The 72,089-nt window shown below is 43.4% G+C and overlaps 1 protein-coding gene across 1 annotated transcript; it reads left to right on the forward strand.

Annotated features, from left to right (window-relative positions):
- Nucleotides 1-9,679: 9,679 nt before the first annotated feature.
- On the forward strand, nt 9,680-24,531 carry CCNA1 (cyclin A1). The gene is made up of 9 exons (XM_053386057.1): nt 9,680-9,811; nt 11,834-12,012; nt 17,066-17,300; nt 17,560-17,684; nt 18,007-18,230; nt 19,834-20,038; nt 21,504-21,617; nt 22,738-22,871; nt 24,238-24,531. The coding sequence occupies exons 2-9, from the start codon at nt 11,857-11,859 to the stop codon at nt 24,287-24,289; spliced, it is 1,245 nt and encodes a 414-aa protein (XP_053242032.1). The 5' UTR covers nt 9,680-9,811; nt 11,834-11,856; the 3' UTR covers nt 24,290-24,531.
- The last annotated feature ends 47,558 nt before the right edge of the window (nt 24,532-72,089 follow it).

The raw sequence follows: 72,089 nt of genomic DNA on the forward strand, positions 1-72,089 counted from the left end.
AATTCTGGGCAGAGGACAGCCCTAATTATTTTGAAAGGAGACATCCTGTGTAGCTGTAAGAACTTGAGATGCGATCCATAGAACTGGTCCAAATTAATAACCCAGCAGCTGAGTTTTGCACTATCTGTTGTTCCTGGAAAACCTTCAAAGGCAGATGCACCTTCAGTGCATTGCAGTATTCGAATCTGAAACTCTGTATAGTTTTGTCTTAACCCACCCTAATCATTTACCAAAATCCCTGCAAGCAATTATCCCATTCAGAACAACACTATTTGCCTTGCTGAGTATTTGTATGTAAGGCACATACTTGCAAGTGTTCTAAAAATAACACTAATTATCAGGCTTTCATGAATCAGGAAGGCACAGTCGATAAATTATTACTTGTTATAAGTTTGATTTTTTTATTTAAAAAAGATTTTATATATAGACCAATAAATGATGAGCTCTTTCAGAGATTAGATCCCATTCATTCTGAGCTCTGATAAGAGACTGTCTTCCTCTGCGACATCTGAGATGGTCCCAAGTAAATAATGATGGGTCAATCAATCAGGTGGATGGATGCTAAAGGACCACAACAGCTACTTCTCTTTCAGAGACTTGATGAATGGTTGCATTCATGCCCAACCATCACTTAAATTTATAGTAGGGAAGAATTTCCCCCCCTCTGGCTAGACTGACTGGCAACTCTGGTGTTTATTTTTGTGGGAAGAAAAATAGATACAGATCACCCATGTGGGGGTAATTAATAAAAGAGTGTGCTGGACGCCTACCATCCACAAATGCAGGGCAAGCAAACTCCAATAAGAAAAAGCCCCAGCAGCAGAGTTTTAAAGTCACAAAAGCAAGCAGCATGGAAATATAGGCTGTTAAACCTTTTAAATATCCCATCCTGAGTCTCTACCAGCACTTCTCTGTTTTTAACCCTCTTGCAATGAACAGATCACAACGCTAGTAAATTCAAACACTTTACTTACAAAACTTACAAAAATGTCAGATTCATGCATTTATCTATGCAGCAGCAAGTAAACACAGGTTGAAATCTTGGGATACAAAATATAGTGAAATAGCTCTAAGCATATGGCCTGAGCTTATAGCGAGCAAGCTCAGGTATGTCCTATCTCAGTGAGTTCACATGGTGAGGAAAAAGGGCGAACAAAAGAGGAAACAAGAGATGAGGGGCCTAACGTAGCTGAGTCTAGGAATGCAATTCTGTGGTCTTAACCCCTTCATGCATTAACTAGCCCTAAGCTTGCTTGTTATATTGACTACAATTTCCCACAATTTTTACCAGTGACTTGGATATATCTGGGTTTCACCACCTGGCCTTCCCTCCCCCCCCCAAAACCCCCAAACTTCTGCTTTGTATTTAAGGCAGACCAAAGGATTTATTACTATAAAGCAAAACTGGTGGAATTTATTTCACCTGCCAACAGAAGGACAACAAGGAGGGAGCCAGTCTAGCTTCTCCAGGAAGGAAGTTCCAGGGTCTGGAAGCAGCTACCAAACGTGCCCATGAGGGTGTTTGGACTGAGAGAAGGGCGTCCCCTGTAGATCTCAAAACCCAGACAGGTTTGTATGAGGGAGTACCGTCTTTCTGAAAGCTTGGACCTAAGCCGTATAGGGCTTTAAAGGTCATAACCAGTACTTTGAATTGTGCCGAGAAACAGACCAATAGCCAGTGGAACTGGTGTAACAAGAGAAGTCATATGCTCTCTATAACCAACTCCAGTCAGCAGTCTGGCTTCTTTGAGCCAGTTGAAGTTTCTGAGCACTTTTCAAAGGCATATTACAGGAATCCAAATAGGATGTAACTAAGGTGTTTGTCACTGTGTCAAATAAATAAATAAATAAATAAATCCAAAGTGTTACATTTTATGGAGAAAGCACTGACGCTCAAAGTTTAATGTGCTTTGCACTTATCCAGACAATCTTGGGAATATTATTAGGATTTGATTTTTCTCAGGAAGCTTAATAGGACTCATTTACATGCTTATAATTACATATAAGTGCAAATTTGGATTGGGATCTTCATTAGCAGTTATTGTAAAGTTCTTCTTCTTGTTGTTTTTGATCCTTTGCCATTACTTTCAGGTCAACATAACTTTGGTTTCTTTAAAATGGTGAGGTCTCCAGTCAAAATTCCCATTCTAAGCTTAGGTATATATGTGTGTGCGTGTGTATACATGCTGCACTTGTCAGTGTGCATACACACACTGCTTTAAAAATGTTTTTCATTTTCAAAACTTTATTATGCAGTTAAATTAATAACAACCTAGTAAGGAAAGTAACTCCAAGTCATGTCTCTTACTATTTTTTTGTTGAGTCGAATATGGACTTTCTTTCTGTATCAGGTCAGTTTTTGTTACAACATCTAATTCACTCTGTAGTCTCTTGGGAATGTTCTTTATTTTATGAGGTAGTGGCTGTGAACCCTGCGGGGGTTCCCTCCCTTCTTTTTTAGTTATTTTATTTCACACTTCTTCCTGCTTTCAAGATCTGAGATGCAGCTAGCAAAGAGAAAAGTGCTTGATAGTGACTTGTAACTTGAAGCCAGAGTGCCATTTTCCAATCACAAGGCTCTCAAGTTGGGACATGAATTACATTGAACGGAGATTAATACCAGCTGTCAAAAATATGCCATAAATGAGGGCCCCAATCCCCGCAAATGTGCTTTGGTTTCACTGAACAGCACTGGGCAAGAAAAAATCCATGTGATTTTCTTCCCGTAGTGAAAATATGGGATTTACAATACAATAGAAAGCATACACAGAACAACTGCATATATATATATATATATATATATATATATATATATATATGGTGAAGCATTTTCATATATAAAACAATTATATATGTAAAACAATTGTAAAACGACAACGCATATAGAATCAATTCACATCCAGCACAGATACAGATAAAAGTCTCCGCTTAGGATTGCTAAAAAAGGAACGTGTTGAAAGGACAATAGAAAGCATCCAATAATTGGGCTATTGTCATTTAACCGTTTTTTGTTCAGTTCATTTGTATCTTTTAGTTCAAACCCCACCCCCAATTTCTCCAAGTGGCTAACCAACAACAATTAACAAAATGCCACAAAACATGGTTTTAAAAACGGTGATATTAAACCCAGCATCAAATAACATCAGGTATTTTTAAAAAATAAAAAATTACAGCTGCAGTTAAAGGAGGCCTCTCCAAAAAGTAATTTAAAGAACTAAATGTGCATTCTCACATCCGAAAAAGCTAAGTTAAGCTTTATAGCATACCTTAAGCTTTTAGGGTCTACTTTGATTTTTACTAGATCTCTGAGATCCACCAACCAGAACCAGTGTAAAAAACATACACCGAGGCTGCAATCTATACATGCTTAGCTAGAAGTACAAGACCACCAACAAATGTGCCAGCTGGGACCCTTAGACTTTCAGCTTTTTTTTTTTAAAAAAAAGTAAGTCTCTACCCTGCCCAGAAAAAAAAAATTATGAAGCTAAATGTTTAGGTACTCTTCTAAACAAATTGTGTCAGTTAGACAGCCCAGCTGCTCCCATCTAGCCAATGAGTGAAGGTAGAGATGTGATTGACAGATGAAATATGTGGGTTCCTAAAGCGCTGCTGTTTTGCCATGCCCTTTGGTGCAATGCCCCCCCCCCTGCTTCTGGCTTATTTTGCAGTCTGTGGATTTCTGTATTTTGCCCTTCTTTCCCCCTCCCCCTCTAACAACCAAGATGTATCTTTTCTGTGGTGGATTTGTCTGAGATAAGGGATTCCCTAGGAGTTATCTTGTGTTTAGCATGGCTTGCTGACTCCCAGGTAAGTGAGTGCAGGATTACAGCCTAGGCTTTCGTTTAGGTCTGGCACTGGGGCAAAGCGTAGTTCCTGGGCATTTAACAGTAATGTGGCAGGCAGAAATCCAACAGGTTGAGCATCTTCTAGTATGGATATACAGTAAGCCCACAATTTATGCACATTTAACTTGCACACATTCAGCTTTACACGCTTGGCAATTAAAAAAACCTTAAATTAAGTAAGTAAACAGGTCTTACTTCTGAGGAGATAGCAATAGGATTGCACTGTTAGAATACAGGATTTTGAGCCCAGGAATTTGTTGTGCCAGAACTGAACTGGTACTGAACTTGTTCTTCCCTGCTTTGAACAGTGTTCAGCTAATACATCCTGACTCATGAAAGGCATGATACCAAGCTACAGCTGACCTTGGGGCTAGAAGCTCAACATTGTCCATCATGCCTAATAATTAACTTCCAACGGAAGATACGAAATGCTTTCTTAGTACTCTTGTAGTTAAAGGAAACTATGGTGTCTGTTCTGTGTAACACTGCTGGACGTAAAATGATCACAAAGATGAATTTCCCTTTGAGGTAATGTTCCCCTTAAGGCTTAGATGAAGGTAATTTGCTGCCAGAACTATAAACCTGTGTGCATGTAGCTGTAAAACGTTTGTCCAGAGTTGGATGTAATGCCCCAAAGTTCTGTTTAAGGAGTCTGACCATATATGAAAGGTACAGTGTGGCTTCATCTAAAATAAGACATAATTTCATTTACGAGCATATGGTAGGTGGCAGTGGAGATGCAGTGTGTGACCTGAAGAATTACAAAGTTTCAGATATGCCTGTATTTTTTATTAATATACTGTGAGGAATGATCCAGCCCCGCCAAAGCACTTCTGTCTCACTGAGAGAGTAATGGAAGAGATTCCATGGGGTCACGAAGAGTCGGACACGACTAAACAACAACAACAAATTCTACTGAAATCAATGAGTTGCAGAAGTGCTTAACTTTGGATAGATGATGCCCTGTCCCCTGTGTATTTTCTGTTGATTGTGAAAGTCTACAGCTGAAACAGACTATCAAAAAGTTCCTTAGAAATAAAACATCATTATTTTTGCTGGGGTTGGCAAGAGTGCAAATCTGAAGCTATCACCCTGGCAGAAACCTAGAGGTGCCATCAAGTAAACGGATTTTTACACTCTCAGAGTTGATTCTCTGATGTTTATTTTGTTGTTGTTGTTTAGTCGTTTAGTTGTGTCTGACTCTTCGTGACCCCATGGACCAGAGCACGCCAGGCACTCCTGTCTTCCACTGTCTCCCGCAGTTTAGTCAAACTCATTTTAGTAGCTTTGAGAACACTGTCCAACTATCCCGTCCTCTGTTGTCCCCTTCTCCTTGTGCCCTCAATCTATCCCAACATCAGGGAGTCTTCTCTTCTCATGAGGTGGCCAAAGTATTGGAGCCTCGGCTTCAGGATCTGTCCTTCCAGTGAGCACTCAGAGCTAATTTCCTTAAGAATGGATAGGTTTGGTTTTCTTGCAGTCCATGCAAGAAAGAAGAAAGAAGATTTACAAGAAAGAAGATTCCACCTAAACATTAGGAAGAACTTCCTGACAGTAAGAGCTGTTCGACAGTGGAATTTGCTGCCAAGGAGTGTGGTGGAGTCTCCTTCTTTGGAGGTCTTTAAGCAGAGGCTTGACAACCATATGTCAGGAGTGCTCTGATGGTGTTTCCTGCTTGGCAGGGGGTTGGACTCGATGGCCCTTGTGGTCTCTTCCAACTCTATGATTCTATGATTCTATGTAAAGTAAAGAAAGAACAAAACCCAAACTCCAGTTTTCCTTAATAGCCATGACTCATTCTATGCTTGAAGGCTAACAAACAAGTTATGGATTAAGGTGTGCTAGAACCAAGAATGCTAATATTACATAAATATAGGATAAAAAGATAAAGGCAAAGGACCCCTGGATGGTTAAGTCCAGTCAAAGGCAGTCGCCTTTGGGTAGCGGCATTGATCTCACTTCAGGCCGAGGGAGCCGGCGTTTGTCCACAGACAGCTTTCCGGGTCATGTGGCCAGCATGACTAAATCACTTCTGGTGCAACAGGACACTGTGATGGAAGCCAGAGAGAACGGAAACGCCGTTTACCTTCCCACCACAGTGGTACCTATTTATCTACTTGCACTGGCATGCTTTTGAAATGCTAGGTTGGCAGGAGCTTGGACAGAGTAATGGATTTGAACCACCAACCTTCCAATCAGCAAGCCCTAGAGGTTCAGTGGTAATACCCTCTTGCGAGTGTCATAGGAAACTCTCTTATACTGAGCCAGATCACAGGTATTGTCTGCCCTAATTCCAGGATTTCAGGAAAGCCTTTCCCAGCCCAGCTGAAGATGCTGGAGACTGAGTTAAGGACCTTCTGAATGCAATGCAGGTCTTCTATGGCTGTGCTATTCCCCTTCCTCAGAGGAAGGTCAGTGTGGGATAGTGGCTGGTGTGTTGGACCATAGCAGAAGGGTAGGTTACCTGTCAGAGGACTTCAGTTTCCAGAACCTGTAGCAAACTACAGTTCCCAGGATGCTTTGGGGAAGTATATGCTTTAAATGTACGGTGTGGATGTGAATTTCAAATCACTGTAGGTGAATCTAGGCTGGTCACTTTCTCTTAACCCAATCGACTCCACAGGCATGGGCGTAGCCAAGGGGGGGCAGCTGCCTTGTCCCACCCCCCCCATCAAGTAAAACAATTGAAATACTTAACTGATCAATCACATTGGTTCCGCCCCCCAACCAAGTCCTGCCCCCCCAACAAAAATCTTGGCTACACCCATGTCCATGGGGTAGTTGCAAGGATAAATTGGGGATGGGTGAGACCCATGTCTTTTCTGAATTCCTTGGAGGAAGTACGGGATAAACAGAGAATTTTTAACATCTTCATCCCCTGCTCGTTTTAAGTGCTGCCTCTTGCTAGCAATTTCTCAGCATTTCCAAGGCCTTGCTTCCACAGGAAATGCATGAAAAACAGGATAAACTGTCCGGTGCCACGCTGTTCAGTTCTTTGCAAAGAGCACCGAGGACTCAGCTGTACAGCTGCCAATAAAACGTTTTAAGTGCAATGTGCAATGTGACACTGGATGGCGATGGTGAGCCTTATGCAGTGGCGTAGCGTGGGTTGTCAGCACCCGGGGCAAGGCAAGTAATTTGCGCCCCCTAACCCTAACCCCCAGATGTTGCGGCCGGCCCCCCCTGCACCCCCCATGCTACGCCACTGGCCTTAGGGAAATTCAATGTATTTTTAAAAACACTTTTTTTAAAAAACATTTTCAGAACTTTTTGTAAAAAAATGTGTATAGATTCCACCCAGGTGGGTCTTTGGAGAAATGGCTCTTGGGCCAAGTTGTGTTTGAAGGAGCACTTTCACTCTGTTTACATCTACTGAGATGTGTCACTGTTTCTCTCTCTATTCTGCTTCCACATCCACATGTACAGTGGTACCTCGAATTACAGATGCTTCAGGTTACAGACTCCACTAACCCAGAAATAGTACCTCAGGTTAAGAACTTTGCTTCAGGATGAGAACAGAAATCGTGCAGCAGTGGCAGGAGGCCCCATTAGCTAAAGTGGTACCTCAGGTTAAAAGCAGTTTCAGGTTAAGAACGGACTTCCAGAACAAATTAAGTTCTTAACCCGAGTGCCACTGTACCGTACTCCCAACAGCCACCAGCAATGGGAAATGGCAGAAAGCCAGGATCACACCAAAGCCAAAATCCTACGTGAAGAAGCATGACTGAACCTGCCTGAGAACACATCCCGCTGAATATAAATAAGACTGGCACCTGAGTAAACCTATAGAATTGGGCAGTATGGCTGCAATCTTATGGGAGTAAGCCTCATTAAGGACAGTAGAACTCTGTATGATACAAATATCAATCTTGCTGAAGCTTGTGTGAAATCTATTTGGCAGAAGAGTGAAGAAATCCCAGCTAAAATCCTGCCTCACTCAGAAACTCCCCTCTCTGGGGTTGCATTTCCACTACACACTTACTTGGGAGCAAGTCCCAGTGAATTCAGTGAGGCTTACTTCTAAGTAGGCATGCACAAGGTTGTGCTGTAAGTCACAGTGTGTTATCGTCCCTCCACCCCCCCAGCTCCTCGGAGGGAGTGAAATATGAAAGTGATACCAATAGCATAGGGATAATACAACAGTCCTACCTTTCAGGCTTGTTGTAGCAATTTCTGAGATAATGACTGCAAAGTGTTTTGAACACATAAAGCACTTGCAAGTCCTCCTTGGCAGCCAAAAGGCAAAGTAGAAATCATTTTAAACATAGAATCAAATGAAAGCTTAGCAGTATTATTACTGCAGAAGCAAACAAACACAGGTGCTTATACCAAAGTCTCTGGAGATAGGAGTGTCAATGGTACAAAGCATCTCCTGAGGTTGCATTATGTGCTTCCCTAAAATGGAAACAACTCAGAAAAATCCTGAACAGAAAGAGAAACATAAGTATCTGTAGCTCAGATGAGATACCTGGATTTCTTTTACTCTAAAAAGTATCCCTCCCTCCCCCAGTTTTTCGAAGGAATCTCATAGACTGAGTTTGGCACTACACATCTGCTGTTATTGCAGCTCTCCATCCTTCAAACCACAAAAGACTGGCACAAAACATTAATTACGAAGAGCAGCCCTGATGATCTCAAGCAGGGAGTCTTGAACAGCCTCTCAAACACACAGAGGGAAACCAAGGAAGGAGAATAATTAGATCCTCAAGACTTGGCTTTATTCGTTTTTTCCTTTAACTAACAGATAAATGGCAAAGCAGTACTGCTCTCAGATTTACATCTGGCATCAAGTCACAGTTTGAAATATTTGCTACAAAGCCTCTTGAGGATCTTTAGCAGTTTTCTTGTAAGAGTGATGGGAAGAGAGGAATGAGCAAGTTAATATTTACAAACATTCTGTTGTTTTGCAGTCTGTGTGTGCATTTTTATTTATTTATTTGGTGGTTTTGCAAACCCCCCGGGGTTACCCAAGCTTTCCAGTTGGGCTGCTTCCCGTTTCTGTTGGCACTCAATACCTGACCTCAGAATTACAGGGAGTTACAGGGAAATGCTCACATTGCTGGGATCTTCTTAAAAAAGGTGCCTTCTATCAGCAACAGAACAGCTACAAGTAGCATGCAACCCTGTCAAGTTGCAGTCCTTTATCATGGATGGGTAGAATCTCTAAAATGTTTCGCCTTGCACATTATATAGGAATGATTGGGTATTAACCACACAACCCGAGAGGTGCTGAAAAGCAACAGTGCTTTTCATTTTAAAGCGCAAGACTGTGTACCTGGCCTGACCAGGGCCAGATTTAGGTTTGATGAGGCCCTAAGCTACTGAAAGTAATGGGGCCCTTTATATGTCCAGCTTTTGTCAACAACAAATTGTTGCTTTTTTTGTGTTGAATATATGCTAATCTATGGACCTAACAGGTATCTGAAGCCATTTACACATAACAAAATATGTATTTTTTGGAAATGTACATCCAGTTTTTTCCCCCTTTAATTTTTTTTTGGGGGGGGGGCTCAAGAAAATGGGGCCCTAAGCTATAGCTTGTTAAGCTTATACATAAATCCGGCATTGACCTCCGCAGCGCACCAAGGCAAAGGCAGGAAAACGGACGGGGAGAGAGAGATCCGGCTTCCTCCTCTCGCCCGCCAGATCTCCGGTTGCCACGGGAGCAGCCTGCCGCCTGCGGGCGAGCGCGGTGCCAGCACCAACTGGCCGCTGCTCCCAACAGTCGCGGGCGGCTTGAAAGTAAGCAGCGCGCACGCCGAGGCGCGCCCGGAGGGGCGGCGTGACGGCGGTCTCCACTGATTGGCCGCCGCCTATATAGGCTAGGCAGGCAGCGCCGGGGAGCCACTTCGAGTCCTTGCCCACCAGTCCCCACCTGCGCTGCGCCGGGAAGGAGCAGGGCGCCCCCTTCAGGCACTAAGGAAGAACCGCCCGCGTCAGCCTCCGCTGCGGGTGGGGAAAGGCAGGTGGGCAAAGGCGCGGCGAGGGTCCGCGGGGGTCCCCGGGCGGGCAGAGTTTAGGGAGGCGCTGCCAGGGTGGCTGGGTGGGTTGGTAGCTTTCCTGCGGGAGTCTTTGAAGACAGGGCTTAGTTTCGGGGAGGGTCCGAGCGCTCACTGAACAAGTGCCTTGGGGCAATCGCTGGAAACAGTGGACTAGAAACTTGGGAAGTTGGAGACAGTGGACTAGAAACTTGGGACGTTGCCCTTGGTCCATGTAGCTGAATATAGCCCATATTTCCAGCATTTCAGATACGGGAGTGTTCCTTCCCAGTCCTAACTGGAGGCGCTGGGGATGGAACCAGTGGTCTCAAAGCAGATGCTCTACTCCTGCGCCACAGCCCTTGCCTCACTTAGTGATTCCCAAGTAGACCCCTCTGCAGTTATTGCCTCCAGCAGCCTCTGTAATTTGTAATTGGCGCTGCCTGCAGGCGGGCTGAGATGGGCCCAGGTCACTTGCTCCAGGGTTGTGTGACCACAATGCTATTATAGCTCTCTATGGGAGCACCTGGTCATCTTTCAGCTGCCACAGGACCAGCAGAAAAGGAGCTCTGCTTTTTAGAAAATGATGCTGCAGAGTAGAAGGCTGTTTGTGTTTTGAATAATAATAAAAAACTTGCTCTGTAATATCCCTTAATACTTATCAAATCCGAGAACAGGCTTGTGTAAATTGAGTAAAGGTTAAAAAAAGTAAAGGATCCCTGGATGGTTAATTCCAGTACCACAGTCCTATGTTATATTTGGCAGTAAGTTTCACCGAATTCAGCAAGGCAAAGGTGATGCATCCCTTGTTCCTTGACACGTTTACTTGGAGGTAAATCCAGTGGCACTTGGTTCTAAGCCTTAGAGTTTGGGGGACCTTCAACTGTGAGCCACTTTTGCTGATTTAATCCCATTGGTTTCAGCAAGGTAAAGCTATTTGGTGGAAGGATGCCAGTTTTAAAGAAACATGTAATTCCAAGGTTGCTTTCTTCTCATAAACTCTTTAATGTGATTGGCTTTCTGGGGGCTAAGGATACTGCAGTATTTCGTTTGTTACATTTATATCCCACCTTCTCCTCCGAGGAGCTCAAAGTGGCTATGTGGTTTTCCTGCTCCCCAGTTTATCCTCACAACGACCCTGTGCGGTAGGTGAGACTGCGACTGGCTCAAGGTCACCCAGTGAACACCATGGCTGAGTGAGCATTTGAACCTTGCATGATGGTTGTGGCCCATCTCTAATATTGCCAGGGTTTTGTTATTTTTAAACAAGTTGCTCCCCCTGTGCTTTGGGCTTACTGCGTTGAGTCTTGCGTCTCGCACACATTTCTCTGTGTACCTCAGTTGGTTTTATGGAGGGTCACCGAAACACTAGTGAGAGAGCAAAGATAAGAAAAGGCAGCCCTGTACAAACAAAGCTACAGGAAGATTTCCGTTTTCTAAGAGTCAAGTCAGAATCAACTTCAGGGGTGGGTTGCTTCTTGAAGGGAGTCCATCTGAGGATATTGTCAGAAATTGGGTGCATTCAGATATTGCATTAGTTTTTCTGATTTTAGTGCTACCGCCTTTTACAATGCAGTAACTGTGGCTTTTTGACTGAGATATGGGCATGTCTCAGTAAACTTCATTTACACCAGTGAGGGTGGTGTGACACAACAACAAATGCCATTAGACAACATTGCTACTCCTCACACTTCCTGCACATGCATGCTGCAGTTTCCTCATGATTCTCCTATGAAAACGGCAGGAAGGAACAACTGTATGCCGCCCCAAATCTTGTCACTGCTCTCGTGATTTTCTAGGTTAATTGGGCTGCAAATGTATTCCCCCCCCCCCCCGGAAGCAATTAATACAGAAAGTGAGCACTAAACTTCTACTGCATTCTGCCAGGTTTCTAGAAGTGGCTGTCATATTGGGTAGAAGCTCAAATATAATGCAGGAGTTAATAGTTAGGGAAACGGAAAGGACTGCTGTGTGGGTGCAGCCTCAATGTGTGTTTCTTTGTCTTTCCAGCATCAGCTGCTGACCCTGAGGAAATGCATTGCAGCCACAATGGTGATGAGAAGGCACAAGATGAGCTTTGGGATGCCCTGCCAGCTGTTGCACAGCCTCGAACCAATCAAAATCTCCACCAAAGAGCTATTCTGGGGGAACTGACGGGAAATGGGCAGAGTTTGAGACCCTCTGTCCAGGTAAATCATGGAAGACTGGGATTCCCGGATAACTTATACAGAAGGTTCTTTTATCACCTGGGCTTAGGACATCAGAGATTTATTTTTTTGGAGTGGTAAAGGTGGGAATAAATGGACCAATGGTCTGTCTGTGTAAGGCAGCTTCCTAGGTTCAGTAGCTGTTTGCTACTTGTTTTGAGGCTCACTTACCAACCTAGCAGTTCGAAAGCACGTCAAAATGCAAGTAGATAAATAGGTACCACTCCAGCGGGAAGGTAAACGGCATTTCCGTGTGCTGCTCTGGTTCGCCAGAAGCGGCTTAGTCATGCTAGCCACATGACCCAGAAGCTGTACGCCGGCTCCCTCAGCCAATAAAGCAAGATGAGCGCCTCAACCCCAGAGTTGGCCACGACTGGACCTAATGGTCAGGGGTCCCCTTACCTTTACCTTTAACCAACTAGGAAGGGACAACAACCCTGCAGTTTCATGTTTATCCGCACCCGTGCATCTCTGAAGCACCTCTTCTGCTTACAACTCCACCTTTAAAAGGTTAGCTTTTTTTTCAACTGTAAATGAGAACTGTAAGACACTTTCTGTGTTTAAAAAAAGTGTTATGGCACTTTAAATACTAAACAGATTTTCTAAGGGTGTCAGCGTTCATGGACTCTGGGCAACCCTACAGTTTATTGGGGTTAAATCTAGCCAAGTCACACCCTGGAGTATTGTAATCAAGGGACATAACCAACTTAAGTTGGTCATTCTATTGGGTCGGCTTTGAGCACCCAACCCTTAAGCTACAATTCTAATCATGTTTACTTGAGAGTAAGCCCACTTGAGTTTATTAGAACTTACTCATGAGTAGACATGGCTAGGGTTGTGGTGGTGTTATTGCTAGCACAGCAACTCCTTTGGGCTTTGTATGTTAAAATGCTGTAGGAATGGCAGGTCAGAGAATAGTGTGACTTGAGGTCCCAGCTGCACTGTACACTTAAAGCAGTTACGAAAAGGTTGCCCTTCCCTTTGGGGGACGCTATATTTGCTGTCAAATGACATCCTCTGTAGGAGGTACAGAGCAGCACTGTGAGTTGTTGACTCTTCTTTTGCTCCAGTACTACCGACGTATGTTCTTTGGGCTCAACGGCACTCAACGAACAGGGCGACTGTTAAAGGGGTTTGCGCATGCCATGAGCTGTGGAATGTAGGACCACTGGAAAATGCATGCACTCTTTTTAACTGCCAGTGGGTCAAGTACTACTGAAAGGTTCCATCTTCAGTTTCTTGGAAACTTGAAGCGAGGGATTGAGAGGGACTAGAAGTCTTTCTCTCTGTGGTTTTCAGTGGGACTTAAGAATTCAGCATCTGCCCTGTTTTAGAGATATAGGTTTTTGCTGTTGTGCCAAGGAGGAGTGTTGAGCCACCAAACAGTTCTTTATGGGCTAGGCTTCCTCAACCTCGGCCCTCCCAATGTTTTTGGCCTACAACTCCCATGATCCCTAGCTAGCAGGACACAATGGTCAGGGATGATGGGAATTGTAGTCTCAAAACATCTGGAGGGCCGAGGCTGAGGAAGCCTGGTTTAGCATGTTATGTATCATGTTATCAACCATACACCTCTCTGTCTTTCATCCAAGCAAGCAAGAGGTAATCTCAGAGCTCAAGGACATATCCCCGCCAATCAAAAACACTCAAGAGGGTGCAAAGCAGGGCTGGTAGGGAGTGTGGCTGGATGGGTGGTGTCGCCTGGAGAGAGAGAGTACTGAAGGCTAGGTAGAGAGACTTGGAGGACTGGATTTGGCCCCTGGGCATTACCTCCCTATCCATACTCTAGACCAGTGTTTCCCAGAATTGGGTCTCCATCTGCTTTTGGACTACAACTCCCATCATCCCTAGCTAGCAGGACCAGTGGTCAGGGATGATGGGAAGTGTAATCCAAAAACAGCCAGAGACCCAACCCAAGTTTGGGAAACACTGCGCAGTCTAGGCTATTATCCTGCCTTTCAAAAGTTTGGCAATTGATCATAACCATGACTTTCAGAGGACTTTATCAGACGCATAGAGTGTTGTCTTCAGAGACATTTTAAGTGTGAGAGATAATATGTATTATGCACATATGGGTGGAGAGAATTGTAAATTGTGGAGGGTCAAAACACCATGAAATGCAAGAGACTGTGAAAGAGGTCACATGTATGCAAAGTAAGCAGAGCGTGATGGACTATGTCGAAATGGCAAAAATTAACTGGGAAGCTCAGAATTCGAGAAGCCAAGAACATTAAAAAAAGAATGGGAAAAGTTTACAATTTATATATGAGATCATTGTAAGCAGGTTAAAACATTGGCAGGATTTTAACCACACTTGTAATGTAACTGAACGTATGGACAATTCAGAAAGACAAAAAATTGGAGAAGTATTGATACGCAATTGAAAATATTATCAACAGGACCCATGGAAGGGATGGGGAGGAAGTCAGGAGATTCAGAATAATCTCAATATTTGGATTCTGAATTGGTTTTTGTTGTATGTTTATACTTTTAAAAAATAAAAATATATATATATAAAAAAGGAAGCAGATCTGCCGTCCACAGCCATGTGAGGTTTGTGTAGAAATGCCACTGGCCCCCGTGGCCTTTTGGCCTTATTTTTTTCTCCCTGTGTGTGTTATAACTATGTGTAAAAGATAGGGTGTTCTGTTGTGCCAGAAGTGGTTTAGTCATGCTGGCCACATGACCCGGAAAGCTGTCTGTGGACAAATGCCGACTCCCTTGGCCTGAAAGCAAGATGCATGCTGCACCCCATAGTCTCCTTTGACTGGACTTCACCATCCAGGGGTGCTTTACCTTTACCTTTTACCTATAACTTTTTGTACCAACTGAGGGCAATGCTTCTGTATCAAAATTGTGGACTTCCATTTCCAAAGGTTTGTGCTGCAGTTAAATCCATGTCTTTTTAAGATGCTACAAGACTAGCCTGGCTGAACCACTTTGGCTGAGCTCCCCACCCTCCCACCCCGTCTCTGTCTAGCTTGAAACGCCTGGTATTCAGTCATGGAAATTACGGGCACAGTGTCTCTACGTGCTAAATGGTAAATAGCCACACCATGCAGTGTTCTGTACTGATATGGAGTACTAATGATGGTTGCTTCAAAACCAAAATGTCTTCTGGTGCTGGATTGCCAGGGCTCTCTTGGAATACTGATTTGCCATTAACTTTAGTCTCTGTTTCTTGTTGGAGTTTTCCAGCTCATCAGTAGGCTGCCTTCTGCTTCAGACTCTTCCCTGCCCACCTTCTTTCACAATGCATTAACTTGTTATGTACTAACCTTGGATCCTAGAACAATAGGCAGGTAGGATCCTAAAATGCAACAACTGATTGGGCTGCAGGAGGAGACCAATCAGGCTCCAGGAGGGGAGCAGAATCAGCCAATCAGACAGGACTCATTGTGTAAATAATGTATATAAAGGCCTGAGGTTTGGGGGGGGGAATTGAATCACTGTTTTACAAGTTGCAATAAAGAGCATGAAATCACTGCAGGACTCTGAGTATATTTCACTTGTGCTTCGGTGTACTAGGATGCAGTTTAAACAAGTCGCACACCCTTGGGTGTGAACAAGCCAAGACTCCTTCCATAGCTTTTTGCAAACAGCTATGTTTTCTTGCCAATGAGCAACCAAGTAGGAAGCAGCATAAGATTAAAACTCCTGCACTGTTGTCAGTGGCATATTCACTGACAGATCAGTGTCACAGACTTGTACCTATATTCTGCCCACTCCTTGTATTCTTGCAAGTTCTGTGCAGCTACATTGGAATGTAGGAGTGTTTTTTGGCTTGATCTGGGAAAGACCTCTCACATTTCCCTTGTCCCGCTGGCCCTCAACAAGAAGGAGCACCATGGGCTCCCAAACTACAGTTTTGGGGAACTGAAGGCTTTCAGGGGCCACAATCCATATGCCTTGCCCTACCCTCCAGCCTTCATAAGGGGTCTGTTTCCAGAAGCACTGTGAGAGGAATGAAACTTTGCACTGGCCATCAGGCAAGGGTTTTTTCTCCCTGCCTTGTCCCACCCTCCAGCCCTAGGGGCCTTATGAAGGGAGTTGCTGCCAGGGGCATTATGCGTAGGTGTCTTTTGATGAACTGAGTGGAAGATTGAGTCATGGGGGTGGAGAGAGACAGAGAAATTCAACAGTGCTTAGTTTGTTTTTGGTTGCTAGGTTGTTAATCATAGAATTGTAGAGTTGGAAGAGACCATGGTAGTCATCTCATCCAACCCCCTACAATGCAATGCAGAAATCTTTCACCCAACGTGGGGCTTGAACCCACAACCCTAAGATTAAGAGGCTTATGCTCTACCTACTGAGCTATCTGATATCAGAATGCCAGGATATTCTGCCCATCTCTTTTAATTGGCCAGTAAAACAGTAAGGGAGCTGGACCAACAGAAATCGTGTGCAATGACTTCCACATGTGCAAGAGAGCTTTCCTTTGGTTAATATTGCTTTGTGAATTATGAGTGCTGGAGTGCTTTGTGAATCTTATGAGTATTGTTGGGTTTGTGCTGCTCCACTTATTATTATTATTATTATTGGTTAATAGGGCTTTATAGAATGTGTCTGTTTTACTGATTATTTGCCGTTTTGCTGACAATCTGTTAATTACTCTATACAATTCGTGTTGTATTTGTGATGTACAGTGGTACCTCAGGTTCCATACGCTTCAGGTTCCATACGCTTCAGGTTACAGACTCCGCTAACCCAGGAATAATGCTTCAGGTTATGAACTTTGCTTCAGGATGAGAACAGAAATCGTGCTGCAGCAGCGCAGCAGCAGCGGGAAGCCCCATTAGCTAAAGTGGTGCTTCAGGTTAAGAACAGTTTCAGGTTAAGAACAGACCTCCGGAACAAATTAAGTACTTAACCCGAGGTACTACTGTACTATTACGTTGTTGCTATTTATGATTTGCAAGCTGCTTTGTGATAGAAATATTGTAAGCGAACTGAACTGAAATGCGTCTTTTCCTGCACTCCTTGAAGCAGGAATATAGGCTGTCCCTACCAAAAAGATTCTCATTCTTCTTTTCAGGGAGCAAACAGGCTGAGAGGCTTCTCTGGATCCGAAAATGTCTGTCCTGCTTTAACTACTGGCAAGAATATGATGCCAGTCTGCGTGGCGTCCAAGCAAAGTTTTGCTGTTTACAGAGATGAAGTGGAAGGGAAAAACAGGTACAGCTGTATGGCTGTGGAAGAATCCAGCATGTGTGAAGTTGATACCTGCACCCGAAGACCCAACATTCACCTGCTGCTAAGCTTGAGTACAGGTATGTCCAATGGCCTACAGAGGTTGTTGGCCCTTGACCAGTAGCCATTCTGGCTGGGGCTGATGTGAGTTGGGCTCCAACAATGTCTGGAGAACCATAGCCTTCTTTTTAAATTACAGTGTATGTTGCCTATAACATCCAAGAAATCTAAGGGTTTATGACACCTGCTGATGGAAGCATACACTGAAACTGATGGCTAACAACATCTTTTAATATTTTAAAAAAATCATTCTTCCTGGTAATATGTTGGTGAATCTAGGCTCTCCAATGCTGGTGGATAAGTCGTTGCAGTCCCAAGATGAGGATCTTCAGGGTTATAAAGAGGACGTCATGTGTGCTGCGGAATATGCAGAAGATATTCATCAATACTTAAGAGAAGCTGAAGTGAGTGGCACTTTTAAGGAGCTCACTGTAGACTTGGCTCAGAGATAGCACCAGTGTAACATGCACTCTGCATCCTCCCTTCTTTCTGATATTCACACCGTGAGTATGTACTTTAGCTTATGGAACCTAAATTGCACTCAAATGCAAGTTTAATCCTGTCCTCTGGAGGAACAATCTCAGTTTAGTATCATGGACCCCTTGAATTCAAACTTCCTGTAAATTAGCTCACAGAGGGGCTTCTCTCTCTCTCTCTCTCTCTCTCTCTCTCTCTCTCTCTCTCTCTTACACCTCCTTATTCTGAGGCTGAACTCTTTCCATGCAGGTGAAATACAGGCCCAGAGCATGCTACTTGAGGAAGCAGCCTGATATCACCTCAAGTATGCGTGCAATCTTGGTGGACTGGCTGGTAGAAGTCGGTGAAGAATATAAGCTTCGAACTGAAACGGTGTACCTTGCTGTGAACTACTTGGACCGGTTTCTCTCTTGTATGTCTGTCCTCAGAGGAAAGCTTCAGCTTGTGGGAACGGCGGCAGTTCTCCTAGCTGCGTAAGTAGGCTTGCGTGAGCGAGCAAACCTTTGGCAGATGACAACTGTTTAGGGCTACCTGGTGAGACTTGTCCGGATCTGTCTCTTGAGTGCTCACGTGTCCTAGCAAAGGCAGGAAGCCACTTTATTTCAAGTTAGTCTATCTAGCTCATGGGTGGGGGGACCTGCAGGTCTCCAGCTAGACTCCAGCTCCCATCATTCCTTGCCACTGGTAATACCGGCCGAGGCTGATGAGAGCTGGAATCTGTCTAGATGGCTGCAGGTTCCCCGCGCCATTCTAGGTCATTACTGCCTACACTTCTGTGTTACAAACAGGGCTGTTGCCCAGGCCAAATTGGGAGATGCCAAGAATTGAAGCCTGGCGCCTTCTCCATTGGGCTCTGCCAATGGACTACAACCCTGTTTCCCCATAAATATACTTGGAGAGTGGGCTAACAGTCTTCAAATGTTGAGTTTGGACCCATCACTGGTTTGCAGGACAAAATGGGTTTTCACTTGCTTTTTCATTGGCGGTGGCTCCTGTGAGCAGGTCCCAATGACGTTCTGCTGCTGCTGAAATCACTGTAGGTACATTTTTTTTTGCAAGCAAATGTTTCACTTGCATCTACAACCTTAATCCACCTGAATAGTTTGTGGATCCCAAGTTCAGAGAGCGAGGAAATCAAATGAGTTGGTATGCTTTAGTTATTTGTGTTGGGATTAGCCTGGGAGACCCAGAATCATATCCCTGCTCAGCCACAAAACTTATTGGATGACCTTGTATCAAATTGCTTACCTCTTGGTCTAACCCAGACATGTCCAAAGTCCGGCCCTGGGGCCTAATCAGGCCCACCGGCCGATATAATCCGGCCGCTGTGGCAGTTTATTTCCTGGGATTAAATCCAAAAAAAGCTCAATAATTTTGGGCAGCCCTCATGTATGTTCGCTTCATCAAATCTGGCCCTCTTTGAAAAAAGTTTGGATACCCCTGGTCTAACCTATCCCACAGGGTGGTTATAAGAATAAGGAGAAGGAGAGATGATCATATATGTCAACTTGAGTTGCTTGAAGGAAGTGCAGAATAAATATAATATAACTTACTAAGGGTGCATTTATCTTACGTAATCAAAATTTATTATTGGTTTTGTGACTACAGGTAAAACTTACATCTGTACTATTGGTACATTGTTCTAACATTCAGTGGGTCTCCTCTTCCAGCTGGTGAATGAAAGCTTTGTTCAAATTCTTAAGGGTGTATACATACTTTAGGATTGGGACCATTTTATGGTTAGCATCCAAATTGTTCAGTAACAGGTTTATATAGGGACCAAGACATATTTCAGGAGCCTGGCATAATGTTATCTTGGTCTGAATGAAGTCTATTGTGAAAGGTATAAACAGATTCTTTTGTCTTGGCCATAATGATAACATAATGCATGTGCTGGTGGTGCAGTATACAAATCACTTGGAGTGGTTCTGAAATTGTGGGACCACCACTGAGAAGGCCCTGTTTCTCTTGTGCCTGGCAGTCTCAGGATGGTGATGCCAAGGGATTATCTTAATGAAACAGAATTTAAAATATACAGTAAGGCTTTGTAGGTTGCTATTTCTCCTGATTCCCCAGGAAATATGAAGAAATCTATCCCCCAGAAGTCAAAGAATTTGTGTATATAACCGATGATACCTACACTAAAAAACAGCTGCTCAAAATGGAACACCTGCTCCTCAAAGTCCTTGCTTTTGACTTGACTGTTCCAACCATCAACCAGTTTCTCTTCCAGTATTTGCAACTTCATGGTGTCAGCATCAAGACAGAGAACTTTGCAAGGGTAAGGATATGACCTGTGTGGCAAACACTTCAAAGGACACCCAGACCAAATAAAAAATAAAAAAGTCATTAGCCTAACTTCCCTGATGCCAGTGCCCCTCCAGCTGCATCTTCTCTAGAGAAGGCTATGTGTCTTAGAATAATAGAATTGCAGAGTTGGAAGGGACCATGAGGGTCATCTAGTCCAACCCCCCACAATGCGGGAATATTTTGCCTAATGTGGGACTCAAACCCACGACCCTGAGATGAAGAGTCTCATGCTCTACCAACTGAGCTGGTTCAGTTTCAGTCTTCGCCTGCTGCCTCTGTTGTGCCCCTGTCCAGTCTTGCATCTGTCTGTCTGCATTTCAGTGGTGACCAGCATTCTTGACCAAAACTGAGACTGAGGTAGCCATGGGCAGTAGAAATCTATGAGAGAGCTCTCTCACACAAATGGGGGGGGTAAGTTAAGAGGAAACATCTCCCCTTCCTGTGCTGCAGGGGCAAAACAAAGTTATTTGCTAAAACTCACAAGCAATTTGCAGCACTAGTTTAGATTTATAAAAATGATCTGAATCTGCTAAACTAAATATTGGGTCTGGGCACACTTATTAGTCCATATTGGACTATGGATGACGTGTTTTACAGTGTTGACCATGGTCACAACTACACCATAATTTAAAACACTACCATGCCACTTCAAATAGTCATGGCTCCCCCTCCCCCAAAAGAAAAAGTCATGGGAACTATAGCTGGTTAAAGGTGCTGAGAGTTGTTAGACCCCTCACAGAGCTATACTTCTCAGCACCCTTGGCAAACTACAGTTCCCAGTGTTCTTTGGGGAAAATCATGCTCTTGAAGAGGTATAAGGTAAAGGTAAAGGGACCCCTGACCATTAGGTCCAGTCGTGACCGACTCTGGGGTTGCGGCGCTCATCTCGCTTTATTGGCCGAGGGAGCCAGCATACAGCTTCCGGGTCATGTGGCCAGCATGACTAAGCTGCTTCTGGCGAACCAGAGCAGCGCATGGAAACGCCGTTTACCTTCCCGCCGGAGCGGTACCTATTTATCTACTTGCACTTTGACGTGCTTTCGAACTGCTAGGTTGGCAGGAGCAGGGACCGAGCAACGGGAGCTCACCTCGTCACAGGGATTCAAACTGCCGACCTTCTGATTGGCAAGTCCTAGGCTCTGTGGTTTAACCCACAGCGCCACCCACTTTAAATGTCTGCTGTTGCTGTGGCCTGTCAGTTTTCCACAAACAGTGACATTATTATTATTATTATTATTATTATTATTATTATTATTCTGCCCATTGAACTAAAAGTGCCAAAATATAAAAACACCAGCTATAAAATCACCATGGCCAATGGTTAGGGATAATGGGAGTTGCAGTCCAACATCTGGAAGGCTGGTAGAGATACTGTGGGATAGACCTGAATCTCTCTTGATTTCCCTGTGATTAAAATGCTGTCCAATTCTCTTTAGTATGTAGCAGAGCTGAGTCTCCTTGAAGCTGATCCATTCTTGAAGTACCTTCCCTCACAAACGGCAGCAGCTGCTTACTGTCTTGCAAACTACACTGTGAACAGGCATTTTTGGGTAAGCCTGACTTTTGAATATTAACCAACGCCTTATAGCTTGCTGGCTCCCGGTGTGTTCAAACCCTTCAAAGAATAAAACTGGATACAAAACGGGAAGGTGCCTTGACCCCAGGTTTAGCTGGCTTTCCCTTTTTTTTTAAGCAACAAACTTAAAAAATGGCTGAAGTAGTAGAAATCCTTCAGTCCGACACAACTACGTTTTTGTCACTCGGGAGGCTATTAACTCTGCAGAGAGATGAACTCTGGAGCTTTCTGGGTTAAAAACAACTATGTGGTTTAGTTGACTTTAATCCATCTCTGTTGTTACTGCTCTTCTAAATCTGCTGTCTTATTAACTTCACTGGCATAAATGAGATTTTTCACTGATATGTTCTCTGGTAATTATCCCAACATCTGCTTTGGGAATGTTGCGAGGTAAAGGATATGGCTGGTGTAAAAAAATAAACATTTCCCAAGCGCTCATGAAAGCACAACTCTGCAGTGTCCCTTCCTGGGTGGTGCACTTTAGTATGGGCTGCTTCTCATGAAAGGAGCCACCACCTCCTGTGTAGGGCGGTGGAAAACCAAGGTTTCATTGCGTACAAGTGGAGCATAAGGAAAATTGATCTGAATAGCACAATATTGCCAACAATGGCTGCTGGTGGCTCTCCAGAATTTCATACCAGAATCTCTTCTCCCGCCCTACTTGGGACCTTCTGCAGCCAAAGCATGTGTTTTGCCACGGCCCTTTCCCCTAAAAAAGTGTTCCCGTTTCCCAAACTTAGGTCTCCAGCTGTTTTTGGACTAGCTAGCAGGACCAGTGGTCAGAGAAAACAGCTGGAGACCCACGTTTGGGAAACACTGCCCTGGAATAATTGGGGTAGGGGGTCTACCTAATGTGAGTGGAGCTTCTCTGCTGGATTTTGCTCTGTGCTTGCCTATTCGAGGAGCCTTTTTCCCTTGTACCCAGCAGTAATTGGTGAAAAGTTGAAACAAAGCTACTGAGTGCGGTTGAGATGAGGCCTCTCCTAACTTGATGCTGGCTCAAGGCAGGAGAGTCTCTCTCCAAACGTATGTGATTGTGACACGTTCTTACCTGAATGGAATAATAAAACTCTCATCTTTCTTCTTCTGATCAGCCAGAAACTCTTGCGGCCTTCACTGGCTACTCACTAGGTGAGATAGTGCCCTGCCTAAGCGACCTGCACAAAGCCTGCCTTGACGCTCCACATCGACCACAGCAAGCGATAAGGGAGAAATACAAGCTGGCTAAGTAAGTTCTTGGGCCAACAACTGCTTTCTGAACACCTCTGTAAAATTGTGACCAGTGGAAATAACAGCTGTTAGAGGAGGAAGAAAGCTGGACAGCATGTGGGAATATAATAGGTTGCAAATACTGCCAAACCATAGTTTAGCAGTATTGCAAGGGTGGGAGACTAGGATTGCACCTGGCCCTTGGCTTAATTTCAAAAGTCCTCTGTTAGCCCTCTGCTTTTTCCAGGCAGTTGAATCATCTGTCTCTTGCCCACTAGCCTACTAGTTAGTGGGGAAGAGGAAGGGCAGGACGGAGACAATAGGGGTCGTATAATGAGAGAAAAGAGGTTGGCCTGTCTACCACTGACTTTGACCCTGTGCGGCCCCTGGCGGATTTGGCCCGAAAGGAGTGCATCTCTTCAATGAGAAAGAGGTTGCCCATGACTCACTGAGAAGGATGAGCCACTGATAGCTTTGGGCTCATGGGCTCCCCTCTCTGCCACTTGCAGAGGAGGAATTGGGACACTTACGTTTCCATTTTATATTAACTCCAGCACTGCCTGCCTCTGAAACCCCTAAACCGTGGTTAAACGTGAACAATGGCTTGTTTGGACAAACCAGCTGCTTAACCTGTGGCTTGAAAGGGCTTGTTGAAACAAGACAACAGTTTGGATTAGCCGCAGTTGTTTGGATCCGAACAACCCATGAAGTTCAAAGTAAATCCAAAAAGAGGAGGGAGAGCTTCCAAACTCACTCTGAAGAAGCCACCAGAGGGAAGACTGGGCGATGGGTGAGCCTAAGGCTTGCTGCATCTCATCCTCGTAACATTCTGTCTTAGCATGACATGCAGCCTGGCTCAAAAGCGTGGGCAGGATGTATATAATGAGTGCCACACACATGCAATTTAAACTTTGTACTAAGAACAATTGATTTTTGTCAGACGCATGAAGCTTTCGAAACTGTTAAATGGTAGCTTCCCCTATGACCACAGGAAATCTGTTAAGAATTCCTCTCTGATATCTCACTTGGTGTTGCCTATATCCTTTCAGGCTTATTTTCTCCAAGGAATTTTTTTTTTTTAATGGAAATTGCATCTCCCCTGAGGATGCTCCAAGCGATAACCAGTAAGAACACAGCTGCCGTCAGAAGGGCCAGAGACATAGGCACATTTTCTTTTATAGAAGTAGAGATTCCTAGGCACTTGCAAATAGCAAAATAACCCCCACAGTCATGGATGTGAATCTTTTCTCTTTTTTAACTTAAATCCAGTGCAGATTTCCCAATCAAGATTACGCAACCTGCTAATCTCGAGTTCTTGAAGTGCTGCAGAATTATCAATGGGGAGTTTATTAACTCTTTGCACTGAGTGGTTTCTTCCTTCACAGGTACATGCAAGTATCCCTCCTGGAGCCCCCAGCCATTCTACCTCTGCTATGAACTGCAACAGACGCCAGTAAACTGCACAGAAACTGAAGCACTTGCCTCCTGATCAATAGAGTTGATCTGGCCAAATTATTATGTTTTTAATAGGGCACTGCAGGTCATGTGTCTAATCTTGTTGCTTAAACTATTTTTAGAGGACCTTTAGTATATAGCTGTACTGTATTACAAGGACTCGGGACTGTAGTTTTACCACAAACTAAAAGCACTTTTAATAAACATCTTTTCATTTAAAAGAACTCTTGGTGTCTCTGCATGTGTGAATTGTTCTGAATTGCCATGTCTGCATGACGGCAGCCTGGAGAATGAACACTAAACTTCCCAACAAAATGAAAAGCCAGGAATAGGAATTGAAGAAGCTGCCATATACAGAGACAGACTGTTGGACAAGCCCTTCTGATCGGCAAGCCCAGAGGCTCAGTGGTTTAGACCACAGCGCCACCTACGTCCCTATTCTACCTTTACCAACTCACAATTTCAACATTTCACTGGGGAAACTGATGATGGTGTACGTTTTAAATATACCCTCAGAAAGCTGGTAGCGTTGCTATAACTAGAACAGAAGAGAATGATAAATATGAGGCTGTCTCTTTGCCATTATAGAACAGTGCTGTTAATTCCAATATAGCATTGTAGAACTAGACTAAAAAGTACTTGAATGGTAGGCCAGCGCTGGGACTGATGGCAGTTGTAGTTCGAAACATCTGGAGGGCACCAGGTTGGCACAGGCTGTTTTGGGGGTACACACCAGAACTTTGAATTGGGCCCAGAATCAGATAGGCAGCCAGTGAAGCTGTGGCGACTGGTGAGATGTGTTCGGAGTGAGCAATGTCTGCTTCAGATTAGTTGTCAGAGGCTGTCTGCATGATGTGTTGTGGTAAGTGAGTTGGGATGTCTTCCTGTCCTACTTAAAACACAATCTTGTTCTTGATCTAGGATTGAGGAACATTTGAGGTCCAGAACAACACAACTCTTCCTTCCTTCCTTCCTTTCCTTCTCTCTCTCTCTCTCTCTCTCTCTCTCTCTCTCTCTCTCTCTCATTTTTAATAAGCCAAGTACAGTACTACAAATATGGCACAGGAAAATACACTGCAGAATCTTAATAGGAATTAAAGTACATTGGTCTGATTTAATTGTGATACATTGGGTTATTATCTTATGTGGCAAGAGAACAAATGCTGAATGTTTGTCCCTTGGAGAAAAATAGTTCCACAAAGCAATCTGCAGTGTAATTAACACCAGTGTAAAGGATGCACTCCAGAAAATGCAAAAAAGAAAAGAAAACCAGGCCTTTAGAATTATAATAATGAAAGCCTGTAAATGAGATGGGAATGCTGCTGTGGTAAAATTAGGACAAGCCCAAATGCAGCCAAAATGGTATTTGTAAAGTACATAGGAAAGTATAACATAAATGCTTATCTTAATGTTTGGGCAGGGGGAAGTAGCCTATATGCCAAGACCCCTCTAATCCCTGGATTTAGCAAGTGTCAGAATTCAGTCAAGGCTTTTAGTTCTTGGAGTAGCCCAGCTAGTCTCCTTGTGAGCTGATAGCCTGAGTGATGAGCCATTAAGGCGAACAAAGGAAGGGGCTCTGTGGAAGATTGCAAATGGGTGGAACCCCTCCCCCTTCCCCACTCCCTAAACTCATAGATGGTAAAAAGGACAAAAGCCAGGGTTGAGAGTTTTTTTGGGCATTGATGTGACCTAGGAAAAGGTAGCAAGTTGGAGAGAGAGTCAGAGCAATGTCTGAGAGCAATGTTTGATTTCTGTTTAAATCCAAGGCTGTGACTATGGGAGAAACAAGACCCTCTTGGGATGTTGATGCTGCGAACCCCTCCACTGTGGGCTCAGGTTGTAAAAGCTAAAGGGACCCCTGACCGTTAGGTCCAGTCGTGACCGACTCTGGGGCTGCGGCACTCATCTCTCTTTACTGGCCGAGGGAGCCGGCGTACAGCTTCCGGGTCATGTGGCCAGCATGACTAAGCCGCTTCTGGCGAACCAGAGCAGCGCACGGAAACGCCGTTTACCTTCCTGCCAGAGCGGTACCTATTTATCTACTTGCACTTTGACGTGCTTTCAAACTGCTAGGTTGGCAGGAGCAGGGACCAGGCAACAGGAGCTCACCCTGTCGCAGGGATTCGAACCGCCGACCTTCTGATCGGCAAGTCCTAGGCTTTGTGGTTTAACCCACAGCGCCACCTGCGTCCCTGGCTCAGGTTGTATATGTGTGCAAATAAACTCGTATCATAAAGACACCACAGTCTCCACTTTGCCTCATTTCCAAAGGAAACACGAACCCTGGGTAAGTGCCTGGAATCTGGCACCACTTGGAGACGGGTGGTGTGTAACACTTGAATTTATACCACACCCTTCCCTTCTCAAGGAACTCAGGGAGATATATGTCCCTGTAGGTTCCATCTGAACTTTCTAGTCCTGCCTCCTTGTATCACACTACAAGCAACTCAAGCAGAAGCAATGTGCTCTGAACTGTTGCCAATAGCGGGTTATTTTTACGGTACCACCCAAGCGTGTAACTTTTTTAAAATAATAAAGCAGATTAGCCTGCCCTGAGGGGCGTTGAATCTAGAAATCAGAACAGGCAAGACAACAGTGCAAGGGACTGGGAAGGAAGCCTGGGATAAAGAGGAACAATATGCAGTCATTTCAGAAAACACTGGGGTCAGGGGTGGGCAATGAAATAGGAAGGACCTCAACTCAGTGACTGAGTTCATTTGCTTTGAATGCAGAAGTGCTTTGATTCAATTCCTGACATCTCCCAGATGGGCTAGGAGAGAACTCTGACTTTAATCCTGGAGAGCTGCTGCCAGTTAGGGCCCCAGCTGTGCTATTTGCTCGATGAGCCTTGTGCAGAAGAGGGAGCAAGAGACAGCTTGACTTCCAGAGCTGTCCCAAAGTTATAGCTCCCAGTGGATTTCTAGGGCAGGATGTTCAACAGGTTGATCACAATCTACTGGTAGATCCCCGCAAGGGTTTGGTAGATTGCGGTCGATCTCAGGCTCCCTTTCCTTAGTGTTGCTAAAACTGACTCCTACCCTGCCCCCTCCAATGTTGTTTGAAAGACTGAGCTTTCATCCACAGCAATCTTTTTGTGGAAGTTTCCCCCCCCCAAGCTTCTTCTCTTTCTCCTCCCCAGAAAAGGCTCAATAACTGAACCCCTAAAAAATGGGGGCTTTCCTCCTGCCTAAAAAAGCACAACAACTTTGAGCTGACCCCGAAAAAACGGGGATAGATCATTGCCAGTTTTCAATTTTGAAAGTATGTAGATTGCAATCTCTTGAGAGTTGGCCATCCTGCTCTTCAACTGCAATACAGACCTCTGTCTCAGAGCCAGGGTGAGGCAGTTGCCTCATGCTTTCTAAGTGAGCCTGCTGCAATCAGGTAAGATAGAGGATGCTGTTGAGATAACTGTCAGCTGCTGGTCTTAGTGGCTCCTGTACCTGAAATGGGGAAATTGCTGTCTTGCTATCTTTTGTCTCAGGCAGCAAAGCCAGTGATCCAAGCAGCTTGATGACATCATCTCCCTTCAGGGAGGGAGAAGCTGTGGAAAGCAGCCTCTCAGAAGGAATCTCTGGCCATTTCCTTAGTTATACAGACAAATGCATCATCTCATCTCATCTCATTGCATTGCATTTATATTATATATACCGTATATGTCAGCGCTGCCCAAGGTCCCAGCTCACACAAGACCAACGCTGCTTCTTGCTCAAGTTTAAAAGTCTTTATTAAAGTTCAGTCTCATTTCCAGACGTGCAGCGCGCAACGCTACATCTATCCGTCAGACCGTAGAAGTCCCATCTGAATCTCCGCCCCCCTGACACCAGCTTAAGATTCTAGCTTTACTCCACCTCTTCCTCTGTTCCTTCTTTCTCTGGGTCCTTCTGCTAGTCGGAGTCTCAGCCCTCCTAGATTCTTCTGACGCTGATTCTCCCGACTCCTCCCCCCCCCTCTTTCGGGCTTTAGGACCTGGCTCCCAATCCGGGTTTTCTGCTGTCCCGCGCTCCTCCACATTTGAACTTGGCGCGCGCGCGCAGCCTCCCACTTTCCTTCTGACCGTTACACTTGTGTCACTGCTCCCCCTTTCGGGGAGGCTAGCTGGACCTGGCCTTCCCTCCTTCTCCCCACTCCCCGATGGAGGAGAAGATGGTCCTGACTCACGTGACTCTTCCCCCCCACTGTGCTCTGGTGGGGAAACTGGCCCTACTCCTCCGCTGCTCCTTTGGGACTCCCCTCTGGTTCCTTGTTTATGGATCGTCCCCTCTGGGATTCGCCTCGCCCTTACCATAGGCGCCCTCTCCTGGGAATCTTCTGATTCGCTGGAGAAGCTCATGGAATCTCTCGGTCCACTGTCATATTCCCCTACGCTCCCCTCTGATTCCTCTCCTCCGCTCTCTATCTGCTCTCTCCCCTGCTCTTCTGCTCCTGAGCCTCTGACAGTATATATTATCTTGTGAACTGCTCTGAGATCTTCGGATGAAGGGTGGTATATAAATTTAAACCACTGAGCCTCTTGGGCTTGCCGATCAGAAGGTCGGCAGTTCGAATCCCTGCAATGGGTTGAGTTCCTGCTACTCTGTCCCAGCTCCTGCCAACCTAGCAGTTCAAAAGCACACCAGTGCAAGTAGATAAATAGGTACCACTTTGGCGGGAAGGTAAACGGCATTTCCGTGTGCTCTGGTTTCCATCTCGGTGTTTTGTTGCACCAGAAGCGGTTTAGTCATGCTGGCCACATGACCCAGAAAACTGTCTGTGGATAAACGCTGGCTCCCTGGGCCTGAAAGCAAGATGAATGCCACACCCCATAGTTGCCTTTGACTGGACTTAACCATCCATGGGTCCTTTGCCTTTTTATTTTTATTTTTACATTGCTGTCCAGGAGGAAAGCGGCCATATTTTTGTCCTAGACAGGGTAGCGAGTTCTTGCTATAAAACTTCGCTCCTTTTAGAGCAGCGGTGGCAAATTAGAATGATCCCAAAGACTGAACATTTCCGTTGTCTTAATAAAGAAACTGCCGATAAGACTTAGTTTGAGACACACACGCCCACTGCACAATAGAGTATCACATAATTATTCACCAGTTTCTTTGGCATGAATTTAATTCCAGCATTCCAGTCACATTGTCACCGTGGATACTAAGAAACAGATCGAGTAATTTAAGTTTTACTGAATTTGGGTGCAAGTTCCTCGCCCGCTTGAAATCTATTATTTCCTTTCTTAGTGCATGTGAAATGAACTGGCAAAGTTAGGAGTTTGTCATGCATCAGTGATGAAGGGTCCCCAGCAAAACACAACTGGAATGAAAATGAGGGGGAAGCCTAGTATTATTCAAGGAAAAGGTTTCCGTCAGTAAAAGTTACAGAGAGCATGCAAAGGGAATGACTGGTGTACTGGAATGCTAGCAGTTTGCTAAGAATAACTAGCATTTCTCTACCACATACTGGATATTTATATAATAAATAAAAATAATAAAATTTTATTTATATCCCAGCTGAAGATTACAGTTATATGTAATCTTGCAACTTATAAATTAAATCAGCACTATACAAGTGGGAATTGGGGGGGAAACTGTTGCAAGAGATTCTTGCTCCCTAAAAGAAATGCTCCTATTTAGGGAGCTTGCCACATTTAAGGAACCCACAAAGATGCCCGGGATCTGTAATTTACCCCTTAAGTAAAGGTAAAGGGACCCCTGACCACTAGGTCCAGTCGTGACCGACTCTGGGGTTGCGACACTCATCTTGCTTTATTGGCCGAGGGAGCCGGCGTACAGCTTCCAGGTTATGTGGCCAGCATGACTAAGCCACTTCTGGCGAACCAGAGCAGCACACGGAAACGCCATTTACCTTCCCGCCGGAGCGGTACCTATTTATCTACTTGCACTTTGATGTACTTTCAAACTGCTAGGTTGGCAGGAGCTTGGACCAAGCAACGGGAGCGGACCCCGTCGCGGGGATTCGAACCGTCGACCTTCTGATCGGCAAGTTCTAGGCTCTGTGGTTTAACCCACAGCGCCACCCGCATCCCACAATTTACCCCTTACAGAGTTGCAATTACCATATCAAACTACAGCTCCTAGGATTCTTTGAGAGGGGGAAAATGTGCTTCAATAGAATGTTTGCTGTGTTTGCAAACATTGTAAGCTGCGAGGGGCTTAAGGAACATAGAAAAAACTGCTTTATAACAAGTCGGACCATTGGTCCATCCAGCTCTTAATAGATTGCAGGGATGGGGCAGAATGTAGGGGCCCAATTCACATATCATGAACTGGGCCCAGGATATCCTCTTGAGGCCCCTGCATACCTGCTTCAAGGGGTTTGTGACTAATCTGATTTTTGAGCTGGTGATTTCTGACTTGTCCTGCGTCAGCTTTTAGGCTGTGAGCCAAGTTCAGCATCATTAGTATGCATGCTCTGCTGTGGCTCTCCCAAGCAAACGGTTTTGCATGAAATGGTGCTTGAGAACAAAATGTTGCCATCATTAAAAACCACAGGTTTCAGGAAGAGGTTCATATGTAGCAGCTGCAAAGGCAGGCAGTGTCCCTTTGTAAGAACAACCAGAACTTGCAGGTATTAAATATGTTACTTTCTTGGCCCTAGCTTTCCTTAATCTGAATCACTGGGACTGCTGGTTACTCAGGTTTGCGGGGAAGACACTTCATATATGTTCATAGTCTTATCTATTTGCATATGTCATATTTTGAAAGGAGTCTAGTCTCAACACTGGGATACAAAAGCAATTTAAGAAAATGGTGGCAGGATGGCCTCAAATTACATGCTATAATTGTCTAAACGGCAGAACAACACTGGCTCTCACCTACATCTCTGAGCTAAAACCACTCAGATCTATTGTCTTACAGCCTATCCCGGGTGGTAGGACTCAGTGGCATAGTGTAGGTTGCCAGTGCCCAGGGCAAGTATTGCATCCCCTAACATGTGGACCATTAGCTTAGATGCCAAGAGGCTGCACCACAGAGCAAACACCATGGAGTGCATGTGTACTTGCCACTCTTGTCCCCCGCCCCCTCTTGCACCTGGGACACTGGGACGCTTACGCCTGGTGCCACAGCCCCTCTGTCCCCCCCTCACCCAACACTATGCCTGCCCTGGTAGCCCTGCCCTTGCTTACAAACACCCCCAAAAAGCAGCTACTCACCAACAACAGAGGGTCACATAAACAAGTCCCAAACACATGGGCCAGACCCTGCAACAAGCTCAGATGCCAGCTTTGTCTTTATGTCTCCTCACACAACATTATTTCAGTACCCAATAATGCCAGCCATAAGACCACAGGCAACTGAATTAAATGCAGGCCTGTAGCAGCTTCGAATATGCATAAGCTGTGCACACTTTCCCTCTGATGTTTGAGGAAATGCTTGTTTCATAACTACCCAGCAGGGCATTATGCATTTTTAAACTTAGTTGTTGTTCTTTTTCCAATCCAATATTTTTTTCAAGGCTCTTTTAGGCTTGAGGCTTCAGTCCTGGCAGGGGGAAAAGCAGTAACCTTTCAGACAATCACTAACAAGAGGTTGGCTCACCGTAATGAATCTGGCTGCAATAGCAAGTCTGATGTTATGAGCAGTAAAGGCGCAGTAAAATCTCAACTGTGTGGTGGGCAGGTGCTTGTGTTGTTGGCACTGAGGAAAGCTGAAGCAGCTGCTCACATTGGAAGCTGCCTCCTATCAGATCAGGTCATTTGTCCGTTCAGTCCAGTATCATCTATTCTGATTGGCAGCTGCTGTCTAAGGCAGAAGTCTCTCACCTGAACCCTGATCGTTTTTAAAAACTGAAGATAAGAATAAAAGCCATACCTTCCAAGTGCCTCGATAAAAAGAGGAGAATCCTGTTTTTTCTCGCAAGATCTCAGCAGTCATTTTGGGTGCCTTGATCTCAGGCTGCACCCTCACTCCCCAAAAAGCGCTTTGTTCAGGGTGAGAATGAGGCTTGAGTCACTTGACTCACCTACCCTCCAGCATTTCTCCAATGAAAATAGGGATGTCCCATTCCATAATGATAATTTTACTATTTATACCCCACACATCTTACTGGGTTGCCCCAGCCACTCTGGGCAGCTTCCAACACATATGAAAACATAATAAAACATTAAACATAAAAAACCCCTTCTCTATACAGTATTGCCTTCAGACAGCTCAGGGGTCAGGTAACTCCACCCCCTTCAACATTTCTTCAATGAAAATAGGGACATACTAAGGAAAAGTGGGACATTCTGGGCTCAAATCAGAAACTGGGACAGCTTCTCTAAATCAGGAATGCCCCTGGAAAATAGGGACACTTGGAGGGTCTGGACTCGCCCAGGAGTGCATCCTGGAAGTGTTTGATAAGAATTGTATACAAATGCAGACTGGTTTGCTTTTTTGACTATGTCTTCTGCTATTATTTTTATTCTTATCTATTAAATTCAACCTTCAACTGGCATCATTTAGCATTAATGCAAGATGCATGTTTCCTATTCAGGCACCTATATAAGAGCAGTACGGGGCAAGAGAGAACCAGTTATATTCATGGCAGGCATTGATTATACCTTTTAACTCCAGGTTTCTGTAATACATGATGTCCCAAAGTCCCAAGGTCTTTCAAATGAGCTGTCAAAAAAATAAATAAAAATTCAATGCTCTTAAGTGACAGACAGCAAGTGATGTGGACAGATCCTCTTGCTGGCAAATTCTTTCTCCTAGAATGCACCATCCACAACTGGAGCTGGAAAAGAAGCAAATCTAAGGCAGAGACAGTGCACTTCAATTAGAGATTGTTTGTGATACCTGCTGTAATCAGACACAAGGGTTTTTGTTTTCTCTCCAAAAAAAGTGGGATTGATATAATCATATGTAGTGACAGTGACCCCAATTTTCTGAGTGCTGATTTTTATATCATGAAAATGACCTCACCCACGTAGAATAGGAAAGTTTCCATATGCTTCAGGAAACCCAGAGGTCTGCAGAACTACAAAACACACACATGAAAGCAGAGTGGGGAGATACCTACATGAAAGCCACCTAAGGAGGACTGAGCATGCTCAGTGGGCACAGAATGCTGACTGACTGTTGAGGGAAAGGGAGATGGAAAACTGATGGAAGGGGAAATGGGATGGAATGTCGGGAGGCCTGAGCAGAAGCACTCTGCGCTGCAACATTTTGTTGTAGATCGCGCTTGTGTTATCCTATTCAGAGAAACATGCTTTCATTATAATGGAAAGCATTACTGCAGTGAAGCTATTTACAAACCATTTCCCTTTCACAGTGGTATATATGCTCAATTGGCATTTCTATAAATGGAAAAGAGAAATGTGACGATAGCAGGAATTTCTGGAAAATGAAAGGGGGGGCATAGCTTGATGTCGGGATGCCAACAGGAATTCCTGGGTCTGGTACACTGTATGTGGATTGGGACCCCTCTATCTCACCTGCCCCTCCTCAAACTATTGACAAGAGCCACTGCTTATGTACATATGTTAACCTAGCCTACCTCACAAGACTGTTGCTATAATATGGGGGAGGGGTGGAATATGTATAGAACCTTGAGCTCCTGGATGGCTTTTAAAGAGGTTTGGATAAATTGATGGAGGACAATCAGAGGGCTGCTAGCTACAATGCCTATGGTCTGTCCCCTCCAGTTGGAAGGGAGGTCCACATTCCTTCCTTTGGTCCCATAACAGCAATTAAGCAATTACGTGTCCTTAGCAATGGTGCTGCCTGCTGAGGGCAGAGGCATTACAGCTGCCTCTGCATTTTCTGCTTTAACTTTCTTCAGAAATGTCAGATTGACTTACTTTTTTGAAAATAAAATAAAAATAAAGCTAAGTGCCTTGGCTCAAGGATCCATTAAACCCTACACCAGCGGCCCTTGGCTTAATGGCAGAGCTGAGCACATGCTGTTCATCTAGGAGGTCTCTGCTTCAGGCCCTGGGATCTTCTGGTGAAAAGGCTTCATGCAGACAGAGCCTGGAGAGGCACCACCAGCCCAAGTAGTTAGTACTGGGCTTGGTGGCAGTATGATCCAATGTAGCTTTAGCATATTCTTCAGATGGTTAACTTCTTATCCTGCAATACAGTGTAAGAGGAATGACATCAAGATTAATTGATTCAACCTGGTGTGAGTCAGTCCAGGACCCAGAGCTTGCAGAGGAATGGCGCCTGCACACAACTAATATATACCGCACAGGCATGAGCTGAGATGGGGGATGACTCATGTCCAGACCCTGGGGAAAGTGCTTTGCTCACCAAGGTGCTATCTAAATCAGCAGCTGCATACCTCCTTGATTAAATATATCAGGTGCCATGGGGACAAACATTCCATTCTGCAAGAAGAAATGTTGGAAAACTTCCCAGTGCATCGAGCCTTTAGGCTGTTTTGTTTATCTTTGCAAACAGGATACTGGCCTTCTAATATAATTGATGTTGCAGGACAACAGAGCTTTAAACATCTGGAGAGACATAGGTTCCTTATCCCCGCTCTACAGCAATAATATAAAATACTATCTAAAACTTATTTCAGATGTGTCTGATTTGACGATTTTCATAAGCAAATCTCACTTTTTTTAAAAAAATAGCAGCTATTTTTTTTAAAGATATTTATTAAAATTTTCAATTTTTTATACAAACAAAAAGCAAACAAAAAAAATTAAAAAAGACATATAGTTCATAATACAATCTTTTCAGTAACGTATTTCGCAAATCTCACTTTTATTTAACAGATTCTTTGTTTGCCCTGGGTTGTTCAGATTCTTTCACAACTCGAAAGCCTTGACCAATTATTTGCAATGGGTTAGTCTGCTGGGTCCAAGAATGATTCTGAGAGTTACACATAAGTAGAGTCATGCAGAACAATCTCTGGACCATGACTGGTAAAAACGGCTGAAGACCCAATACAATTTCATCATGTAGCTGTATTTGTTATTTCTGTTTTTTTAAAAAACAAACCAACAAACCTCTGATTCTTGCTCTTGATGAACTAGGTGCACCAACATTTCCATTTGATATTCTCTCATACAACCTGCTACTGTAAACTTCTCAGCCATTCCTTTTGAAGATGACACAGTGCACTCTGCACTTGAATAAAGCAGAGGTGCTTTCTTATATATATGCTTAAGAGGCTGACAGAGGTGCGTGTCTAGCACAGAAGATAAGCAGGAATAGAAGCTTGGGGGGTGGGCAGCATAGTTGTAAGGTGAGCCCTGTACAGGCTTAAGCAGTGGCCATGTCAGTTTCTGTGTCATCCCTGCTCCTCATCCAGTTGTCTTTGAGCGGGAAGGTGGGAAACAGCAGCAGGCGATACACATCACTGCATAGAATCATAGAATTGTAGAGTTGGAAGGGACCCTGACGGTCATCTAGTCCAACCCCCTGCAGTGCAGAAATCTTAACTAAAGCATCCCTGACAGATAGCGGAATGTACAATCTTGATTCTCTTATATTAGTTAAGTGGATTTTTTAATTTTTTTTTTACACATCTGCCAATTCACATTTTAAGCTCAGGCTGTGCTCAGACATATTGAAGCCCCAAAGCACAGGTGGCTTAAGATATTTTATTGCCTTTAGGCAGATGTGTCTCTTTCTCCCAAAGAATGGTGCAATGTCAGATTCCCAAGCACACAGAATGGACAACAGTACCTTTAAGTCCTTTTTAGTGGGGTGCAGTGTCTTGTGAAAATGGTCTCAAACTCAAATCTGAGCTCTGTTGGAATGGCTCTGGATTTAATGCTAAAATATGAAGACTCTTCACAGAAGGCTGACCCTTAGTTTCAGACTTAGGATCAGTCTTTTGGAAGGCACAAAATTCCATTCTTTTGCTGGAACTTACGCTTTGCCACGGTTTAGAATCAGGAGCAGCTGGTCACCATTCATTTGGTCCTCTCACAGGGTCATTGTGCTCTGTGACATTGTTCATTGAATATGTCTGTAAGGCACCTTTGATTGGTTTTTGCTTAGAAAGGCAGGCTATACATTTTGGACTCCACCAGGGATTGGAGATGGATTCCTGAGCCCTTGCTCATGTGCCTACCTGGAAGGGAAGTCCGGCTAGTGTCTACAAGGAACAGAGCCTTTTCTGCTGGGGCCCCACAGCTCTGTCATTCCCTCCCCTGAGGCATAACAGCAGCCGCTCCTTGGCAGTGATTAAAGGTAAAGGTAAAGGTACCCCTGCCCGTACGGGCCAGTCTTGCCAGACTCTGGGGTTGTGCGCCCATCTCACTCAAGAGGCCGGGGGCCAGCGCTGTCCGGAGACACTTCCGGGTCACGTGGCCAGCGTGACATCGCTGCTCTGGAGAGCCAGAGCCGCACACAGAAACGCCATTTACCTTCCCACTAGAAAGCGGTCCCTATTTATCTACTTGCACCCAGGGGTGCTTTCGAACTGCTAGGTTGGCAGGCGCTGGGACCGAGCAACGGGAGCGCACCCCGCCGCGGGGATTCGAACCACCGACCTTTTGATCGGCAAGCCCTAGGCGCTGAGGCTTTTACCCACAGCGCCACCCTTGGCAGTGATTAGGTGGGCTTTAAAAACATTTGGGATTGCTTCCAATCTTCTTTGGGTATGGAAATATTTATATACTGACATTGTCATTGTTACAATGGAAGGCAGCTAGTAAACATTTTTTAAACAAATTAATAAGCACAGCCATATCATCACCAAGGAGACAAATCAAACCAAGCAAAGGTGGGGGAGGATCCACCACAACCTCTGAGCAAAGTGAAGGAAAGCCGTCATTTCCATTGCAATATGCTTTTCTGAGTTAGAATTAACCTGGTAGTGAACAGCAGGTGACAGCAATGCACTGGCTTAATACAATTTACGCACCAATGGAACACTTGAAAAGGTGTCAGGTAGCTTTCTTTATCAAAGTAGAGCCTTGTCATCCGAAACCCCACTGGACGGCTTCTTGAACATCAGCATCCCTTTTGCTGCAACGATTTATGGCACTATGACGCATGTTTCAAGCATCCGCCTATAGGAAGCCTTATGTCTCATCTCTCCCCCACCCTGATGTGCTTTTACAACTCAACACTTTTTGTTTCCCCCCGGTTTTACTAAACAGGGGGGAATAATTTGGCTTGCAATCACCGTCACCCTCTTGCCTCGGCTATGTACATGCGCCAGCTCTGAGTCCTGTGAGAGCATTAAAACTCACAGGCCTCTCCACTTCCCTTTCCGAAAAGATTTCTAGCAGGGGAAAGAGATGATGACACTTGGCTCAAGCAGCACTCAGGACTTGGGCGGGGGTGTGTGTGTGTGTAGGGGGAAGAACTCCTTGTCCCTATAGTGGAGGAAAGGATTTACACATGGGAAAAATGCTTACATCTCTTGCTGGCTTAGGGCAATGCTATTTTAAAACCTGTGTACTGAATTGAGCGATTGACCCAATGCATGCTGAACCTGTTTTCTTTAGCTGTACTTGTCGAGCATCTTTTGAATGCTAATCCTAGCCAATGGCAAGGAGTATTTTCTTATCTGCATTCCCAGGAAAAGCACAGCAGCAAAGCCCACCTCGTAGCCCCTACATTGAATTTTAGCAACCACCTCAACTTTTCATTCAATTCTTATCTGCCAATTCGCTTCTTCTGGGCAAACTGGACTGGTAGATTTCATTGTCTGTTAATTACAGCAAGGTGATGGGCTATTTATCTGATTTCCTTATTTCTCACTTTAACCCTTTTACCGTGTGTGTTTTTTAAAAAAATTATTATTCACAAAAGCAGAGCTGCCATTGGCAGAACACACAATCCTTTTGCAGTGGGATTAATTTGCTGTATTGGCTGCTCACCGGAGATCGCAGGTTCATTCCCACTAACAGTCAACAGCTGGGAAGTTTGGAGTTTTGTCAGCGCAAGGGAGATGAGTCATCTGTGACAAATGGTGGTTCTCTGAGAGGTAATAAAAAAGCACAGGGAATGGATCGAAGTTACCCAGTCTAATGAACTAGAAGATTCCATGGGAACCATAGTTAGCTTCAATGATTCCTTTAGCTACAGCTGAGGGTTTGAACAATTCCCAGAGATCAGTCCAGTAATGGGAAGGAACAGACTGCAAGTGTTCATAAGGGAGTCATTTTGCTGCCTTTCCTCATCTTTCCAGTTGTTCTTCTGTGCTCTGATCCAGGTTCTCTTTAATTCTTGTCTGCACCAGATGTGCCTAGCATGTGACAATATCTGCTTCTCTCTTTGTCCAGAGAATGTCTGCAGGCAGTTTGGCATCTTCTACTTCTTCCCAGTCTTTGCTATTTTATATATATATATATAGTAAAGTTTTTAAAAAGGACTTTGTAGACTTTGTTGCATATGTTCCAACAACTGTAAAGTGCAGCAAAAATCACAGACCACGTTAGGTGGCCCACCTTGACTGAAACAACTGGTACAAAACACTGGAACACATAAGGACCCTTCTTCAAGCACAGATGTTCAAAGCAAGAAAATGGATATTTAATATGCCATGACTGAATATGCAGATCACTCTTATATTAAAGTTAGGAACTGAAACTGGAGGCAAAAGGTGCAATTGCCCAGAATGTTCTCAGAAAGAACTATAAATAATGTTCACATTATACTTGCCCCATGGACAATGAGTGATGTGTGATGGGTATCAGGTAAAATTGAGGCTAGAATAAATAAAGTTTCCAGTAGTCAGCAAAGGACTCTGCAGAGTTCTCTGTCCTTCCCCTTGACTAGCACAAGCAGAATAAATTATCCCAAATAAACTTGGTTTACTTATGCAGATCACAGAATTCAGCTTTCCTTAAGGCAGAAAAGGGCAAAGTACACAGAGTGCTGTCCATGGTGCTTAAAATGCAATCTGGATGTTGTTCTCTATCCCATCCTTCTGTTCTGCTTCAATGCTGTGAGCTCAGTAATCGTCTGTCGTGTAGGCTTGAAGGTTTGTGATTCAATGTAAATCTCTAATTAGTTAAATATCAGTTTGCATTCAAATAGCCCACACATTCAGTGTAATGTAACATTTGCACAAAGCACGCACGCAGGTTATTCCCATGGCTAATTGCAAGCAGAGAACTTCATTTAAAGTCTGCTGTGGGCATTCATGCACCATGAGCTAGCAGATGCAAGCTGTTAGCAAATATAGATATTTGGTGCCCTTTCTATTTATACAATTCCGCCAGGAACATCTGCTGTAAGAGCCCCTTTGCAAGAAATGGATATTGCATATCATAGTGAATTGTACATATACTATGCCCGGATTTAAAGCAATAATATGTAAAAGAATAGGATCTATAAGAACAACATAATTCTATTTTCAGAAACTGTACATCTGTGCAAGGCTGAAACTTAACTTAGCTCCAAGGTAGTTACTCCATGAAGAAAAAAACAAACTGCTGTTTCTCCCAAATTTCACTCCCCCACCCTTCAATATACTTTATCTCACAACAAACCTGTGTAGTGGATTAGACTAAGAGATTGTGAGTGGTCCAAGGTCATGCAGGGAACTTCATGATGGATTTGAACCTAGTTCTCCCTGATCTTCTTGATCAACCACTGCACCACTCTTCCTTGATTTATTTCATACATCGCTGAAAACCTCAGAGGTGAATTGTCTTTCCTTCACGAGAGTACAAAAACAGCAAGCTTGGCTGGCAAGTATAACAAAATGGTACAGAGAAGCATTTCAGTTATCTTCTAAGATAATTAATGCACCCCTTTTTGTTAACTGTGACTAAAGCTTTTTTGGTTTTCAAACAATGATTATTAGCGTGGGTTCTTCTTATTATCTTTTCTCCCCTAAGGAATTGGTCTTAATGAGTATGAAGATAATATTTTATTTTCAAATCAAGAACTTTTAAATCAAAATCTTCATAAGAGGGAAGCTATGAACATTTTAAAAACTAGATGCACAGTGTGCTGTGGCTAAACTAGACGCAATGCTAATTGTGTGGATATAATTAAAATGTATGGTCTGGCGATTAGAAAAATAAGAAATATTAAATGCTGGTAGGTTAAAATCCAGACTCCCCAGAATGACTTAACACATTCATTCATTTCAATACAGTTGGATGTGCTGAGAGTTGCCTGCTCCATTGAAGTGAATGACAAACTCTGCTGCATGAGAGTTCCATTCATGAAATGGAGTGACTCAGGATCTCAAGAACAACCCAATTACAATGCCAGCCCATTACAGCTGAAATCCATGAAAATAAGGCAGGTGTGCAGCACCATTGCCTATATTTGAACATTACCTACCATGCAGTTACTATTTTGTGACTCCATTGCCAGATTGGTGTGGTTGCCAGCCAACACAGCATGACTCAGTTCCACTGGACTCAAAGGCTTAGTCAAGTTTACATTCCATTCCATTGCATTGCATTCATTGAGATTGGATGTAAACACATTTCTTCTAAGTTGTGCCTATCTACTGAGAAACCACAAGCCAGCTATGTGGTATTATGGAACACTGAAAGATAATTCTTTGTGTTGTTTACTTTTTAATAATACATGGAAGATTTATCTCCCTCGGGAGGTTCTGGACTCTCCTTCCTCGGAGGTTTCTAAGCAGAGGTTGGATAGTCATCTGTCATGGATGCTTTAGCTCAGTTTCCTACATTGCAGGAGGCTGCACTAGAAAGATGACCTTTGTAAAAGGCGAAAGATTTATACGATCTGAAGAGAAACCAGAGTATGCAACAACAGCAGCAATAATACTTATTGCGAAGTATTGGAAGACACAAGATTTACCCACCCTGGAAGAATGGCAGATGAAGTTGATGGACTACATGGAACTGGCGGAAATGACTGGCAGAATCCGAGACCAGGGAGAAGAGTCGGTGGAAGAAGACTGGAAAAAGTTTAAAGACTATTTACAGAAATACTGTAAAATTAATGAATGTTAGAAAAATGTGGGAATGAAGTTATATGGCTTTAGTAGAAATGTTATAAGGAATTAAGTATAAATAGATTAATAGAGTATTAAAGGAAAAAATAAGGTTAGAATATGTTAAGATAACTATAGGATAGAAAACAGAGGAAGATGGAAAGGAATTGCTGAAACAATTAACAGAAGTGGAATACAAAAAGGGAGGTGTGAGGAGGTCGTTGAAATAAGTGAATGAAAGATAAGATATTGAAATTGTTGGGTGTGTTTTAAACTGTTTTTGTTTTGTTTTGTTAGTTTAATGTGTCAGTGTTATGTAGTGTTTTTGTATTGTATTGTATTGTTCATTTTTTTTTCTTTTGTAGTGTTTAAATTGTTGGAAAAGTAATAAATATTATTCTCAAAAAAAAAAAAAATAGAAAGATGACCTTTGGGGTCCCTTCCAACTGCATGATGCTATGTTTTTTTTCTTCAGCAGTGTTTCATTATGTTCCTATCATTTTATGTAATTGTATTTTGTATAAATTATAAAGAATATAAATAAAACAGGCTCTATTTACAAACAAATCTTTTAAATAGCTACCTTTCTACTAGTAGGGGGGCATGGGCGTAGCAAGGACTTTTGTTAGGGGGGGCAGGCTTTTGTTGAGGCGGGAAAAACCTCTGATTTGTATTGAGTTGTATTTGTTGGGGGGCAGATGCCCCCGCTCCCTCTTGGCTACGCCTATGGGGGACACAGAAACATCCTTAGGAGTTGCCTTGCATCTGGCTCATAATGAAGGTTCCACAGGGAGCTGTCCAGAGTTCTGATCCCAGGTGATTGGACTGTTCTCTTGCTGAGTCTCACCAGCACCATTATAAGGTTCCAGCCCTGAACAGGATGCATGCAAGGACATAACACATGCACATGTTGTTGAAAATATAAATTTCTCATGTGCACACCTTGTTTTGTTTACACATAAATTCTGCAATATAGTATAGAGCTAGGTGGGCTTGAACCAATGGATGCCAATGCATTAGGGCAAGAATAAGACATTGTGACACCTTAACAACTAACCGATTTATTTTAGCATGCAATTTTTTCTAGGCAAATCTCACTGAATCTGATTTCAGGCACAACATAAAAATTGCCCTTCACTTTTTGTTAATGAACCCCCCATAGGCATACAGGTGAGAGAAACAGGTGCTTTTGTCATCTGCAAGAAGGTGGAGGCTAAAGGTCTATGTTTAGCAGATTTGTATAAAAATGCAGCTCTTAGGGAAACAAATGTGGTATTCAAGAGCATCAATATTTGGTTTTTATAAAATATTGCTGAAGCTTTAATGGGGAAAAGGAGTGATTCTTCTGTGTGCTGAAATCAAATACTGACAAGGGGGAAGGGATGAAGAATGAGAAATTAAAGGCATCCAGTCAGCAATATGTCATTAACACATATACTAGTTCAATGCAGGGTGGCCCATTCATCCATCTCTGTGCAATTTGCAAGCAAGATGGATGGGACTGTAGCCTACAGAAGCTGCATTCTGTGTCCTCATCATTGTACCACTTACACATCTGTGCAGTAACCTTGAAATGCAGATTTTAAAGGACTTTTCCAGGATCAGTGCATTCAATTCAGAAACTCTTAACACCAGCCGTTGGTTGAAATTACTTAACTGTCAAGGATTTGTAATATGTGGCTTTACTATTACACTGTGAAATACAGACACTACAAATGAATGTTGATGATGCTGTGTAGACAGCACAGAAAGCCGATGGGCAAATGATTTTGATTTTTTTAAATGTTATGCAGGGTAGAGTGGGAATAAATTAAAGCAGCTAAAGTGCATGGATAGCATCACCTTTTGTGCGCTTCAGTTTGCCTCTTGACACTTGATTATAAGTAGAAAAGTGAGGGGAAGGACAACAACAGATAGCTGTCCTTTATTTCTTATGCGGCTTAAAGTTAATTCACACTACAGTGCTACAAGTCAGATGTTGGGCAAATGGTTATTGTCCTTCTTTTCCCCTAGATCTCCCTCCTCTGCTGTTTTGATCCTAAGGATGGGATGAGGAAATTTCATCAAGTTTTAAAGTCTGATTTTTGATAGATTAAGATTTAATTAACACACCCATAAAGGGAGGGGGGAGAAAGGTGTGATTTAAGATAACCTATGTATAGTGGTGGTTGTCAATGATCATCACCATAACAAGCTTTTTAAGGTAAGTGAACTCCAGACTCTTTCAAAAGTTTTGGATGAACCCAAAGGGATTTGACAGGCTCTAGCAACTTTAATAGAGGCAGTATGGCATAATGGTTAGAGTGTTGGACTAGGAACTGGGAGAGCAGGGTTCAAATCCCTACTCAGCCATGAAGCTCAATGGGTGACCTTGGGCCAGTCACCATCTCTTAGCTTAACCTACCTCACAGGGTTGTTGTGAGGATAAAAAGGGGAGGAAGAGAACCATGTACATCACCTTGAGATCCTTGGAAGATAAAGGTAGTATAAAAATGTAATGACAAATAAATAAATAGTAGGGTTCATTGAATTTGCTGACATTCCTTCCACACCAACACTTTTTGTGATTTCCCCCCCCAGGTTTCAAATGATCCCATATATTAAAATCAACAACTTTGTCATGAATGTGCAGTGACAATATATATCCTTCCCGACAACAGAGAAGGAAAGATGAGGACTTAAGGAAGTAGAAGATTGTAATCAGCTAATTGATACACCAACATCTCAGTTGCTCGGCCTGAGTCTACTGAATGAAGGCCATTGGTACGGTTGCCATACTTCTGGAATTTCCCAGACATACCCAGAATACCATGGTCAGAAGCAATGTCTGGGCAGGAATCGCTAAAATACCCAGGAAAATCCTGATTTTCAGTTTGAAATATGGCAACCCTACATTATGGAGATAAAGTCTTTATAATTCTGCCTCTCATACCATCATAAATTTTACATTATACATGTCAATGTAAAAGTAACACTCTGTCCTAGACCAGAGATATTGTTTTTAATGTGGGTTATAAAACATACATTAGAAGTGTAATGTGTGATTAAATATTTGTCCCACTTATTTTTTTAAAAAAATATTTAGTACCTCAACAAGTAATACAAAGTCATGGGCTGTATCCAGTGGTCCCCCCCCCACTAGTGCCAGGGCTCTTGCCCTAGTGAATGGGTGAGTTTTAATTTTGCACACCAGAGGAATTCAATGTAACAGTTGTGATAGGAGGAACTCATTGCAGAACAAATTGCACAATCCATTTTGCAACAAATCACCAGCAAGTTTCTTATGCTATTGTTATTGTCTTTTATTAGCATAATAATAAAAAAAATTATTTATACCCCGCCATCCCCAGCCAAGGCTGGGCTCAGGGCGGCTAACAAGCAATAATAAAACAAGTAGAATGAATACAACTTAGAAACAAGATTAAAATACAACATTAAAACATTGAAACATTAAAATGCAGCATCATCACAGGAGGAGAAAGGAAAAAAGAAAGAGGGGGAGGGAATCAAATTGATTCTAAGCCAAAGGCCAGGTGGAACAACTCTGTCTTACAGGCCCTGCGGAAAGAAATCAGATCCTGCAGGGCCCTGGTCTCATGAGACAGAGCGTTCCACCAGGCCAGAGCCAGTGTTGAAAAAGCCCTGGCTCTGGTTGAGGCTAATCTAACTTCCTTAGGGCCCAGGACCTCTAGAGTGTTGCTGTTTATGGACCTTAAGGTCCTCCGTGGGGCATACCTGGAGAGGCTGTCCCGTAGGTACGAGGGTCCTAGGCCGTTTCTTATGCATTATCTTATGCAACTATATTCTGCAGACACAAAAATTTCACCAGTGGGACTTTCACCCTCTTGTTTTTCATGATTGGCATTAGTAAAAACATGGCACTTTCATAAACTAGATACAATCTTATTTTGGTCTGGTATTCTTTAAAAAACCGTACCACAATGGTATTTTAAAAAGTTCAGAATGGATGAGATAATTTGCAGAAAGCTTGAATGAAAAGCTATTTATTTCAGCTTTGTTAATGATGCTTTCTATAGTCATGTCCTAAATGTGCTGCTGTCTCCATAATAAACACATATTCAGTTGAGAATTACCTCCGAGCTTATTGTCAGTTTAAAGTTCAGCAGATGACTCATGTTCTAGATGAAGGTCTCCATTCGTTCAAAAGGCAAATCCACACTCATCACTAACTGATGACTTGAAAAACCTGCCAAGCATGAGTAAGCTCTCAAGCGGAGTCTCTCCAACCTTATACATATATTATTAAGCATTAGGAAATGCCTTGGGGTGTCTTAAATGTCTACTGTTGAGAATGAGTTAGTGAAGCTGACATTATTCCTGGCTTTAATGAAACAGAATTCACTGTGTCTTGAAGACCCCATCTCCAGAGACATTGTGTCTGAGATATTTCTGCTATTAATATAAATGAATCAAACTGCCTTAATGTTTTATCTCATCATTTGTTTTCTATCTTGCAGGTAGAATTCAGACAGGATAAATACGGAACAGAATGCCCAGTAGGAATACTGTCTACACAGGAGTTCATTTTTTATTTTATTTTGTCAGAAGCTCTTTATTTCTCCTCAGGTACAAATTCTCAGCACAAAACAGGGTGTTTTGCAAAAACCTAATAGACAGCAAAAGTGCGAGAAATCATTCAGAAAGTACAGAATATGACACAAGATAAGACAAAGCACTGAAGAAAACTTTGGAAGGCTTCATATTAAGGACACTTAGCTGGGAGTAAGTCCCACTGAACTGAGGAAAACTTAATCCTGACCAATCACACAAAGGATTGCACCAGAAATGGACAGAATTTTTCTTTCTGTAACGGGAAGGCTTACAGATCCCAGAGAGAGCTGCGTTACACATTGTATAAGCGGATAATACAAACACAAGCACCGCCTTGGAGAATTCGGAGAGCAGGATTTGCAGAGTTCATAAAAAGGTGCATCCGCAGATAAACAATGGGAAGGAGGCCTCAGTAGAGACAGGTGTGCTTGCATAAGTTAAAACAGCAGCAATGTCATGTGGTAAATTAAAGGAACAGTGAGGTGCAATTGGTGCAAGGGAGGGAGATGTGCAGTGAACAAATACTATTTCAATAATGCAGATAGAAGAAAATGCAGCAGGAAGAAATGTGGGGGAAGCCTGAGAAGATACAACAGCAAAGCCAAATACTGGACCTAGCTAATGTATTATTAATTTTAATATGCATGGAAATAGTAAAATATAATATTGCGATAAACTTCACAGCTGAACAATATTGCTCTCTCTTGAGAGTGGGAGTGGGAACGGAGGTGTTAGGTTTTCTCATTAGAAATGGTTTTTATCCCCTCATTCCTCTCCCATCTCAGCAATATTTGTAATCACAATATTACATTTTATCATTCATTGTTAAGTTACATTTTGATAGCTGGATCATGGGCCTGTCTGACTGTAGGGCTTTAGTTGATTAACTGTCTTCTGCTTAGCTATCTAATTGGATTTGTTATCTGATTAGAATAAATACAAGAGGGGTTTTTTCCCCCTTTGGAAATTTATTGAGGATAACAGTTTATAGTTTAGAAATCATCCGAATAAGAATGTTAGAAGTGTCTGCTGCACCAGGCTAATGGCCCATTGAGTTCAGAATCCTCTTCACATAGCGGCCAACCAGATGCTGTAGGATATCTACAAGCAGAGTCCAAGTACAAGTGCACTCTCCATCCCACCTGGCTTACAGCTGGGATTCAGAAGCATCACTGACTGTGAGCATGAAGGCAGAGCATAGTCATAATATCTAGTAACCATTGATAGCCTTAGCTGCCGTGAATTTGTCCAATTTATGGTCATCTAGGTGGGGGGGTCATCGCTGCCTCCCGTGGGAGTGAGTGCCAAAGCTTAACTATGACCTGTGCAAATATGTTATAATATTACTTTAAAAAAGATGGGCATGCATATATTTCCTAACTACTCACCAGGCTTCCTTCCCTTTTTTAATGGATTGAGGCCCTGTGTTTTTAATTTCTGAGTTCCGCAAGATTCCAAGGGTTCCAGGTGCTTATCCAGGTTTGCCTTCCTGAGAATGAGTGACAGCGGAGACTGTGATAGCTGTATACAACCTAAGAGTCTGGTGGAAGGGCTCACAGCATTCACACCTTTTGCTTCTCCCATAGCCACAGCCTTGGATTCAAGCAGAAATCAAGCATTTCTCTCCCTCAGAGGCTTCAGCCTGCTGCCTGTGTCTAGCTTCTGGCTCACAAACACCTCAGCATACCCCATATTAAATATGAACTTTGCGTCAAGAGTGTGATGATATATGTGTGCATGAAGCCAACTCCCTATGTATCCTCAGTCTCACGGGGTATAAATCTCTCCTGCTCTGTTCCACTCTTTCAGGATCAGGCAATGTGTTGCATGACTCGAGTTTTTAAAGAAGCCTGTTTAAACTGGCTGCTTTTTATTGGGGATGTGCGGTTGCAGCGGTGGAGTCTTAGACCAGCTTGTGGTCCAAATCCAGACCAGGAGCCCTGTCCCAGTTTCCTGCTGAAAGCCACCCCCTCCTTAGCAGCTCTTTGGCCCTGAGGGAGGAGCAGTCTTCTCCAGGAAACTGGTGCTGGGCCCCAATCCAGTTCGGGCAGAACATAATGCCAGACTGAGGATCTGCGGTGGCTTTTCCTTCAAAATAAAGTGGCAAGTTGGAGCACACATTTAAAATGAAACACAAGAGAATGAATAATGCAGGAGTCTGGCCTTTGGTTACCCACTTTAATCTAGACTGTGTTGGAATTTGATTGAAGGTTACTCTTCTGTTAATGCTTTGGTGCATCTGCCTGATTCCTGACTTTTGAGGGCAGACGTTTAGATCTCAGTTGCATGAATATGTATGCCCCTTGGTAAGAAGCTTCTTTCAGTTGTTGTTTTTAGCTGAATTGTGTGTGCTGCTCTGAAACTGATATAAAAACTGGAGAATGCAATGGGTATCTGCAACACACTGTTGCATTGTGGGAGACTGTTCAAGATTCCAGGCTGCCAGCCTTGCCCTTCACAAAATGCTCCATTTCTTTCCTTCTCCCTCCAATTTTCCACCTCACAACAGGCAGGCAGTATTCCAACTCTCCTGATTGGGCTGTTCTGTTTTGGTTTTCCCCTCTAGATTTCTTTCTTTCTTTCTTTCTTTCTTTCTTTCTTTCTTTCTTTCTTTCTTTGGAGTTGTGTACTTTCTTTGACTTATGGAAACCATGGAGCTCCAGTAAGCCTACTGATGCACTCATGTGCATTGATGGTGACATTTTGGCTTAACGTAAGTAAATGTACGAGTTTACCATTAGTATATAGGCTATATGATGATGTGGTACGGCCCTCTAGACAACACATTGACCCAGTTGGTCATTTTATACCTTTTAACCCAAAGCAAATGGATCAAGCAATCTGAAAATGTTTGGCCAGGGAAACTGGGCCACTGCAATTCAAATCGAGCATCTTTTGGTATCTTATATCTTACGAAGGTCTTCCTCAAGGCGACCTGCAGTGTCAGACATAAGCCATGTTCTCTCACTATGAAGTCATAGTTCAGTTTGATGGGGTTGTATTCAACAAGGGATTTCTATCTGTGAATCTTTGGTGGATTACAAGTAGCACCCATAAAAATGGAGATATTATGGCACCCCTCTCTTGCTCTTTCAAACATACAAACATACAGAGAGAGAGAGAGAATAGTAATAGCTGCAGCAATTGTACCAATAAAGCTAAAGGCCCACTAAATGTTTCTGCTGACCCAGAGAAATGTGTCATAGCTAGCCTGCAATCATTTTTGCTGGGTCAAAGGATCATGTCCAGGAAAAATAAGGTTATAATTCTGTCATGAATAGATATATCTAATTAAATCTTCAGCTTCCCGCTGTAAATGAATGACTGATGCTATAAATGATCTGGCAATGCTGTCATGGACTGTCCGTTCTCATTTTTGGTTTTTTTTTAATGATATTTTGTCAGTGGTGTGTAGGGCCTATGAAAAGGATTCACAGAAGCCCCATTAGCCCACATAAAAGGGATTGGACTACATCCTTTTCACCACACTTGAGGGCAGCAGACTAGCTGCAGGGATCCAGGGCAGGCTGGGTAGCACGCACTGTTTTGTACTCCAACAAAGGGGCTCAGGAAGAATGCCTGAGACAGCTGCCTCAATTTGTCTAATGGTAGGGCTGGCCCAGTTTGGCCTTATCATTGCATGTATGTTTTTTGTTTGTATATCGGAAGGATTTGGAGAGTGGTGAGGTATTTGTTCAGGCCAATGTACAACAGGGAGATTAGTTGTCATCCTTTTGTCTTAGCTCTGGTCCTTTGATTGCAGGATCTTCACCCCTTGTGGAGCTCCTGATGGCCTCCTTCATCTCACTTGCCTGCATATGCCAAGCACTCACTCACTTTATCACTGCATGTGCACACAGCAGTCGGTGATAATCATAAATCTGATCGTTAACTCTCTGAAGTGTCAAGGAATGACTGCTTTATTGGATGCCTTCTCTGTGGAATAGTGAAAGCTGGGGTCTTAAGTGTACTGTTCAGACGCAGCTATTACTTCTTAATGAATGGGTAGGAGAAGGTCACACTGATGAAATCATTTATTTGCTTTACTTTGAGGAGGCTGGAGAGGTTTGGGTGCAATAACGATCTCGGTCCATTTATCTCATATTTCATCATTGACTGACTGACTGACCTCTCGGTGCTTCAGAATGAAGATAGCTTCATAACCTGCTCTCAGAAGTCTTTCCTTGTTTTCTTTTCAGCTTCTAAATATACAGGAAATGGTCTCTGTGGGGAGGAGGTTTTAAGCAGCAAGAAAATCCTTATTTTTCCTCTATAGTGCTAATAGCAGCTTCAGGGAAGTGACTACTGCGTACACACACACAATACCCTTCAAGTACATTTGAAGCACACTCTTTTCCCTAAAGAATTCCGGGCTCTGTAGTTTACCCCTCACAGAGTTACAGTTCCCAGCAACCCTCAGCAAACTACAGTGACCAGAATTCTTTGAGGGAACAAAATTGCTTCACATAGGCTGGACAAGTGGTAGAAAAATACTTTGTATATTGTCTCCAGGGTCAGCCTGCCCATGAAGTAAGGTGAGGCAGTGTTAGAAGCCAGAGTCAGGAGTAAGTCAGCCATAAAAAATACTGGTGTCAGTCCAGTAACTCTTTATGCAAGCAAACTAAAACAGTGCAGGCCATGTGAGCACAGAAACTCTTCCCAGTAGGTCTTGTGCCAGTGAGGTAGTTGTGAGAAGCCCTCACCTTCCCCCGGCATGACAGAGAACAGCAATAACCAGGAAAAGATAGACATAATATTTTACAAGGACAGGAAGAAACATCATGGACAGAATAATTGCCACACACAAGAAGAACAAGGATATCGTTTGAGTGCCTCACCTGTAGTTGTGTCAGTATGAATGGAGGTTGTTAATATTGCAGTTGTCGTATAAGGGATTGCTATTTTGATTGGAGTGTAATTGAAATTAATAAGATTTTGGAACACAGAAATAAAGTAAATCATCAAACCATCAATAATTCTAGCACACATGGAGGGGGGCACCTAAATTATATAGTTTGGTATCTGAATTACAGGTGTTAGTAATTGTGTTAAAATTTGGCATTCTTATAATGAGGCTATTATTGGATTATTGTAATTGAAAACTAATAAAAATTATTATAAAAAATAAATAAATTCTTCACAGGCTTTGCTGCATCACAAGATTTTGTAGCCATGGGGGGGCTTATCTGTGTTTTTTTACTTGTATGAACACTTACTCAATGGATTGCCTTGTTCCAGCTTTTGCATATAAGTTATATGATTTTTAAAAAATAATGAATGTTTTTTTAAAGGTATAGTGTGTCTGTAGCATTAGTGGAGGACTACAGCTGGCAGGTACATGAGACAAGACTTTTTGGGTGGTGGTGCCCCAGTTTTGGAACTCCCTCTTAAGAGCAGATAGACTGGCTTTGAAAGGGTAGACTGTGGTGTATTTTTAGGCAGATAGTTTAATCTTGCCTGTTTAATCTTCCTTTAAAAAAATAAAATATCATTTTTATTCTGCCTTTTTAATGCTCCCCAGTTGTGTTGAGATTTGAATTGTTGTAAACTACCCTGGAGGTCCTTTTGGGGCTGAAAAGCAGGATGGAAGCATTTGAATAAATGTTAGCTATGCAAACATTCATATTCTACCCTTCTGGAGCAAAAGCACCACCCAGGGATGCAGCTTTCAAACCATTTCAAAATTTCACAAAAACATCAATATCCACAGAGAAAGAATTGTGGTGCATCCGCTTGGATCTGTTTAGAAGGGAGCCCAAGAATCCTATGCTGATAAAAGAACCCTAAACTGTTTAATTAATGACTGTTTATTCTGTTAGTATCCCACAGTTTCCAAACAACCTGCTGTCTTCAAGCGATGTTGGTCTCTCCAACAGCTGCAATGCAAATTCACAGTGGGGTTCAGTGGGCTGAGTAAGGATTACAATAGGCAAAAGGTGTCATGATTCATTACACAGACTGATTGTTGAGATAGATGGGGGGTCCCAGCTTGCCGTTGTCTCCGCAGACTGAGAATTTTAATGAGTCCTTCATTGCTCGTTGCAAAGTGTGATTGAGTAGGGGACATTCGGCAGTCATCAAAGAGCAAAATTCAGATTCTTTCCAAAGGAAGAACTGGGTTATACCATCACAATTTGACCAAGAACACAAATAAGGAAATCAAATTAAATGGTGTGAACTCTGTGGACACTTGCGTTTTTCTCTTGTGAACCACTCTGAGATCTTTTGATGAAGGGTGGTATATAAAGCTAATGAATAAAAATAAATAAAATAATAGTTTTGAGTTGACTATGGAACTCACTGCCACCAAAGGCATAGATGGCCACAAACTTGGATGCTGTTTATTTTTTAAAAAAGGATTGGACAAATTCATGGAATGGCTACTAGCTCTGCCTCCATGGCTTAATGTGCAGTGATCTAGGTGTCTGAATGTGAAGAGAAAGGGAAGCAGAAAAAGAGTTCTGTGTTTTGGGCTCTCTAAGCACCTTAGGGTGCAGGCTGTCTCCTAGAAATCAGATATGGGAACAATGGACCTTGACTGCCTGTTGGAGTGCTTAAATTGTGCCTCTGCTCAACCTATATATTTGCAAATAACATATATGCAAATATTATAAAACGTCAAAATTGCCTTTGGAAATTCTTATTGCTTGGAGAAGTTCTATGTGTGCAACAATGTGGTGAAAACTCACATAATAAATATTCAACAGGTTAGGCATTTAGATTTTGAGACTTTTAATTTTTTTTATCCAATGGTTATCAGAATGTTCTGCAGAGAAAGCTATTACTTAAAAAGCGAATCTATTCTGTCTGGTGACTTGAGGTTTTATTCACGTATCGTCACCTCAGGATCTGAGCATGACTCAAAAGCTCAGTGCTTGAGGAAATTGTCCTTTCCTTGGGCCAGCTTCTGTATTACTCTCTCTCTCTCTCTCTGTCTGTTGTTCACCTTTAAAGCACAGAATCGTTCTGGGATCAAATCAGAAAACAGGGTGGCTTCTGTAATTCTGGGACTGTCTCTGGAAAATAGGGACACTTGGCAGGGGTGAAATGAGGCTTTATTTCACCTGGGTCAAAGACCCAGTTTGCCACACACCCAGGCAGAGGGCCTTCTCGGTAGTGGCACCTGCCTTGTGGAATGCCCTCCCATCAGATGTCAAGGAAATAAACAACTACCTGACATTTAGAAGACATCTGAAGGCAACCCTGTTTAGGGAAGTTTTTTATGTTTGATATTTTATTGCATTTTAAATATTCTGTTGGGAGCAGCCAGATGGGCGGGGTATATTGTTGTTGTTGTTGTTGTTGTTGTTGTTGTTGTTGTTTACACACACACACACACACACACACAGGCTGGAAGCCTCAAGGGTGCCCCTCTGGAGGCTTCACCTGGGGCAAAAAACCTGGCTAGCCCTCCCCCCCATTATGGCTCTGTGTCCAAGTGAATGAATTGAGCCTGGGTACAGGACGAGTAACCCAGTGGCACAAAGGGAAGGTAGGAAGTGACTTGGCAAACAGTGGAGGGACCAAGCAGGAGGGACACGACATGTATAAAGTTTGAAGCTGGCATGTTAAGTAAAAGACTTTGGTTTGCAGAAACACTGCCTGATTCTTTAGTGGCTGCCAGCAACACCACTTGGAAGCACCTGGGCTCAGCATGCTTTTGTGCATGGCTCCTGTTGATGGATCTTAGGATTTTATATATACACATATAAAAACAAAGTAGAACCTGGAAGCCTGGAGCCTGGACTATTATCATTAGGCAAGCTGATGTCTGGTGTCTGCCCTGGGTCCCCAGGGCCTGCCAGCCGCTATTTAACTTTCCCTCAGGGTCCCCAGTGTAACATTGTTCCAGAGTATTGTGAGGAATTAAAATAGCAGCTCCCACTCTGTGCTCTGATGAGGCCTCCCACTAGCGGGTAAGCTCAAGGATGTCAACCAAAGATAAGAACATAAAGCAAGCCTCTGACCAGGCCATCCCATTCTCCCAGTGGCCAACCAGACGCCTGTGCAAGCAGGACCCAGGCCAGCGCCAGATTTACGTATAAGCTAAACAAGCTATAGCTTAGGGCCCCACTCTATTGGGGGCCCCAAAAAATTTAAAGGGGAAAAAATGGATGTACATTTCCAAAATATAAGATAAAATACAAATAAAATAAAACCTACGCACAGCAACAGTGTTTTGTGTTGTGTAGGCTCCAACAGTGGCACCTCGGGTTACAGACGCTTCAGGTTACACAGGCTTCAAGTTATAGACTCCGCTAACCTTCTCGGAAGTGGCGCCCGCCCTGTGGAACGCCCTTCCAGCAGATGTCAAAGCGATAAACAACTACCTGACATTCAGAAGACATCTTAAGGCAGCCCTGTTCAGGGAAGTTTTTAACGTGTGATATTTTACTGTATTTTTGGTTTCTATGGAAGCCGCCTAGAGTGGCTGGGGAGGCCCAGCCAGATGGGCGGGGTATAAATAATAAATTATTATTATATTATTATAACCCAGAAGTAGTACGTTGGGTTAAGAACTTTACCTCAGGATGAGAACAGAAATGGTGTGGTGCAGCAGCAGCGGGAGGTCCCATTAGCTAAAGTGGTGCCTCAGGTTAAGAACAGTTTCAGGTTAAGAATGGACCTCCAGAACGAATTAAGTTCTTAACCCGAGGTACCACTGTATTTGATATGTGCAAATGGCTTTAGATACCTATTAGGACCATAAATTACCATATAGCATACAGTCATACCTCATGTTGCGAATGCTGCGGGTACGTCTTTTCAGGTTGCGTCCTGTGGCGACCCGGAAGTACCGGAAAGGGTTACTTCTGGGTTTTGCCGCTTGCGCATGTGCGCAAAATGACGTCACATGCATTTCGCAGAAGCGGTGAATCATGACCTGCGCATGCACAGATGCGGGTTGCATTCCGTTCAGGTTGCGAATGGGGCTCCAGAATGGATCCCTTTCACAACCAGAGGTACCACTGTATATTCAACACAAAAAACAGTGACAATTTGCTGTTGACAAAGGACAGCTGGACATATAAAGGGCCCCATTGCCTTTAGTAGCTTAGGGCCTCCTCAAACCTAAATCCGGTCCTGACTTGAGCACAACTGCACTCTCCCCTCCTGTGGATTCAAGCAACTGGCATTCAGAAACATTACTACCTCTGATCAGGAAAGGTCTTGCTCAAACCTGGAAGTGACCCAGAACAGCGGTCTGGAGATGGTAGATGGGTGCCTGGAGCCCTAGGAGCAAGGGAGGTGTAAGGTCTCCATGAACACAAGTATGTTTCACCAGCACCTTCTTTCTTTCTACTTTCTGTGGTTGCAGGATTTGTGCAAAGTGCTTCCTTTGTCCAAAGTGCTCCATCATCAAAATCCTCCTGAGCCTCTTTGTTTAAAAAAACAACAACAAACAAACTCCTGGCAGGCCTCCAAGCTTTCCATTTTACTGTCAAGATATAGAGCCATCATTGTCTGCTGATTGGACCCTAACCTCTCATTGCGGTGTGAGAACTAATATTAAAAATACATAAGCCAAGTCTGGGAGGGAGAGGACTTTGAGAGACACTTAATACCACCCCCAGTTTCCTTTCTCTGTGCTGCAGAACTATTATGATATGCCATCTAATTGAGCTGGCTATGCAAGGTGTTGGCATGCTTCCAAGTTACCGTAAATGTCATATATATTTGCATAACCCAGCTGGCAGCATTATAATTGGGAGAAAAATAGCCATTTTGTTTGAGCAAGATTGCTGCAAACAAAATATGGGAAATAGGGTTTCTCCACCACCACTTTTATGAAGATATCCTCTACGTTTGCTCCACAGAATAACTATGATACTCTCCTGTCTCTTTGCAGGGCTCCACACATCATCCTAAAGTTGTTATTTGAGCTGATTTATGGATCACCTGTGACTACAATGTACGAAAATGAGTTTAAGAGAGGTATAAATTCCAAATATGGTGGGGAGCTGGTAAAGTTACATCTATTAGATCTTCTAAGTGCAAAACTGAAAGGTTCAAGGACCTTTTGTACCATAGCCTTTTTGTGCAGACAAAGGGAAATCGCGTTATCTTAGCAACCAAGGCTGCAAACCTATGCACTAGGAATATGCATCATATTTGGATTAATCCCAAATCAAAATTGGGGAGCTTTGGAGGGATTAGGGACTTGTCAGAAGAGAAGGGTGATCTGCACAAGGCAGTGTGAGTTGAAGTGACTACCTCTAGATCTCTTTGTGATACCTTGACAATTAAGATGCTTTAAAAAATGCAAAATGGGAATAACTCCAGGGTTGGGGGGGGGAGAGGGGGGAACAATACCAACAAGAAAAGAGAGTAGATAGATAGTTCAGTTGTGCCTGACAAGTCAACCTTGTAATTAGAGGGAATTGTTTTACCTCAAAAGCAAATCTTTTTTTTAAAAAAATCTCCTCCCAATCAACTTTGAAGGTGTGTTGCACAAGAGCCCTGATGTCACCTTTCTATTAATTATAAACCCCGATTATTGCTTAGAGGCCAATTTCCTACCAAAGGTTAAGTGGGGAAAGTGCTGCAGCTAACCTTTTGTAATTTGATAGGATTAACATCCTTAGAAGGAGATATTTTGTAATTTCTATAATTTCCTGCCCCCAAATCAAAAAGTTATAGATGTTTCCTTTAAAAAAAAGGGGGGGGGGACATTTAATTGCCCAGCACAAAAACCATTAGAGCTATTTTCTTGTAATAGTGCAAGAATAGGTTTTATCTACTCTAGAGGGGAAGCCTTGCCTGCAAATTTCAGCCACTTTTGTCAAAAGGAAGAAAATGCTACAACCATTTTTTTAATTTCCTGGTTGTGAATTGGGGTTGGGGTTGGATAATGTGAACTCAGACAGACCCAGATCTGAACTGGACAGCCTTCAAAGTGCTCAGCTTTTCCAAAGCACTGAATTGGAGTCTGAACTGAATCTTATAGTTGGTGCCACACCCAATGGGGCCCATTTGCATGGGAGCAAGCTTCATAGAAGTAAAGCCTGTTTAGTTCGGACTCAACCCACAAAGACAGTGCACTGTTGAGTCCCAACTGTAGCATGTTCTCTGAGTGGCTTTGCACATGTGGCAATTTTGCCTTTGCCGTGTTCCTCTACATCAGCCTTTCTCAACCTGTGGGTCCCCAGATTTTGTTGAACTACAACTCCCATCACCCCTAGCTAGCAAGGCCAGAGCTCAGGGATGATGGGAGTTGTAGTCCAACAACATCTGGGGACCCACAGGTTGAGAACCGCTGTTCTACATGTACACACAAAGAGGTATGCATGCAAAGGACAGTAACACATCTATTTTTAACAGCTCCAATAAAAAGTGTCCATAGGCCTGTTTTCATTGGTGTGGTACCTGACGATGTGTTGCCTGGTGTTCCATGCTGGGGTGCAAGTTGGGAAAAACCCCAAAGTCCTTTGCCAAGCTGCCTAGAGGTGTCCTGTTTGCTGTTCCTTCCAAGGTGGTGGCAGTCCTGGTTCCGTAAGGTTTCCTGACAGAAACTTCCTGCAATCTCAGCTCACGTAATTGTTGGCAATGTGGGAAGGAGCAGGCACTTTGAGAAGTAGGCATCTGATTTATTTTATGGACTCGGAGAAAAGCTGCAAATCTGCTGACTGCGGGTCTACACTGTGATCACAACCCCCTGCAGTGTGGACAGAAGAGAAATGGACCGAGTGTGCAAAGTGGTTGCAGGTGCGCTGTGAACTGTAGGACACAGATGTACAACTCCTTTCAGAGCCCCTGTGGGCAAGAACACGACAAATTGGGGAATTTTCATTTCAGGACTTAACTTCCAGGCAGTTTCTTGCTTCTAAACCTTTATGTTCTAATTTATCTTAAAGAATCAAACTGCAAGATGGGTGCTATTACCTTTCTGTGCTTCTGCTAAGGGCTACATGTACGAGGCAAAGTGACAGAATCAGGGCAAAGCTTGCAGAAGCACTTGATGATGAAGCTTCCTCTAGGAAAGAGCTGAAAAAGCAATATATATATATATATATTCCAACTTGCTACCTGGGAAGCTTTTAGCAAGGCTTCCAGAGAAATGTGTGTCGTCCCCCCCCCCCCCCGCTTGCAGTGGTTATGCTGAGATAGCGGCCCTACTTCTTTTGAATCCTGTGGGTCTCTGTGGCAAGTCTATTCCTGTTATCTTGGGTCAGCCTGAAGGGAGAAAAGGTAACAGAACATTGAGAGCAAAGAGGGGGAGCAATGTGGCCATCAGCACAAAGTCACCAAAGATCTTAAAATGATAGAATTGTATAGTTGGAAGGTGCCACGAGGGTCATCTAGTTCAACCCCCTGCAATGCAGGAATCTTTGGCCCAACATGGGGCTCAAACCTACAACCCTGAGATTAAGAGTTTCATGCTCTGCCGACTAAACTATCCCCATAGCTGTCAACTTACAGATTTGAAAATAGGGGACCAGCAGCCTCAAAAATAAGGGATCAGCAGCCAAAATAAGTGATCAACAATTACTTTGATAAAATACATATTTTGTTGCATGCAAATGGCTTTAGATACCTATTAGGTCCATAAATTATTATATAGCATATATTCAACACAAAAAAAACAGCGACAATTTGTTGTTGACAAAGAACACCTAGACATAGAAAGGGCCCCATTACCTTCAGTAGCTTATTTAAGGGACATCATCAATAAGGGACAGCAGCAGGACATGGCGCTGGGATAAGGGACTGTACCGCCAAATAAGGGACACTTGACAGCTATGACTATCCCACAGGTGAGAGCCACGCTGAGAACCATTTCCCACAATAAGCAGAGGACCAGGTTGAATTTGCACCAGTTGATTTCCAAGGCCAGGGCTCAACATAAAGTTAAAATTTTGCGAGGGAGAGAAAATGTTTGTTTGAAGTGCATTGTAAAAGTTGGGTTAAATAACTTGCAAGTTTGAATGTCACATGTTGAGTTGATAAGAACAGGTTAATGAAAAACCTACATATTCATCCCCTTAAAAAAACCACACATCCCTCCTTTAATTGTTGAACTATCACTGTGTTTCACACAGTTTCACTTCTGGTGCTTCACAGACTTTATAATTAATCAAGTTACAGGCTAGCATATTTGCAGTGCATAAAGCTATTTTTTAATTGTATTAGCTCAGCTGAGATATCCGGAGATTTCTCACATTCAAAAAACGTTCCTGTCTTGCACATCATTCTAAAGATAGTGAGAAATAATAATTTCCTTCTAGGGTAAAAGAACACACACACACACACACACACACACACACACACACACACACTGGTATAATTTAATTCAAAATATGGTCCTAGTAAAATACCCCTGAATGGAGTAGTTTTCTCGTGGTGTTTTCCTCTGTGTGCTCACATTCATTCTTGATCTTTTGCTGCTATGCCCCTTGAGCAAAGCAGTCCCCTTCTACCAACTTATATTACATCATCTTATTTATATATATAAAAAATATTTATATACTGCTATGTACTCTACATGGGGCTACCTTTGGAGGGGACTCGGAAACTACAACTAATCCAGAATGCAGCAGCTAGACGTGTGCCTGGGAGTGGCTGCCAGGACTATATAACACCAGTCCTTAAGAATCTACACTCATACCCTCCAAAATTTCTCCAATGAGAATAGGGACATCTATTATTATTATTATTATTATTATTAATTATGTATACCCCACCCATTTGACTAGGTTGCCCCAGCTACTCTGGGCGGCTTCCAACATATATAAAAGCACAATAAAACATTAAACTCTTTAAAAAAAACTTCCCTATAGAGGGCTGCCTTCAGATGTCCGTTTAGGATTGCTGTTCTGAAAAAATGGAAGGCCACAGCCACATTGCATTTGATTGCTTTCCATATTACAAAAGATGTGATTCCTTCGGAGACAGCAGCCTTTCACTCTTCTTGTTTCCACAAACTGTAAGTTCAAAAATTCATCAAATAGCACCAGCCATGCCACTGAATGCAACACTGCATAATACGTACATGTACTAAAAATGAAGAATAACACAGATTTGCACATAAGGAAACTCTTCAAAATATTTCTTTCTTAATAGTCTAATAATCATTCCACCACTACATTAAAATATACGCCAGGAAAGTCTCCTTTTTATTCATTGTTTTAATCGATTTTGGGATCGAAAGGGAGGACTGAATTTCAGCTGCGGAAACTCAAGAAGGCTGTGTGTGAAGAATGTTCCCTCTGGATTATTTGCTTTTAGTGGCCAAATATTATTCCTTGTACACAGAAAATCATTTCAGCTCCCCTAAGGCTGCAGGTTAAAGGGCTTGGGTTATGAAATTTACTGGTACAGACTGAGCTAGATGCTATAATTGGTGCTCAGGCTGTGAAACTTCACTGATGGATGATCCAGAGAAAGAGTTTAAGGAGCCCTCAAAACAACTTTCTCCCTCAATATATTAGAACCACTTACAAAGTAGGTGGTCCCGTTCATGCCACATCCTCCAGATAGTAAAGGCAAGACAACCTATGTTTCTGACCTCACCATTCAAGCTCAGCTTTTCTCTGTGGGTTGAACCACACCCATTGCTTCCCATGTTGCTTGTGTTTGCCCTCTGGAACTCATTCAGCCATCTGCGGCAGTAGCTTGAATTTGAAGTCCAGAGGAAGGTAACCGGGCACATTTGGGTCTTCATATTGTGCATAGAATCAAATAATCTGAATCAAATAAGAAAAGAAGAAGAAGAGTTTGGATTTGATATCCCTCTTTATCACTACCCTAAGGAGTCTCAAAGCGGCTCACAATCTCCTTTCCCTTCCTCCCCCACAACAAACACTCTGTGAGGTGAGTGAGGCTGAGAGACTTCAGAGAAGTCTGACTAGCCCAAGGTCACCCAGCAGCTGCATGTGGAGGAGTGGGGAAGCGAACCCAGTTCACCAGATTACGAGTCTACCGCTCTTAACCACAACACCACACTGGCTCTATAAGTGCTATAAGACCTGCTAATATAGGAGATCCTCTCCTACAGCATCCCAGAAAGGAGTCAGCCAGCCCCAGTTTACAAACCTCTTAACAAAGAAGAATTCTGCACTTTCTGAGGCTGCCGGTTCCACTGTCTAACCGCTTATGATATCAGGTGGTTCTTCCTGATGTTTGGCCATATCCTTTCTCCTATAATATGATCCAACTGATTTGGGTCATACCCTCTAAAGCAACAATTTGCTCCATTGCCTATCAGACAGCCCTTCAAACAGCCAATAAATAATATGACCATATTATTGCAGATGTGAAGTAACAGGATGTGGGAGTGCAAGGGCACCCTTAACTGCTAGAATGAGTGAACGTTAGAAATTGATAAATGGTAGAATTTAGATAATATTTGGAGTATAGAAGGGAAGGTGCCAGGGCCTCACCTGAGATAGAAGTCATTAAGAATGACAGGAGGAGCTTGGAAGCAAGTCATTAAGTCATCAGTGGAAACCATCAACCAGGCTGGTGAGCGGATGAGGTTGCCAGGGTGAGAGGGGCATGATGTCACACAGGAAAAAAATGTTGTCTTTTAAAAAACCCCAAAAACCAGAGGTCTGGATAAGGGGGTAAGCAGACAGATGGGGAGGAGTTGCTCAGGGCAGGGGTTCTTGAGAAGAAGAAAGGGAAAGGACAGAACTTCATGAGTGGCTGAGAAGGCCAGAACATCTTGCCAGGCTGGAACAAAATCCCAGAGATGACGTGCAGGATGATGATGATGATGATGATGATGATGATTATTTATTGAATTTATATACTGCCCTATACCCAGGGGTCTCAGGGTGGTTCACAGAATAAAATCAAGATATAAAACCACAAAATACCTAATAAAAATAAAGACAACAACCCAATAGCCCCCCCAAAAAAGCCACATTTTAAAAGGGCATAAGATGTAAATCAGATCAAGCAAAGGCCTGGTTAAAAAGGAATGTTTTTGCCTGGCACCTAAATGTGTATAATGAAGGCGCCAGGCGAACTTCCCTGAGGAGAGCATTCCGCAGAGGGAGAGCCACTGCAGAGAAGGCCCGTTCTCGTGTTGCCATCCTCCGGACCTCTTGAGGAGGAGGCACACGAAGAAGGGCCTCAGAAGATGATCTCAGGGTCTGGGTAGGTTCATATGGAAAGAGGCAGATGTATTGGACTCCAATGCTGCACAGCGGTGGGGAACAATCCCCCATTGAAATGTAATACTCTGAACTCTCACCAAAGCAGACCCAGGTGTAAATATGTGTACAACAAGCCATATTTCTTAAAGGCCCTAGTTGCCACAGTGCTTTGATTTCCTAACAGAAACACAACCCTGAGCAAGTGCCTGGAAACTCCCTGGAATCTTGCTACCACTCAGCAGGCATACTGGGTGGCACACAACCTTTGAAACAATGCCATCACCCAACTCCTCCAGACTTTCTTTGCCAAACAGGAAGGGCTAATCTGTTGCCCTCCAGATATTGCTGGACTACAACTCCCAACACCCCTGGCTACTGGCCATGGGGCTGATAGGAGTCCAACAACATCTGGATGGCCATAGCTTAGCCGCCCACCATAGGATTTTATAGGCCCCCTCACCATATTTGTCACCCTTCTCTGGGCATGGCCCAGTTTGTTTATCTCAGGGTTTCCCAAACTCGGGCCTCCAGCTGGTTTTGGACTACAATCCCCATCATCTCTGACCACTGCCCTGCTATTTAGGGATGTTGGGAGTTGTTGCCCAAAATAAGCTGCAGACCCAAATTTGGGAAACCCTCGTCTATATCTTTAAACTATGGAGCATCTTACCTGCCCACTGCCCTGCTCACCCATTTCATGCCCTGGCCCTGTCCTTGCCCAACTTTGTTGCTGCTAATAAACATGGATGCTGGAAAAAGCCAGGAGAACTATGTCTAACATTGAGACATATGGCAGTATGTCCCATGGCCGTATATTTTTTAAAGAAAGGTACGAGGTTGCTATTTTATTAGCATGCTTTAGAGCCTGCTAGCACCCCTGATATCAGCAGAGCCTGCCAGGATGACAGAGCAAAGCCCCCCCAATAATGCTTGCAAGTATCTGAGATGTTAGTGCTCTCATTCCCCCCCCCCATTAATATTCTGCTGATGGAAGTAAGTCAGCAGGAGATAAGAGGCATGATGGCATGTTGCGGCTTATGTAAAGAATATCTGAAACTGAATAGCCTGCCGCACATGAATCCTCATGGAGATGGGTGGTTTTCTTGATACATCAATTCAGGGTTTTAGCTCAAATTGCCAGCAGTGAGCATCGCAGCCCATTAGTTCAGCCAGCCAGCTCTGCTACAGATTTCCTAGGTAAGAGCAGAGGCGTTCCAACTGTAAATAAGTGCGACAGATGGCATAAAAGCAGCAGTATACAATGGCAAAAGCATACAGATATTAGGCTGCGGAAAACTCTTCCGAGCATGAGCTCAAGGCTCCAGCTTTTGCACCTGGGTAGACGTCTCGGAACTGATGGACCTATTTGTATTCCAAAAGAACTTCTGTCAGACTTGGAGCAAAAGCAGCCTGCTTTTCTATAGAGATCTTCTCCATCGCACACAGTTTTACAGGGAGTCCAGAATGACCAGCGCTTTGCAGCTAGGTCAAACCCTTGGCAGACAAGACATGTCACGAGTCCAAAATGTATCATGCTGGTGCATAAACAGTTGAGTCTGGATAGACTTAGAATCAGAGAATTGCAGAGTTGGAAGGGACCACGAGGGTCATCTAGTTCAACCCCATCTAGTCTAATCTCGAACCCACAACCTTAAGATTAAGAGTCTCATGCTCTACTGACTGAGCTAGCTATCCCAGTTAGACTTATTGAAACACACACACACACTGCTTAATAACCATAATTGGCATAAGTTATGACTGCAGATTAAAAAATTATAATTGACAGCCCCTCTTGGTTTTTGAATATGAGAGCTTTGCCACAAGCAACATATCACAAATGGCTAATGCAGGGATGGACCTTCTAGTTAGAGGTTTGATATGGGTTAGAATCCGTGTGATGGGTTGAGCGCCAGCTCCTGCCAACCTAGCAATTTGAAAGCACATCGGTGCAAGTAGATAAATAGGTACCACCATGGCAGGAAGGTAAATGGCATTTCCATGCGCTCTGGCACTCGTCACAGTGTTCTGTTGCACCAGAAGCGGTTTAGTCATGCTGGCCACATGACCCAAAAAGCTGTCTATGGACAAACGCCAGCTCCCTTGACTTGAAGCGAGATGAGCACCACACTCCATAGTTGCCTTTGTCTGAATTTAACCACCCAGGGGTCTTTTACCTTTTTTTTAATTACCTTTACCAAGGGTCATTGTGAATATCCCTGTCCTCCACAACTCAGAGCTGGGGTCACAGGGTGGATTGTTCCACAACCATGTGAGGTCCATCTGTCTAGCTTGAGGCGAATACTGAATGGTCCAGGAGCCCATGCTCTTACTTGAAAGAAGTCACTGCAGAGGGGAAACTAGTGACACCATGCACAACCTACATCCCTCCAACAGAAGCCCTTGAAAGAAACCTGCTCAGTTTTCCAAGTTCGAGTCTGCATTCTTGCAGTTTCTGAAATTAGTTCTCACTTTCCCCCTTGACGCCGTCTGTCTTTGTCTAGGCTGATCCATAAACAGATGAGCTACTTGCTCTGCCATCCTATATTTCTATGCTTTGTATCACCCACAGAACTAATTACTTGTGATGCCCACTGCCTTATTAAGCATCACCTCCTTACACACTTCATGTTGAAGTAAGGAGCTACCTTCATGAATCTAGAGGAGAAACCAAGACTGCTATTATTTTGAGTGGTGTAGCTGCAGTATGGCAGTCTGTATACGTATCAAGACCTGACTGCCACTAAGGATGGGGTAGGAATACGTTCACTCTGCATTTTAACTTGTGCAATTCACACATCCTAAACCAAAATGTGAATCAGAACACAGGTCTATGAAATTCATAAATCTGCAAAATTCACAAACCTATGAATTTCCCAGTACATTTCTTCAACCCAAGATCTGTGTAGAAAAGCTTCTGCTAGGAAACAATGCATGTGTATGTTAGTGAAAACAATGTACAAGAATACATTCTGTTTAAGGGGTAATTGCTTGCAGAAATGCATATTGTTATAGACTTGGGGGCAGGGCTGGCCTGGATGGTAGCTATGGATCCCTTCCAGACCTGTGATTCCAGATCTGCGACATTAGAATCTACAAGTGAGCATCATGAATTGGTCAAACCAGTTCCCTTCTTAAGGGTGAATGGCTTTGGCAGGCCTCAGCAGCATTATTAAAGCTAAGATGATATCTCTCTAGTACAGCTACGATAAGCAAAGGCATAAATATCATTGCCCAGTCCTATAAAGGAAACATTTACACTTGCCTCTAATAAAAGGTCTGCCTCCCAGTCACTCTGTTGAATCCTCCCCTGTCATTGCGAAATGACTGCTGATCAGTGTTGCAGACTCAAGGTCACTCTAACTGGGGATGCGACAAAGATCATGGAAGTGAGATGATGGTTCATCAATAAACGCAAAGAAAAGCAATGAAAGCAAACCTTGGCTTCAGATAAAGTGGAGGATCAATTCACAAACCAAAGAATAGGTACAGTGCTTTTGAAGTATGGTGCCATTGAATGTTGTCATAGAAACACTGAGTGTAGTTGCTGCAACACACACACACACAGCATTCTGCTATCACTTCATATCTGCTTTTCATCATTAGCAAAGTGTTCCTTGGGTAGAATTTGTAAATGTGAGCGCCTAATTGTCTGGATGACACTGATCATGTTGGAAAGTTGGAGAGAGCGGAACAAAAGCTTTGAGTAGAACTCCTAATTGTGACCACCAAGGAGGAAAGGCAAACTTGCTCCACGGGCTACAAAGGAGTTGGATGGGAGGCGACTTTACATCTTTGTCTTGGATCGTCAACAAGGAAAGCCCCAGGGTGGAACTGAGGGACGCTTATTTAATATCTTACAGAGAACATGAAGCTCAAAGAATAATTCCGTGAAGATGGTTTTTATTCACAAAATATCTCTAGGAAATATAGAAGATGTGATACTGGTGCAGGTGTCTGCAATGTACCATCTTGGATACAGATGAACAAGCAGGAGCATCAATGCAAGTTACATTGATGGTCCAGTCCCTTATTTAACTGTGTGGTGTTCCTTATTTCAGAACAAGTCAGGGTCATATAAGAAACACTCTGTGTAGTTTATAGAAGAAGAGTTTGGATTTGATATCCCGCCTTTCACTCCCTTTAAGGAGTCTCAAAGCGGCTAACATTCTCCTTTCCCTTCCTCCCCCACAACAAACACTCTGTGAGGTGAGTGGGGCTGAGAGACTTCAAAGAAGTGTGACTGGCCCAAGGTCACCCAGCAGCTGCATGTGGAGGAGCGGGGAAGCGAACCCGGTTCACCTGATTACGAGTCCACCGCTCTTAACCACTACACCACGCTGGCTCTCTATAGTGTCTATAGTGTTTGGCATCCTCAGATTTCCATAACAGAAGGCATGGTGATAAAGAACTGGGGCACAAAACTGTTGTTTGATATGAACAAGATTCCCCCTCCCCTCAATGAAACTGAATTAACATGAACTTTGAAAATTAGTTGCATCTTGGTGTTGATGAAATCAACAGGACTTGCAGGTAGTTGCAACTAACTTGTCCCACTGAAGGTCCCAGGTACATGGTAAAGTAAGTTTGTTGAAGCCCAGCAAATATGGGTCTGGTCAGCACTCAGAGGGGCAGCCATCCTGTTTCAGATACTTTTATCTGACAGATGGATTGACCTGGTGAGTCCTATATATTTATATCCCTTGCCCCCATGAGCCAATTTTGACAGGTGGAAGAGATCACCCAACTGTCAATCATTTGATGTCTAAACCAACCAGGAATGACATCCCCTCACATCAGTTGGTGGGCAGTGAGTTCAATCCTGCTTTCTAAGGGGAACTCACTCATGGAGCCCAACCAAGAAGGATTGAACTTCGGTGGGGAGATCAAGCCTGGTTTTTGCAGGGATCAGCTGCACCAGATGATGGGTGATAAGTTTAGTCCTGCTTTGGAAGTGATTGGAAGTCTTGGTTCCTTCTCCTTTTGCTCCTCTGTTAGCTCATAGTGGTGGATGAAGGAAGCAATGGGCTGACAGAATTTCATTCAGCATTTAGAGATCCCCCCACAATTTGTCAAACGAGTTTTCTGAGAAAATTTCTGGGAATTTTATCCCCCTTCTTCCAAATCCAAACTGTTGGAGATCCATCTATGAGATCCATATATGTGTGTATTGTTCTTGTTGATGTTTAGTTATGTCCGACTCTTCATGACCCCATGGACCAGAGCACGCCAGGCACTCCTGTCTTCCACTGCCTCCCACAGTTTGGTCAGACTCATGCTGGTAGCTTCGAGAACACTGTCCAACCATCTCGTCCTCTGTGATCCCCTTGTCCTTGTGCCCTCCATCTTTCCCAGCATCAGGTTCTTTTCCAGGGAGTCTTCTCTTTTCATGAGGTGGCCAAAGTATTGGAGCCTCAGCTTCAGGATCTGTCCTTCCAGTGAGCACTCAGGGCTGATTTCCTTAAGAATGGATAGGTTTGATCTTCTTGCAGTCCATGGGACTCTCAAGAGTCTCCTCCAGCACCATAATTCAAAAGCATCAATTCCTCGGTGATCAGCCTTTAAAAAAAATATCATACCATCTATTCCCTCAATCTCAAGGTGGCTCACAATATCAATATTCAAAATAGCCAATTTGCTCAGTGAAGAGGCAAGCAGCAGCATCCTTCACTAGCTTCATCTCTCATACCATCATCAAATGATTGCATCTCAATTTGTTAAACCCATTCAGCCCATAATCATACCCAGACAGTCATTTAAGGATGTTCCCTGTGATCTTCCTGATTTTGATGGAAAATTAAAATAGAAATGGGACCTATCATCCTACTGATGATATGGCATTCCTGGTCACTGTGTGGTCTCCCCCAGCAGCTGTACATAAGCAGGACTAAAGCTCCCTTTGCACATCAACACAGTGGAATGTGAATCATTTCCCACAATGTCATTAGGGTGAGTTAACCATGGAGGCAAGGCCAATTCTGCAGCTCATTCCAATCTTATCAGCACTCTTCTTCTCCTGAGGAACAAGCTCTCCTGTCATATTGTGCTGGTGCAGATGTGCTAATGGAGGTCTTTCTCTGGATCAGAAGTTTAACACAGATGTGGAGAGAGATTTTATTTTAGTTTTTGCTTTACTACCTTTTCAAGCTCTTTCATAAGCTGTTTCTTGAGCTGCTTCAATTTTAAGAACCAGGTGTTTTGAATGCTAAGGATTTTCAGGTTTTTCAGGCTCCTGAATGAGGGTGGAGGGGTTTTTTACCCCAAAAGGAGTTGAGCTACAATACAGTGCTGTACACCACTGAGCACCAGAGCTTCTTCCCCTTTTTGTCTTGTTCATTTGAGGTGCTCCCCCTTCCCTTGGCTGTCTTTTCTTGCGATCTCTCCTGCATTAAACATTAACTTCTATGTTTCCTATACCAGAGTTATGAACAGCCCCCTTAGCACTCATTCAAACAGTAAAAACATCGGGGAAAATAAGAGTAAGTCCCTTTTTGTGGGGCTTGTTGTGGCATTAATCAAAAACAAAGGTGAGCTTTCAACACAGCTTTTAAAACACACCTTTAATATTGTTATAAGTTTCTGGGGTTCCTGGACTCCCCTTGTAATTCTGGAACCCTCCCCTGTTCTAATTCCAGGGTGCCAGACATTGAATTTCGCATGTTAAAAATATAAGCCATGTCAAATTACAAGCCAGGCTAATAAATTGTCCACCTGGAGAGATGGACCATTCAAAGAGCTCAAAGAAATGGGTGCTGTCCCATTAAGAATGCCATGAACAGAGACTCTGTGGGCCGGACAGCAAATGGGGAAAGTCACTCCCTGAGGTGAGAGATAGTTAGCAAGGAAATGCCAGGAGTCTGTGTTGTCAACAGGCCTGGTTTTTGTGAATGACCATCGTTAATAATGCACTTATGCCCATCTGTACTTTTCTGCATTTCATTTTCTTCTTATCTCACACCCAAACCATACAATGGATTACAATCCATAATGCAGGATAAAACTTCATGCATCTGACAAAATGGACCATAGCCTACAAAAAACTTTTCCTTAATAATTTTGTTAGTCTTTAACAAGACTACAAGAGACTGACAATGGTTTGTTGTTGTTGTTGTTTAGTCGTTTAGTCGTGTCCGACTCTTCGTGACCCCATGGACCAGAGCACGCCAGGCACCTCTGTCCTCCACTACCTCCCGCAGTTTGGTCAGACTCATGTTTGTGGCTTCGAGAACACTATCCAACCATCTCATCCTCTGTCGCCCCCTTCTCCTTGTGCCCTCCATCTTTCCCAGCATCAGTGTCTTCTCCAGGGAGTCTTCTCTTCTCATGAGGTGGCCAAAGTACTGGAGCCTCAGCTTCACGATCTGTCCTTCCAGTGAGCACTCAGGGCTGATTTCATTAAGAATGGATGCGTTTGATCTTCTTGCAGTCCATGGGACTCTCAAGAGTCTTCTCCAGCACCATAATTCAAAAGCATCAATTCTTCGGCGATCAGCCTTCTTGATGGTCCAGCTCTCACTTCCATACATCACTACTGGGAAAACCATGGCTTTAACTATACGGACCTTTGTTGGCAAGGTGATGTCTCTACTTCTCAAGATGCTGTCTAGGCCTGTCATTGCCCTTCTCCCAAGAAGCAGGCGTCTTTTAATTTCGTGGCTGCTGTCACCATCTGCAGTGATCATGGAGCCCAAGAAAGTAAAATCTCTCACTGCCTCCATTTCTTCCCCTTCTATTTGCCAGGAGGTGATGGGCCCAGTGGCCATGATCTTCGTTTTTTTGATGTTGAGCCTCAGACCATATTTTGCGCTCTCCTCTTTCACCCTCATTAAAAGGTTCTTTAATTTCTCCTCACTTTCTGCCATCAAGGTTGTGTCATCTGCATATCTGAGGTTGTTGATATTTCTTCCGGCAATCTTAATTCCAGCTTGGGATTCATCCAGCCCAGCCTTTCGCATGATGTATTCTGCGTATAAATTAAATAAGCAGGGAGACAAAATACAGCCTTGTCGTACGCCTTTCCCAATTTTGAACCAATCAGTTGTTCCATATCCAGTTCTAACTGTAGCTTCTTGTCCCACATAGAGATTTCTCAGCCCCAGGTAGTGTGGTTGCTGACCTTGAGCCAGACATCCTGGAAAGTGAAGTCAAATGGGCCTTAGAAAGCACTGCAAATAACAAGGCCAGTGGAAGTGATGGTATTCCAGCTGAACTATTTAAAATTTTAAAAGATGATGCTGTTAAGGTGCTACACTCAATATGCCAGCAAATTTGGAAAACTCAGCAGTGGCCAGAAGATTGGAGAAGATCAGTCTACATCCCAATCCCAAAGAAGGGCAGTGCCAAAGAATGCTCCAACTACCGCACTGACAATGGTAGTCCTCTGGAAATAATCAAAGATGGCAGTGTGCTTAAACTCAAATGTTCTTATGGAATTCAGGGTGCTTTGCTGCGTTAGATTGTAACCTTAGAGAGATCTCAGTTGCCTATGTGTAAGAGGGAGAATCTTTAGATAACTTCGCTCTAGCAGCGTTTCTCATTATTCCAGTCCTGCCTAAGCTCTCAATCACAATGGCTATAATGACAATCAGAAAGAACTCTCTTCTCCGATACTATCCAAGGGCAGCTCTCAAAATCTTTTCCCTCCCCAAAATAAATTACTACTTTTAAGCTCTCTAATCATTAGACCAGCTTAACTCTCCCATGGGAATATGGAGATCAGTCTAACTTAATGAGTGCTTCCATTGATTGAAGCATGTCCTTTGTTTCTTGATAATTAATTTCTAACCTGGACCATAGTAAGGATGTAATCAGATTCTTGGTACCAGTTCAGACTACATTTCAACAGACTTATCACCCATACCACTGCTCCTTAGTTTTAACTATTCCCAGTCCTTTCCGTTAGCTTTTTCAAAAACATTATTGTTTACATGTTTTTATGATGATGAGCTGGTGAAAACTCAATGAGTCGATAATTGCCCACTGAAGTATGCATCTTCCCTCAGGGTTACTGTCTGTTCAAGTGAGGATGAGGGGTGAAGGACACACACACACACACACACACACACACACACACACACACACACAGAGTTACAGATCCCTCCCACCAACCCGTCCACACACTCTGCCCAGAAAAAAGATTTTAAAATGCCCTTTGTACTTTTGCATGGATCAATAATGAAAAGTAATAAGCATCAACAGGATGATAGGAAACTAACTGTTTATTATAATGTACAGTGGTACCTCTGGTTACATACTTAATTCGTTCCAGAGGTCCGTTCTTAACCTAAAACTGTTCTTAACCTGAGGTACCACTTTAGCTAATGGGGTCTCCCACTGCTACTGCTGCGCCTCCGGAGCATGATTTCTGTTCTCATCCTGAAGCAAAGTTCTTAACCTGAGGTACTATTTCTGGGTTAGCGGAGTCTGTAACCTGAAGCTTATGTAACCTGAAGTGTATGTAACCCAAGGTACCACTGTAATACTAAATAATGTAATTATGTTATTACAGAAATATGTATCAGACTCACATATTAACACTAACAAAATATAAGCAGAGCCCATTTTTGGTTACGTTAATACAGGGGTCAGCAAACTTTTTCAGCAGAGGGCCGGTCCACTGTCCCTCAGACCTTGTGGGGGACCAGACTCTATTGGGGGGGGGGAATGAACGAATTCCTATGCCCCACAAATAACCCAGAGATGTATTTTAAATAAAACCATACATTCTACTCATGTAAAAACCCCAGGCAGTCCCCAGATGCAACCCCAGATGCATTTTAAATAAAAGGACACATTCTACTCATGTAAAAACATGCTGATTCCGGACCATCCATAGGCTGGATTTAGAAGGTGATTGGGCCAGATCCGGCCTCCAGGCCTTAGTTTGCCTACCCATGCATTAATATATATTGATTCACATTAAGATGCCAGACAGCAACTGTGATTTCTGTGTGAGGGTTGGCTAAGTCACAAGGGACAAAAAAAGTGAGAAGGTTAACAATAAAACAATGAATGTTAATGTCAGTTAATAGCTAATATAATCCACTCAACAGAGAATCAATGAGACAGAAGTTAAAGTGAATACACATTTTAGCAGTACCAAGTTAAAGGTAAAGGTAAAGGTACCCCTGCCCGTACGGGCCAGTCTTGCCAGACTCTGGGGTTGTGCGCCCATCTCACTCAAGAGGCCGGGGGCCAGCGCTGTCCGGAGACACTTCCGGGTCACGTGGCCAGCGTGACAAAGCTGCATCTGGTGAGCCAGCGCAGCACACGGAAACGCCGTT

This window comes from Podarcis raffonei, chromosome 4 (assembly GCF_027172205.1).
Source record: "Podarcis raffonei isolate rPodRaf1 chromosome 4, rPodRaf1.pri, whole genome shotgun sequence".
In the NCBI taxonomy this organism is placed as follows: Eukaryota; Metazoa; Chordata; class Lepidosauria; order Squamata; family Lacertidae; genus Podarcis; species Podarcis raffonei.

Coding starts and splice junctions, on each gene's coding strand:
- CCNA1 (XM_053386057.1), top strand. CDS start 11,857: ATGCATTGCAGCCACAATGGTGATGAGAAGGCACAAGATGAGCTTTGG. Junction 17,301..17,559: donor GCTGCTAAGCTTGAGTACAG/GTATGTCCAATG, acceptor TGGTGAATCTAG/GCTCTCCAATGCTGGTGGAT. Junction 20,039..21,503: donor AGACAGAGAACTTTGCAAGG/GTAAGGATATGA, acceptor AATTCTCTTTAG/TATGTAGCAGAGCTGAGTCT.